General features: G+C 40.3%; 1 protein-coding gene, 1 non-coding gene and 1 pseudogene across 4 annotated transcripts; all 3 read left to right on the top strand.

The window, feature by feature from the left end:
- Positions 1–20,775: 20,775 nt before the first annotated feature.
- On the top strand, positions 20,776–21,262 carry LOC119058105 (nuclear cap-binding protein subunit 2-like; annotated as a pseudogene).
- Positions 21,263–49,987: 28,725 nt separating this feature from the next.
- Positions 49,988–55,650, top strand: RBMX (RNA binding motif protein X-linked). Of its 3 annotated transcripts, none has more exons than XM_037157055.2 (9): positions 49,988–50,173; positions 51,456–51,583; positions 51,781–51,887; positions 52,373–52,544; positions 53,000–53,152; positions 54,121–54,235; positions 54,317–54,460; positions 54,535–54,617; positions 55,242–55,650. In XM_037157055.2, the coding sequence occupies exons 2-9, from the start codon at positions 51,475–51,477 to the stop codon at positions 55,550–55,552; spliced, it is 1,194 nt and encodes a 397-aa protein (XP_037012950.1). In that variant the 5' UTR covers positions 49,988–50,173; positions 51,456–51,474; the 3' UTR covers positions 55,553–55,650. The 3 variants fall into 3 exon arrangements, with proteins under 3 accessions (XP_037012950.1, XP_037012951.1, XP_037012952.1); XM_037157056.2 differs by having other exon boundaries at positions 51,453–51,583; XM_037157057.2 differs by having other exon boundaries at positions 49,989–50,173; positions 54,335–54,460.
- On the top strand, positions 51,635–51,702 carry LOC119058112 (small nucleolar RNA SNORD61). The gene has a single exon (XR_005084201.1). It is a non-coding gene; the product is annotated as a small nucleolar RNA SNORD61 (small nucleolar RNA).
- Positions 55,651–72,089: the final 16,439 nt, after the last annotated feature.

Genomic DNA, 72,089 nt, shown 5'->3' with positions numbered 1-72,089 from the left:
AAACCACAATCCTCTGGTTCACAGACCTGCGCTCAATCCACTGAGCTATACCAGCTGGGGCTAGTTTCTTATATATAATCCTTTCACCTTTCTCCTTGTTCTTTTCCCAGTCTTTTCTGACATCCTGATTTTTCTCCACCCCAGCTGGCTACTGCTCTTCCTACTCTCTAGTTTGCTCAGACATTCTGACCCCACAAACTAGTTTCCATTCTGTTTTCTTTAGAAATTTATATTATGTCCACTTCCACAGTCACATTTTGCCTGCTTCCCTCCCCAATATTCCTTGCATACAGACATAGTATTTCTTTGACATTTAAAGCTTCTCTTTCCCTTCAACATAAACATTAGTATATTTTAAACACATTTTCCTATTTCTTTTTCTTTTTGTATGTAGAGAAGTGGGGGATAGAAAGGAGAGGATAAAACAGCCACAAAGAGGGGAAAAATGTCACTAAGTTAATTTCTGGTGACAAAATAATTTTTAAAATATATATGTATACATAATATATACATCTTATGTTTATAAATATGTATATATATATTTATTTATATATTTACACATCGTACCCTGACACTATTAACTCTTTTTTAAAGATTTATTTTATTTTTATTTGAGAGAGAGGGGAAGGGAGAGAGAGTAACATCAATATGGGAGAGAAATGCCAATCATCTGACCTGGGCATGTGCCCTGACCAGGGATCGAACCACTCACCTTTCAGTTACAGGATGATGCTCCAACCAACTGAACCGTGTTGACCAGGGCTGAAACTAATTCTTTATTTTACAAAGCACTTACCTCAAATATTGAATGTTAGTGTGAAGCACTGACTCCGATACATAGTCTCATGTGGAAGCCCACTTGATATTTTTGTTTTCCTAAAACAAAAATATAAACTCTCGCGACCAAACTTTAACTGACCTTTTGCTAGTTATAATCCTAAAACCAGAAAGAAAAGTTATTCTCTGTTACTTTACTTCTCGCTTCATGAAATCATGATATTTTTATCTTATTTTATTTACTGATACTCGACATCATTTCAGGAAGGGACTAGGGACAAAATCATTTTAGCTTACTGCTGTTCACTAGAAAGAGCACCTTTTTTGTGATTCTTTTTTCTGTAACCCTAAATCCACCCCATACTTCATTTATTTTGTCCAGAACACATTGTCATCTTAATCATCATACTTACAATTATATCCAATGATATATGTAATGACAGTCACTGTAGTTTTCTTTGTAAATTTAAAAACCTAGACACAACCAAAAATGTTCATTAGAATGGGAATAAACTTTGGTAACCCATGCTAAAATATACTATGTAACCATTAAAAGAAAGAAGTGCATCTACAGATGATAATATATGTATGTGATAGCATTAACTGAAAAAAGAAGGGTGCAAAGATTCCATTTCCCCCCAAATTATTTAATATACATATTTTGTGGATACATACATTTTTCTGGAAGAATAAATAAGAAAAAATAAGATTACACTCTTCAAAGGAGAGAATAGAAATTGGGGATGGCAAGGGACCAGCAAATTTTACTTATATTGTTTCAATACAATTTGATGTCTTCATCATATACAAGTATTATCAATATTATTATTTAAGTTGAATTAAAAGACAACTTGCACCCTGGTTGGTGTGGCTCAGTGGGTTGAGTGCCAGGCTGCAAACCAAAGGGTTGCTGGTTCAATTCCTAATCAGGGCACATGCCTGGGTTGTGGGCCAGGTCCCCAGTAGGGGGTGTGTGAGAGGCAACCACACATTGATGTTTCTCTCCCTCTCTTTCTTCCCCCCATACCTCCTCTAAAAATAAATAAAATATTTTAAAAAAACACGACTTGCACCCTGGCTGGTGTGGCTCAGTGGATTGACTGCCAGCCTGTGAACTGAAATGTCACCAGTTCACTTCCCAGTCAGGGCACATGACTGGGTTTCAGGTCACATCTTAGGCTGCGGGTATGTGAGAGGTAACTGATATATCTTTCATACATTGATGTTTCTCTTCCTCTCTTTCTCCCTCTCCTCCCCTCTCTCTAAAACTGCATAAAGGAAATATTTAAAAAAGAACAACTTGCTCCACTGCAAACTACCACTCCTATAAATAAGTTTATTAGAGTATTTTTAAAGATTGTCTTGGTTTCAAGTGTATAGTTCTTTTTTAAATTTTATTTATTTATTTATTAGAGATAGGGGAAGGGAGAGAGAAAGAGAGGGAGAGAAACATCAATATGCAAGAGATACATCAATTGGCTACCTGTTGCACACCTCCAACTGGGGCCCTGATCAGCAACCCAGGCTTGTTCCCTGACCAGGAATTGAACCAGCGACCCTTTGGTTAGCAGGCCAGTACTCAATCTGCTGAGCCATGCTAGCCAGGTATTAGAGTATTTTCTTTTTTTTTTTTTTTTTTTTTTTTTTTTATTTAGTTACTTTTCAAGTACATTTTTTTTCCCCTTCCCCCCCCCGCCCGGTCTCCCCCCTCCCTCCCATTTAATTATAAAACACTGTTCCACTTAAGTCATCATTTCTTGTTAAGTAAACTAATACTTTACATGTTTTTATGTTAAGTGTTTTGAGATGTTGTAGTGACACATTTTGAAAAGATGTTTTGTTTTTAAATATTATAGTTTTGGTATTGAATAAAACATAAGAAAATACAATGATCATATTGAGCTGTTCCTGCTGATGTGTGATCAAATTCAAATTGTCAATAGCTTTCTTATAAAATATCCCTAATAGATGATGATATTAACTGGTAATTCCCAATAAACACTTAAGCCATAAATGCAGTATTATTAACACTAAAATCAATGACATGTTCTTAGCAAAAAGAAAACACTGGTACAGATTAACCAAATTGTTTGAAGTGACTTATTTAAAATTGGGCATTTTAAAGGGTTTTTTTTTTTTTGCTGAAATTTGGGCTGTGAAATGTGGGATGTGAAGAAAGTAAATGTATACTGCTTTAAAAAAAAAAGTTCAATGATAAACCTAATTCTTTTTTTTTAACTGTACTGACACACTTTTAGAACTTTTATACCAGAGCTCTAATAAATTTATGGACAATAAAAAAGTAAGTTTTTATTAAAATGGGTTTATACCAATGGGTATAAATGTACCATAGTTTTGTTTTGTTTTTTTAATCCACTAATTTACTGGTGAGCACTTAGTTTGCTTTCAGCACTTGGCAATTATAAATTGTGCTGCTATGAACATTGGGGTATGTAGGTTATTTTGAATTGGTGTTTCAGGATTCTTTGTGTATAATCCCAGCAGTGGAACTGCTGTGTCAAAAGGCAGTTCCATTTTTAGTTTTCTGAGGAAACTCCATACTGTTTTCCACAGTGACTGCACCAATCTGCATTCCCATCAACAGTGTACTAGGGTTCCCTTTCCTCCACAACCTCTCCAGTACTTTTGGATACTATGAAGGAGAAAGAAATAAGGAGCTCCTGCTCTTCCCAACAGCATGGGTAGAACTGGAGAGAATTATGCTAAGTGAAATAACTCAGGCAGTGAAAAACCAATACCATATGATGTCACCTATAAGTGGAACCTAATCAACCAAACATAGAAGCAAGTAAAAAATAACCAGAGACATTGAAATAAAGAACAGACAGTAACCAGAAGGGAGGGAGGAGAGGGATCATGGGGGAAAATAGGGGAAAAGCTATCAAGGAACATGTATAAAGGACACATGGACAATACCAAAGGGGGTAGACTTGAGGGTAGGAGGCAAGGATGGGTGGGGGGTGGGGGATGAGGGAAAATGGAGACAATTGTACTTGAACAATAATAAAAAATAAATAAGTAAATAAAAATTAAAAATTTAATGGGTTTTAATTTTACCAATGGATTTTACTCAAAATCTGATGATCAGGTAATCATGGTAACATTACCAGTAACAGGGCAGGTTGACACTGTGTGCCTCCTGATGTAAGGTATCACTTCTACAACATTCCTGCCAAGCATAAATGACCTGAGCTTGATTGTGAAGAATCATCAGACAGACCCAGGTTGATGGTCATCCTATAGAATCTAAGATCCATACCCTAAAATTTTTAAGTTTGTGAAACACAGGAAAAGGCTAAAGAACAAGTCCAGATTGGAGCAGACCAAAATCTAAGCACAACATGTAATCTTGTAAATGATAATGGCTTAGAAAAGGGCAAAGTGGCAACATGGCCAGCTGGTGAAATTTGAGTGGATGGATATTCATCAAATGGTAATGTGATACCAATACTAATTCCTGATTTGGAGAGTTGTATACAAGTTCTGTAGGAAAGTTACCTTATTTTGGAGACACTCTGGAGTGTTTAGGGGTGATGGGACATCCAGCTTTCAAATGATCCAGGGAAAAACTAATGATAGTAGACAAAGAGAGAGAAGAATGAACAATGGAGCAAGTGAGGTAAACTTAACAATTGGGGCATCTGGTTAAAGGAACTATGGGAGTTCTTTCTGTTATTCTGGTACTTTTTCTGTCCCCTGAAATTGTTTCAAAATAGTTTTTTTTAACCTATGTGGAAGTCAGAATTTATAGAACTAATAAATCCAGGGTAAATGTTCATTGCATGAAAGGATTTACCTTAGCCATTCTATTAAAATATTGTTCCTGCAGTAAAATGTGACTTAATTTCTCAAAAATTTGAATAGTATGCATTTCTTTACCAGCCTATCCATTGCCTTAAGCAAGTTAACTCACCAAGTCTTTGTAAAAGGATACTTTCAGCCCTGGCTAGCATGGGTAAGTGGATTGAATGCTGGCATGTGAACCAAAGGACCACCAGTTTGATTCCTGTAAAGGCACATGCCTGGGTTGCAGGCCAGGTCCCCAACTGGCATGTGAGAGGCAATTAATCCATGTGTCTCTCCCTCTCTTTCTTCTCCCTTCCCCTCTCTCTAAAAATAAATTTTAAAAATTAAAATAAATAAATAAATAAGGATACTTTCAAATATGCACTATGAGGTTTGGATTTTAAATACAGAGTCTTGAAAATCTACAGTTGTTAAGCCAAGTAGTTTTTGCACCAAACATTGCCATCTGCTGGAAATAATAGGCCATAATACATATTACTCTTTCCTAAGAAAATAAGAAATTATTTTAAAACCCTGAGGCACATTTGAGAACAGAATGATAAATGCAAAAGTGATAACTAAGTGGTATAATCTATTTTAACCCACTTAAAATTAAAATCATTGTGCATTTTTATATCCTAGTTTCAAAATTTTTATAAGACGTGATTCTCATAAAATCCTGAGGCACGCATGCCTTTAATGTTGTTTATAATGAAGTCACAAGCAATAAAAGTAGAAGCAAAGACAGGACTTCTTGATTCATGACACAATAAGACCCCATGATGGGTCTCAGTAAAAATGCATGGACTCAAAAGAAACAAGCTGGCAGGCAATTTGAACTTCTTTTAATCCAGTTCTTTTCAATAAGGGGAGCAGCACCCCCTAGGGGGCATAATAAAAATGTGTGGGGATGCTACTGTCATTAAGTAGGATAGTAGGATGCCAGATGTGGTACAGTGTGATGGGAGAACCTCACAATGAATGAAGAACTTCCAAATGTCCCATCCAACATATGCGTGAATTAAAAACTGCTTAAGACTACCTGAGCCTAGATTCTGTCTTCATTTTACAGATAAACAAAGTATTTTTACACACTTTTAATACACATTAATTTTTTTTTCCAGAAAACCAACTACCATGGAAATTGAGAGAAAATGGTACTATGTTTGACTTGGAACTTTACCAAAACTGATAAACACTTCATAAAATCATGGCATCATTTGGAAATATGTGGTATTTGAGCCACCAATGTGAACATTCTTTTATCCATCTTTGCTCATAACTGTCACATTTACAATGATGTCATGTATAGGTACATGTATCTGGTGACTGAAATATATATTATTTCATTAAAAGTCACTTTCTTTTTTCTCTTTGTTGTATACCTGAAACTAATATGATGTTGTATGTAAATTATTGTTTAATAAAAAACAAAAAATAAGAGAAAAGCTCTTGTAAAAAAAGTTTCTTCTTATTTCTACTTTATATCATAATAGGGTGTTATAATGATCTTTATTGTAACTATGTGTATAAACAGCTTTATTGCCTAGTATGTATTAATAGAATTTTCCAATAATAAATGGAAAGTATAAAACATTTGTTATTGAAAGAGAACATCAATCTGATAGGGTTTAGAACTATTGATCCAGTTCAACTTCCTCATTTTATAATGAAAAAACCGAGATCCAGAGAGGAAAATGAACTTGCTCAAGGTCACAGTATACGTCTGAGGCAAACCAGCACCAAAATTTTCTGATCCTCAATCCATGTTGCCTGAATATCAGGAAGGCATCTTGTGGAGAGGGAAGCAAATATAAATGTGGCTAGTAGCCTAAGCCAACCCACAAATAAAGCTCATATAACTCATATACATAGCTAAAATTACAGTGATTACAATAAAACCAAAAGATTTTGGTTGGTGGTATAAAAACAATAAATTTCTAAAGTAAAAGTATTGTGAATAAAAATACTTTAGCCTAGCATTCAAGGCCACTCAAAATCTGGCCCAAATCTATCTTTCTAACCTTTCTACCATACAATATAAACTGAACCTTTTTGGCCTCATACTGAACCTTTTGACCTCTATATAACTCAGCACCTAACAGCTGACACATAGATTACATTGCTTATCTGTTGATGAATAACCAAATGCAAAAATTTTGTTTCAATTACACCAGTTTATTTACTGTTCCCTACATGTACCACGTACATTCTTACCTGGAAATCCCTAAATACAGCTCCTCTCCCAAATTCTAAAATCTAGCCAGGTCTTTTAACTCAATCCCTGGGCCTTCTGAACAAGCCTTGCACGCCTCTGTTCCTTCTATCCAAATTATCCTCAACATCCTTGAGACCCAACTCAAGAACTTTCTTATAAAGCACTTTTGGCCCACCACAATTTTTTCCCATTCTAAACTCACACTATGTATTAAAAAGTCTGTGTTAAGAGCCTGGATTCTGAGTCAAACCCACATGGGTTTATAATCCTTTACATTTGTGACCTTGAGAAAATGACTTTATTTCTATGAGTCTCAATTTTATTTTCTATACAATGGAGGTTTAAAATAGTACCTGCCTTCAAAGAACTGTTAAGCAAGTAAAGTTAGACTAGGTACTTCAAAAAAATTCCCATGTTAGGCATGTAGTAGACACTCAATAAATATTTCTCATATAAATAGATGAATAAAAGGTCTTCACTGAAATGTTAATCTTTTAAAAAGATTTTATTTATTTATTCTTAGACAGAGGGGAAGGGTGGGAGAAAGCGAGGGAGAGAAACATCAGTGTGTGGTTGCTTCCTGCATACCCCCTACTGGGAACCTGGTCTGCAACCCAGGCCTGTGCCCTGACTGAGAATTGAACTGGTGACCCTTTGTTTGCAGGCCGGTGCTCAATCCACTGAGCCACACCAGCCAAGGCTCATATGTTAATCTTTATGACCCTTCCTTCAATGACTTCTGAACAAAATTGTTATAAAAACTCCAAACTCTATACCTATTTGGGAACATGTATCATTTTCTGAAAGCATAAAGTGTACAAGATAATTAAACATAAAGAAGACAAAACTTTTTAAACTAGCCCTGTCTGGTGTGTCACAGTGGATTGAGTGCTGGACTGTGAACAAAGGGTTGTTGGTTCAATTCCCAGTCAGGGCCCATACCTGGGTTGCAGGCCAGGTCCCCAGTAGGGGGCGTGTGAGAGGCAACCACGCATTAATGTTTCTTTCATTCTTTTTCTCCTTCCCTTTCCCCTCTCTAAAAATAAATAAATACAAGATTTAAAGAAAGAAAAAGAAATGTTTTAAAAAACTTTTTAAACTAAAAATTATCATATTGCCTCTAAACCTTTCTGTGACCACAGCTTGGGCCCACAGCTCAGCTGATAACCACAGGCTCTGCAAACAAACAGCAAGTTGCTGGTGGCTGTGCTATGGTGATAAAGAAGGCCCAGGAAGATGAAGCTCACAACCCAACTGGCTAAGGAGCCCCAGCTGCTCCCTGGCACTGATATGTGTAAGTAATTTGATGTGTACATGGAGTTTGGTTTTCTGTCCAGGTCTTCTACCCTATCCCTATGTCAGGATTGTGCGTACCTCTCTCCACCCCAAGACTGTCTTTGTGTGCCAGAGGTATATGGAAGGTTTCCATCATCTGCAAAAGGGAAAAACAGTGTAGTTCACCCAGCCAAGGGCCTGGAATCAATCCATATCACAGGACCTGGTGGGATTTTCTTTATTGGGAATAAGAGGCAGCAAAATGAAAAAACATGTAGAAGCACAGACCAAAGGGGACAGGCACTGCAAATGTAAAGGTCTAGATTTTTGCCAAGATGGCAGCTGCTAGTTACATGTGGTTCTTCAGCACTTGAAATGTACATAATACTGAGATAAGCTGTAAGTGTAAGATGCACACCGGATTTTACAGAGTTGTTACAAGTAAAATAATTTAAGGTATTTCTTTACGAAAAATTATCATACAAATATTGTATTCTAGTTAATAAATTTGTTTCTCAAATTTAGCAGTTATAATAATAGTTTGCATGTATGTCAGGGCTGAACAAATAAGTCAATTTATCAGACATGATAGTAACCAGGTTTCTCAATGCCAGAGAAATAAGTTACAAATAAGGAAAGGCATAGAGAGAGAATGAATGCTGCAGTACTGGATTATAGTCAGAGAGATCAGCACAAACTCATTTTTATATCTACTTACTTTTATAGTTTCCCATTTAAATTGGCAAGTAATCTATGGGGTGGTACTTTGCCACTGTGAGACTAACCAGTTTCCCCATCATTCATTCACTTACAATATTAATATCCACTTATAATATTGACCTGAATCAATTATTTACATGGAGGGTGAAAACAATAGTGAATTTTAATTTCTGTTTTCCATTGAGGCAATTCAATAAATAATGATTTGATAACCACCTAATTGACAAACCTACAATGTAGTTTAACTTACATTATAGTTACACTTACCAACATATGAAGTTTTGCTTCTCATTTCTTTACTGAAAATTCAAACTATGTTATGGGTTCAATAGGTGAGCTACACTAAGACACAATAACCATGTACACCTTGGATAACTAAAGTGGGATCTGCAATGCAATATAAATGGTACTCCATAGTCAAGTATGGTTGTAAAATGCTGAGTTAGACTCAGTCAAAAGTTTTCTTTACTCGAGAACTTTTAAATATTTCACTAACATGCTTTGTGAAGCTGAGAAAGGAGACCAAAGAAAGTAGCATATTCCAAATTTATCTGACTAGTGTTCTAGGGAATGTTCTTTGGGAGACATTGGTGTGTACCATTATCATTGAGTTAAAAAAGCATTTTCAATTTAAGATAGAAAATAAAGGAACAGCACCATCAGAGATATACATCACCACTCTTCCTTGCACCTCCACTTGCAACAGCAACTTTCTAGTGTTTGGAGTAAAGAATATTGTGGCATGGTGCATTCTCACTGAGTAATTCCACTATCTGCATGCATGAGCTACTATTGTGTAAGACATTTATAAATCAAGTGCTCCTGTATCTGAGAGAAGAAACAGGAAATACTGTGGGTCTATATTGGACTAGGCATTGTGCTAAAAAGTTTATGTTAGCTCACTTATCGCTGATAGTAATCACATGAGGTGACTACTTTATCCCGATTTTACAAATTAGGAAATAGACGCTCAAAGTAACCTGCCAAAATTCACACAACTAGTAAGTGTCAGAGCCAGGATTCAAACAGGTATGTCTGGTTCTTTCCATTGCACCACTTTCGGAAGCCAAGGGCTTTCTAAGAACCCTAAATGAGTTTCAGAGGGAAAGAGAAATTGCTGCTTCTGGTATAGCTTCCAAGATTTAGACATGACTGTTAAGGAACAAGGGGTTAAGACCTAACCCTAAGTAAGATGATTCCCCAAATTCTCCCATATGGTGGTATAGGTGCATCTGAATTTGTGCTCCAGCTATTTTGCTAGCCACACTTGCTTCCTGCCAGGCAGACAGACTATTAACATCATACCATGTGGTCTCCAGGTATGAATCTAAATTTCAATTTAAATGTGCTTTCTGACTTTCAGCCAAGATGGAGGTGTAGGTGGAAACACTGTACCTCCTTGCACAACCAAGTTTAAAGACAACAAAGTTTTAGTAACAAAAACACAACCAAAACAGACAGAAAATTGAACTGTACGGAAGTCTGACAACAATGAACCATTCAGCAAGACCGGTAAGAGGGGCGGAGTCAGCAGCTTGCAGAGCGGGGCCACACAGGAAAAAGTGGCCAAACCAACCCAGGTGCACAAGTGGAGGTTGGCAGATCCCAGGTGTAGGGTGGCAATGGGCAGAACCAGTGAAGGTGCAAGGCGGCTGGCTGACTGTGGTCACACATTCACACTCAGATAAACCAGGCAAAGGAGTGATCAGTGAGACAGACCATGCAAACCAGGGCCCCAGTGCTGGGAATTAAAGCCTGAAAGCACCAATTGGGAAAACTTTCAGGGTCAAGGTGCTGGGAGAAGCTCCCAGACTCACAGAGAGTTTGTTGGAGAGACCCACAGGGTTCTGGAGGGTGCACAGGCCCACACACCCAGGAGCCGGCATCAGGGGGCCCAGTTTGCTTGTAGGAAGCAGCAGAGGGGACCGAAATCCAAGAGAGAGTGGAACAAATGCCATTACCCCTCTCTGACCCCGCCCCCACATACAGCGTCACAACCCAGAGACTGGGTCACCCCACCCTGATGAACACCTAAGGCTCTGGCCCTCATACGTAACAAGAGCAAACAGACCAAAACATTATGGCTCAGGAATAACAGCTCAAGCCCTTCCTGGTATAGCTCAGTGGATCAAGCATGGGCCTGTGAAGCAAAGGGTCACCAGTTCGATTCCTAGTCAAGGCACATGCTGGGTTGCAGGCCAGGTCCCCAGTGGGGGACACATGAGAGGCAACCACACATTGATGTTTCTCTCCCACTCTTTCTCCTTCCATTCCCTTTCTCTAAAAATAAATAAATAAAATATTTTTTAAAAAAGAAGAACAGCTCAAAGCCCCAGAGCCAATACTTCTAAGCAACCAAGAGATAGCCAAACTTTCAGATGCACAGTTCAAAACACTGGTGATCAGGATGCTAACAGAACTGGTTGACTTTAGTCACAAATTGGAGGAACAAATGAAGGCTAAAATAATTGAAATGAAGGGAAATGCACAGGAAACCAATAATGATGGAAAGGAAACTGGGACTCAAATCAAGAGAGTGGACCAGAAGGAAGAAAGAAACAACCAAACAGAAAAGAATGAAGAAACAAGAATTCAAAAACATGAGGAGAGGCTTAGGAACTTCCGGGACATCTTTAAATGCTCCAACATCTGAATTATAGGGGTACCAGAAGGGGAAGAGGAACAGCCACAAGTGGAAAACTTATTTGAACAAATAATAAAGGAGAACTTCCCCAATCTGGCAAAGGAAATAGATTTCCAGGAAGTCTAAGAAGTTCAGAGAGTCCCAAAGAAAATGGACCCAAGAACGAACACACAAAGGCACATCATCATTACATTAGCCAACATGAAAATGAAGGAGAGAATCCTAGAAGCAGCAAGAGACAAGGGGACAGTCACCTACAAAGGAGTTCCCATCAGACTCTCAGCCAATTTCTTAAAAGAGACCTTACAGGCAGGAAGGGGCTGGAAAGAAGTATTCCAAGTCATGAAATCCAATGACCTACATCCAAGATTGCTCTATCCAGAAAAGCTTTCATTTAGAATGGAAGGGCAGATAAAGTACCTCTCAGATAAGGTCAAATCCAAGTTCATCATCACCAAGCCATTATTATATGAAATGTTAAAGGGACTTATCTAAGAAATAGAGGATAAAAAATATGAACAGTGCAAGGACAGTAAACTCACAGTTACTATCAACCACACCTAAAACAAAAGTAAACTAAGAAGACAGCTAAATCAGGAGCAGAACCATGGAAATGGAGATCACATGGATGGTTAGCAACAGGGGAGTGGGAGGAGGAGAGGGGGGAAAAAGAATAGAGAATAAGTAGCATAGATGGCAGGTAGAAAATAGACAGGGGGAGGGCAAGAATAGTATGGGAAATATAGAATCTAAAGAACTTGTGACACATGGACATAAACTAAAGTGGGCATGGTGAGAGAGGGGGTTTGCAGGGTGGAGGAGAATGGAGGTGGGGAAAATGGAACAACTGTAATGGCATAATCAATAAAATATTAAAAAGAAAATAAATAAATGTGCTTTCCCCTGGCTTTTATTATTAACATAAGTGTTCCTACATTTAAATTTTTATTTTTTATTGATTATGCCATTACATTTATTCTATTCCCCCCCTCCGTTCCCCTCCACTGTGCACACCCCTCCCCAACCATTCCCCCTTTAGTTCATAAACACGTGTTTCAAGTTCTTTAGATTGTATTTCCCCTACTATTCTTACCCTCCCCCCTATCTATTTTCTATATACTGACTATACTACTTATTTTCTGTACCTTCTCCCCCCTTCTCCTTCTCCCACTCCCCTGTTGCTATTCCTCCACGTGATCTTCATTTCTATGGTTCACTCCTGATCTAGCTGTCCTCTTAATTTTCTTTTGGTTTAGTTGTGGTTGTTGATAACTGTGAGTTTGCTGTCCTTTCACTGTTCATCTTTTTTATCTTCTTTTTCTTAGGTAAGTCCCTTTAACATTTCATATAATAAGGGCTTGGTGATGATGAACTCCTGGAACTTGATCTTATCTGAGAAGCACTTTATCTGTCCTTCCATTCTAAATGAAAACTTTGCTGGATAGAGCAATCTTGGTTGTAGGTCTTTGATTTTCATGACTTGGAATACCTCTTTCCAGCCCCTTCTTGCCTATAAAGTCTCTTTTGAGAAATCCACTGACAGTCTAATGGGAATTCCTTTGTAGGTGACTGTCCCCTTATCTCTTGCTGCTTCTAGAATTCTCTCCTTCATTTTAATCTTGGCTAATATAATGATGATGTGCCTTGGTGTGTTCCTGCTTGGGTCCAACTTCTTTGGGACTCTCTGAGCTTCCTGGATTTCCTGGAAGTCTATTTCCTTTGCCAGAATGGGGAAGTTCTCTTTTATTATTTGTTCAAATAAGGTTTCCACTCGTGACTGTTCCTCTTCCCCTTCTGGTACCCCTTATAATTTGAATGTTGAAGCGTTTAAAGATGTTCTGGAGGTTCCTAAGCCTCTCCTTATTTTTTTGAATTCTTGTTTCTTCATTCTTTTCTGTTTGGTCATATCTTCCTTCCTTATGGTCTACTCCCCTGATTTGAGTCCCAGTTTCTTTTCCATTACTGTTGGTTTCCGTGCATTTCTATTCATTTCAATTAGTTTAGCTTTTATATGTTCTTCTAATTTGCGACTAAAATCAACCAGTTCTGTGAGGATCCTGATCACCAGTGTTTTGAGCTGTGCATCTGAAAGTTTGGCTATTTCTTCAAGGCTTAGATTTGTCGGCTCTGGGGCTCTGAGTTGTTCTTCAGCCATGTTTTTATCTGTTTGTGCCTGTTACGTATGTGGAGCAGAGCCTTAGTTGTTTACCAGGGCAGGGCCACCCAGGTTGCTGGTTTGTGATGTTGTATGTGGGGGCTGGGTCAGAGAGGGAGCAGTGTCGGTCCTCTCCGCGCACCCAGTCTGTCCCACCGCTCGCCCCCACCTGTTTATCTGAGTGTAAATGTGCGAGCCCGATGCCCTGCACCATGCGGTCTCAATGCTCGCCTCTTCACTCGTTTATCAGCATGCAAATGCTCAACCAACCACAGACAGCCAGCTGCGCCTCTTCCCTGTGGCTAGCTCGCAGGGACTCAAATCAGAGGAGTAGACCTTAAGGAAGGAAAATATGACCACCCATAGCTAGCTCGCAGCTGGGATCCATGCCTTAGGCTGCTTGCACACCACCCTGGTCAGGAATCTTTTTGGCCAACCCACTCCGCTGCTGGCTTTGCCCCTCTTACAGGTTTAGCTGAGCATTTCGTTGTTTTTGGACTCCGTATTGTCAATTTTCTGTGTGGTTTGATTATGTTTATTGTTGTTAAAACTTTATTGTTTTTAGATTTGGTTGTGCGCAGACTCAAGGTGTTTCCACCTACACCTCCATCTTAGCGGAAGTCCTCCCTACATTTAAATTTTTTAAATTTTATTTATTTAGAGAGAGGGGAAGGGAGGGAGAAAGAGTGAGGAAAACATGAATGTGTGAGGGAAACATTGATTGGTTGCCTCTTGTACACACCCCATCCAAGGCCCTGTCCCACAACCCAGGCATGTGCTCTGACCAGGAATCAAACCAGCAACCTTTTGCTTTGTGGGACGATGCTTAACCAACTGAGCCAGACTGGTCAGGACTACATCTAAAATGTTAATAGCCAACTAATAAGTGATAAAAATGTAGAAGGGCTTCAACACTTCAGTCAAATTCTGATAACTTATATTTTCAATATTATTCTCAATCATTAGGGAAACTTTATTTTCATTTCTTTCGGGTGTATTTCATTATTTTCCAAGATTATACTTCTGTATTTCATCCAGAGCTTATAAGACTGGACTATGGATATTGGACTAGTAAATTGCCTGTTTTCACCAACTATACCTTGGGTAAACTACAGGACGTAGGATTAAGTAATCCTGACCTCTAACAGGATGATTCAAAGTACACACAAACATTTCTAATATAAACATTTCTCATTTTCTTCACAGTAACTCTGTAAACAGAAAATGTAATAGACCTTTAATATAGAAAGCCAGAATGGTAAAGTGGAAAAACTATGAGTTTGGGGATCAGACAGACCTGAGTTTGAATATCTCTATCACCTCCTGCTAGCTATGATCCTGAGAAAATTACTTGAGCTCACTGGGCTTCAGTGTACTCATTTATAAAATGGAGATAACAACTATAGGTGACACATAAGGACAAAAGTAAGACATCCCCAATCTGGAATTACTTTCAGGAAAAAAGGTGAGGAAAAATCATGTGATTATGGCTGTTCAGGCCATCTATAGAAATGGCACAAACCAAGCACAATTTGTAAATGTTTGAAGAGATTTGACATCTAATCCCAAATAAGGTGATTAGGGTTTGGTCTCATGAAAGCACATTGAAAGCTGTAAAAAATAAGCCTTAGTTTTGGCTGGTGTGGCTCAGTGGGTTGAGTGCTCCCCTGCAAACCAAAAAGTTGCTGGTTCAATTCTTAGGGAACATGCCTGGATTGTGAGCTGGGTCCTCAGCTGAGAGCATACAAGAAGCAACCAATCAATATTCCTCTTGCACATCAATGTTTCTCTCCCTTTCTTTCTCCCTCTCTCTAAAAATAAATAACTAAAATATTTTTAAAAAGAAATAAGCTTTAGACCAAATCAAATACAATCAAAGTTGAATAAAAAAATGATTGTATGAAAAAAGCTAAAAAAGAAAATATATAAATCTGTATAGTAATAAAAGTTTTTCCCTATAAAACGAAAGCCCCACAGTTACTCTGTTAGTGAAGCACTTCTAATACTGTCCATGGGTAAAGATACTAACTCATAAATGTTAACATCTGGTCCATGGGCAAGCATAACACTACAGTGCTTGGTATTTTTAAAGGTGTTAAGCCCTGGCTAGTGTAGCTCAGTGGACTGAGCGCAGGCCTGCGAAACAAAGGATCATGGTTCGGTTCCTGGTCAGGGCACATGCCTGGGTTGCAGGCTAGTTTCTAGCAGGGGCCAGTTCCCAGCAGGGGACACACAAGAGGCAACCATGCATTGATGTATCTCTCCCTCTCTCCTTCCCTTCCCTTCTAAAGATAAATAAATTAAAAATTATAAATAAATAAAAGGTGTTATGTGATCCAAAGGATCCTCATCATAGAATCCTTGTTTTCACATAACACCTTTTAAAACATAAGTAAATTAAATAAAATAAATCAAATATGAAGCAAGTACTTTCCAGAAAACTCTTGCTAAATATGACAGTCACAGAGAGAGCTGGGATTATTCACCAGAATGTTAATAGTCAGTCTATTTGTCTATCTACCAAAAATATACCCCATCTTTAAAAAAAAAAACAGCAATTCACTCTGGCTGGTGTAGCTCAGTGGATTGAGTGCAGGCTGCAAACCAAAGGGTCACTGGTTTGATTCCCAGTCAGGGCGTATGTGTGGGTTGTGGGCCAAGTCCCCAGTGGAGGCCACATGAGGGGCAACTACACATTGATGTTTCTCTCCCTCTCTTTCTCCCTCCCTTCCCCTCTCTCTACAAATAAATAAATATAAAATCTTTGGAAAAATAAATTAAAAAACAGCAATTTATGAAAGAAAAAACTCCAGCTGTACAAACAATGATGACTGCCATATGTTAAGAACCTACTCTGTGATACTAAGTGCTTTATATATTCTGAAATTTAGAATAAAATGATATGAGAAGAAATTTTGCCTCAGAGATCACATGACTTACCTTAGCTCACACAGCTAGCAAGTGGCCAAGTGCCGGGGTCCAGCCTCAGCAGGGTTCAGGATCCCCAAAGGGTGGATGGCTCAGGCGATGAATGAAGAGTCAGACACCTGATTGGATGCCGAAGAACAGCCAGCCTGTGTGGGTCTCACCAAACTCTCTGAGTTTGATTTAGGCTTTATTTTTATAGAGATTGTTATATAACATTAAAGGAACAGGTGCATGGTGTGATCAGTCAAACAGAAAAAAACCAATACAGAGGTAAGCAGGAAAAGTATAAGAATTTCCATAGTTTCAGTTATGTTAAATGAAAGTTTTGGCCAGGAGAACCATTAATCAGACAATTTGAAATAGCTCTATGTACAGAGTTTGAATTTCTTATTGTTTATTACAGTTCTTAGAATTTGACATGGAGCAAAAGGATGTGCTAGACCAAGCAGAAGTTAGGAAATTCATTATAAGGCCTTTGTGATGTCTAACTTAGCTATGTATCTTTCTGTCTAAAATGTTTCTTTATGTAATATGGACTTTGACTCCTTGGTAATTGTTTCTACGTGCTTAGTTTGTAATGGCTAACCAGCGTCTCCTGTTTCCTTGCCTGTCTACTTCTAATTAATACATATTCCTTTCCAAGGTAGAGGAGGGACTGTTACTCCATCAACTTTTAGATATTCAGGGGCTACTTCAATAGAGGAGACTTTGTTCTCTGGCCAAGAAATTATTTTGTATAACTTCATTGGAATTATGCAGATCATTGGACCTGAAATGCATGTGTCTAAAAATCCCACCACCTATTACTTGCAAAGACAAACATGCAAGAGAGAGATAGATAGGAAATCCAGCCACAGTTGCCTCTGCTGTGTAGATGCATCTCATCCATCCCGACTGTGTCAAGAAACGGTTGTTGGTCATCTCCCAACAGCTAAGCCTCAATTTAACTGCAGGTTCATCTGTGTACAATATGTGCACTCTATTGTGTTGGGAACTGCCCTGCCTGGTTTCAGAAGTCTGTAATCCCCCATGGCTAAGGCTGAGTAAAGGACCTGGGGACTATAAGCCACTAAGGAGACAAAGCTTATCTTCCTTTTAGATGTACCACCTCTGCCCCCTTTCTCTTTACCCTGCTTGGCCCGGGGTGGGGGTGGGGGATGACTAATTAGCCAATGATGGGTAAGATTCCTCAAAAGAGGACAACCTAAGACAGACATGGTTGCAAAGGGGCCCTCAGGGGAAGGACTTGGGGGGCTATAGAGAAAGGGGTTGATGAACCCTCGCCCCTCAGCTTTGACATAGCCTGAGCCCTCATTCTGTCTGCAAGAAGTCCCCTGATCTCTTGGCTGCCTTACTTCCCCCACCTGACTTACAATGCCTTAAGCCTGAAACAATGCTGGAGGAGGGTGTGGCCCTGTGCTAAAAAGAGCAGGTTCTCTAGGACTATTAGGCCTAAGAAAGAATGCGTAAAATCCTATGAAACCTACTTTGCTAATACACTCAATTTATTTTTAATTCAATTTTTATATAGTTTATTGATTATGCAATTACAGTTCCCCTCAGTCCCCCTTCACTCCCCTCCACCCTGCACACCCTGTTCCACCCACATTTCTCCCCTTTACTTCATGTCATGTGTCATAAGTTCTTTAGCGTCTACATTTCCCATACTATTCTTACCCTCCCCCTGTCTATTTTCTACCTACTATATATGCTACTTATTCTTTGTATTTTCCCCCTCTCTCCCCCTCCCACTCCCCTGTTGATAACCCTCCATGTAATCTCCATTTATGTGGCTCTGTTCCTGTTCTAGTTGCTTGCTTAGTTTGTTGCTAATACACTCAATTTAAATGATAAGGGTCTGAGCATAAAATGAGTTTGTTCCCTAAAGTTTTATGGCTCTTTAACTATCTGACCCTGACTCAGAATAAGCCCTCAGAGTTCTTTGAAGCTTATCTATTGTTTAATCAGTTATGCATGGCAATGATTGATGAGCTTTACCTATATACCCTGTATTCCTATGCAAACTGAATCCAATGGAAGCTTGTCAAGGCAAGGGTTGAGGTGCTGTCACCTTGAGAGAGAAGCCACACCATCCCTTTTCCTCCACAGGACTCAGTAGCCCATGTGAATTTGTCTCATCTCATCCATAACACCGTGGACACCAAGAGCTGGGATCCATGTCACTATTGTGTCTCTTCCACAGGATATTTTTCCTTTAAGGTTTGACTTGAGTACTCAGCCACTAATAGTAAAATGATTCTTAATACTACCCAAAATGCAATATTTAACAACTGGTGGGTAGATTTTTAAAAATCCTTTTATTTACAAATGGTTTTATTTTTCATCTTTCATCTCTCCTCAATATGCTAAATAAATTAATTACCTTGTAACCATAGCCATATGGTTGGTTAAAAATCAAATAGATGAGGCATAAATCATATTTACAAACACCTAGAGATTTAAGAGTCTACTGTACATAAAATGACATGCTTAGTGATAGTGGGTACTGAGGACATAGTCTATGTGAATCATTTGTGTTTGAAAAAGAGAATGATTATTAAAAACAGAAGATGGAAAAAAACTAGAAAAGTGTGAAACTAAACAGGACTGATGAAGCCAGCAAATGCCTAGCCAGAAATAAAGAAACTCTTACATCACTTGAAAAGTAGAAAAATAAAGGGGAGATAGAAAAATCAAAAAGGGAAACAGTTATCCTGTATTTACTCAAATGTCTTTGCTTATATCTGAAGAATAATATACAATCCTTAGGGGATTGTACATATCTCAACATGTACATGAACAATAAAATCATTCTCTCACAACTGTGAAGGTTATTAATATGCCCTTTTTCTCTTCATTTTTGTAACCCAAGTGTGTGGAATATAATATGCCCTTACTAAGTGTTTATAGGATGAACATATTCTATTTAAAGGCAAAATACATTTTAAAACAGTTGATGATCAAAACTTAATACTAAAAAACAAAATGAAATAAGTGCTACATAATGCATATCAAAGTTTACTGTTTAAGTGTGAACGTTGAACCCAGTAAAGAAAATAGATGCATTTCATATGAGAGAGAATATGCAGCAAAAATTGTGTTAAGATATGTAATCAAGACAGAAGCCCTATTTTAAACCACTAGCCTTACATATGGCTTATATAAGGCCTTATAAGCCATTTTCGGAACTTTGGTTTTCTCTCTAAGCAACATGGGAAGTCACTGGAAGTTCTTAGAAGAGGATTAACATGAGATAACATTTTAAAAGGAATGCTCTGCCCTGGCTGGTGTAGCTCAGTGGATTGAGCGCAGGCCTGCGAACCAGACAATCGCGGTTCAATTCCCAGTCAGGGCACATACCTGGGTTGCGGACCAGTTCCCTGCAGGCCAGTTCCCAGGAGGGGACGCACGAAAGGCAACCATACATTGATGTTTCTCTCCCTCTCTCCTTCCCTTCCCCTCTAAAGATAAATAAATAAAATATAAATATAAATATAAATATAAATATATATGTGTATATATATATATATATATATATATATATATATATATATATATATAAAAGGAATGCTCTGAATGCTGTATCGAGAACAAACTGCTAGAAGACTGGAGTGGCAGCAGGCAAATCAACTACATTTTTGCAGGTGAGATATAATGATGTCTTAGAGCAGGTGATAGTGGTGGGGGTGATGAAAATTGATTGATTCTGAATATATTGTAAAAATGGAGCCACATGATCTGCCAAAGAATTGGACTGTATATAAGTTATAAATGAATGATAAAGAGAAATCAGGATTGAGGGCATGGTTCTGGGGCCTGAGCAACTGGAAGGATGCAACTACCATTTACTGAGACAGAGAAGACAACAGGAGAAGCAGGTTTGGAGGGAAGATTAGAAGTTCACTTTTGGACATGTTAAATTTGAAATGTCTATTAGACATCAAGGTAGACATGTCAAGTAGACAGCTACATATACAAGGCTAGAAATCTAAGTCATCATGGTATCTAATGCCCTGAAACAGGATAAAAATCACCCATGTGTAAGTATAAATGATTCTTCTATAAAAAGTTCAAACACTGAGTCCTGGGACTTCCAACATTAAGAGGATGATAAAATGAGAAGAGTGATAAGTAAGCAGTAAGATAGGAGAAAAGCAGGAAAATATGGTAACCCAAAAATCAAATGAAGCCAAGTGTCTTAAGGAAAAAGAAATGCTCGTGACATCTCATGGTTGTCCACCTATCTGAACTATGTTGGGTGGCCTCCTGAAGGCACTGCACAGAGTCTCCTATGTGGAGCTGAGCCAGTACTAGAACCAGAACTTCCAGGGTGACAATGAGGAAGAGGAAAAATTATTGATGAGAAGTGATGCATTTTATGTTGGAAATCTTTCCTTTCACACAACTGAAGAACAAATCTATGAACTCCTCAGCAAAAGTGGCAATATAAAGAAAATCATTACAGGCCAGGACAAAATAAAGAAAACAGCATGTGCTTTCTATTTTGTGGAATACTATTCAAGAGAAGATGCAAAAAAACAAAAACAAAAACACTGCCATGTGGTACTTAAATGAACTGGATGACCAGATCATTCACACAGACTGAAATGCAGGCTTTAAGAAGGGCTGGCAGTACAGCCATGGATGGTCTTTGGGCCAAGTACAAGATGAGTATTTACAGAACTACGATGCTGGGAGAGAGGCTGTAGAAAACTGGCCCCAAACCAGTGAGCAATAAGAACCCCGTCATGAAAAACTCACTCATTTGGCCTGTTGAATTCTACATCCTTTACCCAATGTCTGCAAACCTGCCATTTTTACCAAGCTTTGATTAATATCTCTACTGAGCCAGAAGCTGTTTCATGGTTTCCTCTAAAAATCAAAGGACACAATCTAAAAAAAAATCCTTTTAATTCTAGTCTTGGAATATTGGCCATGTGTCAGGTTACCAGAATGATTTTCTTACCAAGTTAAACACTGTGTTCCTTGGCAACAGATTTTATCTAAATGTTCACCCATCAGCCATAAACACATACTTCTTTCAGAAAAATTGGAAACATTTAAAATTTTGTTTGCCATATGTGTGTCTAAGTAGGTTGATGGTCTACATTGGGACCTAGATGACTATTTAAAAAAATTTTAAGTGTCCTTGAGATAAAGTTCAACAAATGGAGTTTTGTGATATTGTATAGCTTTGGTCTAAATTAGGAACAGATGTTTGACAACAGAATTTGTTCCTACGTTGAATTCTAATCTCTGAGTCAAGAGAACTTTCTAAATAGTTGGTGTAAAAGTAACCCTTAGACAGACCCAGGGAACACCGGCTTACATGCTTTATATATCAGGAAATTACCGTATTTTTCAGATGATAAGATGCACCTGGGTTTTAGAGGAAAATAGGAAAAAAATTTTTGAAGCAAAAAATGTGGTAAGATACTTAATAACATAAATAACAAAATATTTTACCAATGTAAATGTAAACAGAACTCAACAGCAGCATTAACAACTATTATTCCTCCCAAATGGAGGGGAGGTGTCTTACAGTCTGAAAAATATGGTAGGTACAGGACTTGAAGGATATTTACTAACACATTTTTCAAAAGATGTGTTTTTCCTAAAGCTAAAAAAAAAAGCAAGGGTTGGTTTGTATTACAGAGAACCTTAAATACTCTAAGGAAAGTCAGGGACACTATCAGTAGGAAATGGGATGAGATATCAAAAGACAAGAGTTAAAACATTGCATTGATGTGTTGAAGGCTGCTGTGAGGGCCATTAGATTTATTCTCTTCATTTTCAGAGTGATCTTGGAAATGGAGTAGGTTTTAAAAATTTGCTTGAAGATCAAGAGACTGCCTAACAAAAATGATCAACAATGTTTCCCTCAGGAAATGTGTTTTGGCCAATTTTCAGGTTGAAGCCTGTCCTGGTTTTTGTTTTTTTTTTTTCACTAACTTAATGAATTTCAGAGCCTCTATAGCAATGTTCTCCACTAAGAGGGGAGTCTAGAATATTTATTTTGCATTTGTAAGGCAAGAGGTGATTTCTCTCTAATAGTATATTAAACTATTGCTCATTAAAAACTGCTAATCTGGGATGACAGCTAAATTGGTGGGGAAGAGGTTAGAGAATAGAAGGATTGAGCAAAAAGGATAAAGGACTCATGGACATGGACAACAGTGTGGTGAGTGCTGGGGGGAGGGTGGTATAAAGGGACTAAATGGTAATGGCAAAAATACAATAACAATTTAAAGTAAATAAAACTGCTAATCTAGTATAATTTTCCCTTCCATGAGTGACATTTTTTCATCTAGCAATAAACTATCTCCAAACTTCCTGTAACTTATGAAACTTGCAGCTGAAGTATCTCAAAATGTGTACATGTTTCATACTACAGTAAGTGTAGATTTTCTCATTAAATTGATACTGGTTATTTGAATTTTTAAAAGAGTTATAACTACATATAAGTGCTCAGGAAAAACTCATTTGCAAATATTTAATTTCAGGAGGATATACTATTCATTTTTAAATTTCTTTTTACACTATAGTTTGAACTTAATGTACTTTATATTCTTTTGTAGTAGAACATAACTCAGATTTTATAGGCCTTAAAACCACATACAGTGGTTCTATTTGGAATTGTGTCTTCTGTAACAGATTTCAATATAGTTGGACCCACTTTAAAAATAAATAAATAAAATAAAACAATACAATTTAAAAATGGACAGAGAACCTGAATAGACATTTCTTAAAGAAGACATACATGTCATCCCAATAAATTCAACACAAAAATTTTGAATAAAAAAGAATATATACAGATGGCCAACAGACACATGAAAAGATGCCCAGCATTACTAATCATCGGGGAAATACAAATCAAACCACAAAGAGATATCACCTCAAACCTGTCAGAATGCCTAAGATCAATGAATCAACTAATAACAACTGTTGGTAGGAATGCAGATTGGTGCAGCCACTATGGAAAAAACGTATAGCGGTTTAAATAAATTGAAAATAGAACTACCATACAACTCAGCAATTCTACTTCTGGGTATTTATCTGAAGAAAACAAAAACACTAACTCAAAAAGATATATGAACCTCAAAGTTCATTGCAGCATTATTTATAATCACCAAGATATGAAAGCAAACTAAGCATCCATTGATGAATGGATAAAGAGAATGTGACAGCAATTAAAGAAGAGACCATAAATAAGCAATTAAAGAAGGACATCATCAATAAATCTATTACCTTCCAGGTATTTCAATTCTTCCTCACATTACATAGTATTTAGATACTTACTATACGTAGAAGGGAATAAAACTGTCCATTTGAACTTTCAAACTATATCACATATGTGTATCCTAAAAGAGAAAATTCTAGTTGTAAACTTCTATACTTTGAATTAATTTTGAACCTAACACAACTAAATAAAAAGATATTCTGTATTACCTTTTGGGATTAACTCTAGTAGTAACCTATCTGAAAATACCTCAATTCGTTTCACTTTCTCTGTAATATGCCATAGCAATATTAACATGGTTGAAGAGATAGATGTATTTTTGTTGAACTCAGACTGCAAAAAAATTAAGAAATTTTAAAGAACTTTGAAGTTTTTCCAGAAACCAAAAACAACAAAATCTAATCACAGAACAAAAATGAGATACACTACTTCTTAAAATACTAAGCTATAAATTAAGCATAGTGAAGAGTAAATTTTACAGGGGAATTTTTTTATTATTGTTCAAGTACACTTATCTACAACAAAATCAAAGTGTGTGTCTCTGTTTTTCTCTCTAAAAATCAATAAATAAAACAATTAAAAATTACTCTTCAAGTAACATGTATGGAGAGTAAATTTTTTAATTCTTTTATTTATTGACTTTTAGAGAGAAAAACAAACATAGACACACTTTGATTTTGTTGTTTCACTTATGTCTTCATTGGTTGATTCTTGTATGTGCTGACTAGGGATCGAACCTGCCACTTTGGCATATACGAACAATGCTCTAACTAGCTGAGCTACCTGGCTAGGGCTGAGAACATGTATTTTTATAAGATTACACCTGTAACCACGAGTATCTGGCCTAAACTTAAGATGTTAGCTAATTTTATATTCTTTTTAAAATTTCTTTAATGTTGTTCAAGAGCAGTTGTCTCCATTTTTCCTCCACCACTCTCTCTACCCCACCCAACCCCACCTCTCCGCCTCAATTCTACCCTCCTTTGGCTTTGTTCATGTATCTTTTAAACATGTTTATCAATAAACCTTGCCCTTTTTTCACCCATAATCCCACTCCCCCTACCACTCTGACTAGTGTGGCTCAGCTGCTTGGGCATCATCTCATAAAGAGAAAGGTCACAGGTTAAATTCTAGGTCAGGGCACATGCTTGTGTTGTGGGTTTGGTCCCATTCAGGGCACGTAGTAACTGACAGATGTTTCTGTCTCACATCAATGTTTCTCTCCCCTTCTTTCTCCCTCCCCTCCTCTCTCTAAAAAAATAAATAAATAAAATCTTTAAAAAGATACTGATTATCTTGCCCTGGCTGGTATAGCTCAGTGGATTGAGTGCAGGCCTGAAAACTAAAGGGTCATTGGTTCAATTCCCTGTCAGGGCATCCCAGTGGGGGAAGCATGAGAGGTAATGACACATTGAAGTTTCTCTCCTTCTCTTTCTCCCTCCCTTCCCTTCTCTCTAAGGATAAATGAATAAAATCTTTTTAAAAATAGGACTTCCGCCAAGATGGAGGCATAGGTGGAGATACAGTGCTTTCTCACACAACCAAGTTTAGAGACAACTAAATATTAGCAACAGAAAACACAGTCATAACACAGAAAATTGAACTTTTTGGAAGTCTGATAATAACAAATTCTTTAGCCTAACCAGTAAGAGGGGTGAAACCAGCAGCTGGCGGAGCGGGGTTGCACAGAAAAACTCGGTCAGATGGACTCAGGCATGTGGAATCCAGGCACAGGGTTGGATCTAGTGAGCCATGCAGCGAGCGACCACGGGGAAACAGCAAGGGAGCAGGGCTGCGGGTTCACTGTGGTCGCGCATTCATGCGCAGATAGACAAGTGAGGGAATGGGCGATGAGACGGGACCCAGCAGGCCCCAGCGGCTAGAGGCAGCAGAGGGCTCCGCCATTTCCCTGCTCTGACCCCGCCTCCAAATAAACGTCATAACCCAGCGACCTGGGAGTCCAAGGCTCCACTCCTCATACTTAAAGGGCGCGAACAGACCAAAAATGGCTCAAGAAGATCTCAAAGCCCCACAGCCTATAAATCTAAGCAATCAAGAAATAGCAAAACTCTCAGATGCAGTTTAAAACACTGGTCATCAGGATCCTCGCAGAACTGGTTGATTATAGCCACAAATTAGACAAACATATGAAGGTGAAACCAATTGAAATGAATGGAATTGCACAGGAAATCAATAGCGATGAAAAGGAAACTGGGACTCAAATCAATGGAGTGGACCAGAAGAAAGCAAATAATGGCCAAACAGGAAAATATGAAGAAACAAGAATTCAAAAAACTGAGGAGAGACTTAGGAACCTCCAGGACATCTTTAAACGCTCCAACATCCGAATTATAGGGGTACCAGAAGGGGGAAAGGAACAGCCACCAGTGGAAAACTTATTTGAACAAATAATAAAGGAGAATTTCCTCAATCTGGCAAAGGAAATAGACTTCCAGGAAATCCAGGAAGCTCAGAGAGTCCCAAAGAAGTTGGACCCAAGAAGGAACACACCAAGGCACATCACCATTACATTAGCCAAGATTAAAATGGAGAGAATTCTAGAAGCAGCAAGAGATAAGGGGACAGTCACCTACAAAGGAGTTCCCATCAGACTGTCAGCGGATTTCTCAAAAGAGACCTTATAGGCAAGAAGGGGCTGGAAAGAGGTATTCCAAGTCATGAAATCCAAAGACCTACAACCAAGATTGCTCTATCCAGCAAAACTTTCATTTAGAATGGAAGGACAGATAAAGTGCTTCTCAGATAAGACCAAACTCAAGGAGTTCATCATCACCAAGCCCTTATTATATGAAATGTTAAAAGGACTTATCTAAGAAAAAGAAGATAAAAAAGATGAACAGTGAGAGGACAGCAAACTCACAGTTATTAACAATCACACCTGAAACAACAGCAAACTAAAAGGACAGCTAGATCAGGAGTGGAAACATAGAAATGAAGATCTCAAGGAGAATTAGCAACAGGGGAGTGGGAGGAAGAGAAGGGGGAGAAGGTACAGAGAATAAGTAGCGTAGACAGTAGGTAGAAAATAGACAAGGGCAAGAATAGTATGGGAAATATAGAATCTAAAGAACTTAAGACACATGGTCATAAACTAAGGGGGGAGTAATGTTGGGGAAGGGGGTGTGCAGGGTGGAGGGGAATGAAGGGGGGAATAGAACAACTGTAATGGCATAATCAATTTAAAAAATTAATTAAAAAAAGAAAATAAAAAACAAAAACAAACACAAAACCTTTTCATTTAAAAAAGCAACCAAGAATGAAGAGGGAAATGAGGGACCAAGATAAGGGAAGAAGGTGGGGCCTAGGGGAAGGGTGGATCCTAGAAGAAAAAGAGGAAGGAAGGGTTAACTGAGTGTGAGGGGAAAGGAAGTAGCAGAGACGAAAGGAGCCTAAAGAAAACTCACCTTTGACAGGAAGCTAAACAATAAAACAAACAAGCAAACAGAATAAAAACAAAGACCCTGAAATAGAGAACAAGTGGACAGCGACCAGAGGGGAGAGGGAAGGGAATTTAAGGGGAAAAACGAGGAGGGATTTTGAAGAACAAGTATGAAAGACACAGGGATGAGGTCTGTGGGGAGGGGGGGATGGGAGGGAGGTGGGGAGCACAGGGCAGGGGGGCTGGGATGGGAGAAATAGACAAAAAAATGTACTTGAAAAAATAACTAAATAAAAATTTTAAAAAAAGAAAACAGGGAAAGAAGGAGTTGCTGCAAGGAGTTGACAGAACAGAAAGGAAGCGGGACGAGCCGAGCCTAGAGCAAGGGAAAGGATTAGGGGAAAAGATCGGGTTCTGATTCGATGAGAACGAGGCCCAGAGTTAGAGACGCTGAAACACACCCACGGAGAGGGCTCAGGCAAACAAGGTCCCAGTCAAAGAGCCCCCCAACCCTGCTCTGCTGCCCCTGTGTGCCCCGCTCCCCTCCCAGAAGCCTTCCCCTCATATCTCCCTCTTTCTCTCATGTCCTCACCTTGCAGGTTTCTGTCTCTCAGTCCGCATCACAATAGTTTACCGGAGCCAACCCGAGGGGGTATAAAGCCGGGCAGCGGGAGGCATGAAGCTGGAGGAGCAGACCCAGCAAGTAGCCACCTCAGTCCAGGAACAGGTGGGCAGAGGTTGGTTCCCAAGCTGAAACCACCAGCACTCATTTTAGGACCTGGCTTAGTGCTCGGGGACACACACCATGGAGCAAGATCAGAACCAGTGGAGGGAAGAAGCGGAAATGACAAGGAAGAACTGTGGACAGGGAAGAACCGAGATCGACTGGTGGGACTAGAACACCTGGGAAAGCCACTTATTCTGGCTACACAGTAGCTTGAAACCGAGTTGCTAGGTGTCCGCCTGGGTGTGCATTGACACACAGTACGCATGCGTGCGGGTCCGGGCCCGACTTTCTGCTCCCGCCCCTCCACCACGCCCCCCACCCCCACCCTGCAGCCCTCAACCTGGAACTTTACCGGGAGGCCGACAGTACCTCGACCACTGCCTTCAGTGCTACCTCGTGGATCTGTGTTAAGCATAGGGGAGGCTTTGTGATAAGTCTCAACAACTCGACATCACAAAATTAACTGTCCTCCTAAATTTGCCTTTCTCGGTCTCAAAGTAGCAGAGTTACTGCCCCCCCAATCCCCCCCCCCCCCCACCCCAACCCCACCCCCCAGTCGTCTTCATTTCTTGCTGCAGAGGAGCGGGCAGAGAGGGAGAAGAGGGGGAATTCCACAGCCTTAGTGCTCAGTACGCATAGACGTTTGAAATGCAACTAGTCTGAAATTAATGTTTTGAAAGTGTCAAACGCACACCAGGTTTCAAAGACTTTGCATGGTACAAGGAATGCAAAACTTCTCCATTTTTTATATTGAGTACATGTTGAAATGATATTTTAGATTTACTACGAAGAAATTAAAATTAATTTCAGCTGTTACTTTTTAGTTTTTCAAATGTGGCTACTAGAACATTTAAAATTACGTATGTGGCTCCCATTAAATTTCTATTGGATAGCACGTCTGGGGAAGGAGGAAGGAAGGGGATAAGACGAAAGAAGAGGTGGGAAGAAAGGGGGTTTCTCTTAGATTTTGAAAGGAAGTTTCTCTTAATGGCAGGGATCTCATTTTGCAACCTCTGTAAGAATCCTTGTTGCTCTTACCTTCTGCTCCTTGTGCTCTCCTATAATACAAAATGTTTGTGTTAGGACCTAGAGAGCATTGTCTGTGTCATAGGACAAAGAGCTGAAGAGCTTATTTTTCCACCTTAGGTCTCAGAACTTTGAAAAACAAGAGGTCGTTTGTGTATGCCAAAACATGTGCACCTCCCAAAGTGCCTTTCTGCCCAAGTTCCCTCCCTCTAAGAGGTCTGAGTTTTCTGCTGATTGGCAGGCGGTGATTCAAGATAGGACAAAGGCAGTGAGCTGGCCCTTAGCAGAGGCCAGCAGAGGCCAGCAGAGGCATGTAGAAATTAAATGAGTTAACACTTGGACTAGAGAGGTCTGAAAAGTTCTAAGAAAAATAAAAGGAGGAAATATACAATCAGAATTAAGGGTGTTATGGGAATAAAAAGACTGAACTTTACCAAGAGAATTAGTAAAACCCATGTAAAGATTTGTAGAACAGAATAACATGATCAGAAAGGGCACCGTCTTTGTGAAGAACAGGAAAAGAGAGCTAGGAAGCATGAGAGTGGTCACTGTTGGAGGTAGCAAGACCTTTAAAAAATCTTGTGTTTCACCACTGCATTACAACAGCTCTCTGCATTTGGATGAAAAAGTTTATTTGTTAAAATAAACCACATGCTCTGCCAGCCTTCCAGGCCAGTGCCCAGGCATCCAGTGCCTCCTGCACAAGGACTGGGCAGGCCCAGACTGTTTCAGGACTGGGCAGCCTGAGGAGCAGGTCTCTCAACAAGTGAGGGGATTATAGAGTGTCAGTGTTTCTTGGGGAAGGTATGCCACCCAGGTCACCTACAGGGTGCCAGTCTTGCCCTCTGAAGATGCTAAAGAAATATGAGAAGCAGGAAAGACCAGTGGTCAGCATGTTCATATTTTTGGCTTTCATTACCATCCATCCTCTACAACCCCAACATAGCCATTTAGTTCTTCTATTAAGACACCTCACAGAGCCTTGCCTGTTAACCTCAAGAAGTGAAGCATCACCAAATGCTATATCCCCATTTTCAGCAGCAAGACACAATCCTGATGTCACCAGTGTGTAATTGTCACTAGCTTCAGCCACCTGCTGGGCCTAGAGATTAAGGTGATCCTAAGAGTTTGTCTTCTGAATTGCCACCACCCCATATGAGATGCAGAAGTCCCAAGGCAGCCTTTTGCATATCATCCACCAGGTAGGCCTGGTTTTGCCCAGCACCAAGGCCTCCCCTCCTGCATGCACCCATCTGAAGACCTCTTCCTGAATGAGGCCAGCCTGCCAGCTCTGGCCAGCCCAGGACACCTTCTCATATTGTATGCAAATAGGAATAATTTTATTTCTTTTCCTATTTGTATTCCTTTTGTTTCCTTTTCTTTCCTTGTTGCACTGGCTGGGATTTCCAATATGATGTTGAATAAAAGTGTTGAGAGTTGACACCCTTGCTTTGCTCTCCATCTTAGGGGAATAGTATTAGCTTTCACACATAAGTATGATATTAGCTATAGGCTTTATACAGTTGCACTTTATCAGTTTAAGAGAGTTCCTTTCCCTACCTACTTTGCCAAGAGTTTCTATCATGACTGGATATTGAATTTTATCCAATCTTTAGCATCAATTGATATGATTGTGTATTTCTTCTTAAGACTATATGGTGCATTACATTGAATGTCAAATACTAAATAAGCCTTATGTTTCCAAAATGAACTTCACTTGATTAGATGCTGTGCAATAAAAGCAACAGCAAAACAAGTGGGGCTATATTGTGGTATGAAATGCAAAATCTGCAAGGCTTTTAAAATGTAAAATTCAATTTCTTTGAAAAGAAATTAATATTTTTTATTTTTCTCTCTTTTTATTACTATTCCAGTACAATTGTCTCCATTTTCCCCCATCACTACACCCCACCACACCCCAGCCATCCCCACTCCCACCCTCCATCTTACTTACTTTTGGCTTTGTCCATGTACCCTTTATATATGTTCCTGACAACACTTCCCTCTTTCTCTCATTATCCACTCCCAACTCCCATCTGATTGCTGTCAGTTTGTTCTTAATTTCAATGTCTCTGGTTCTATTTTGCTTGCTTGTTTGTTTTGTTGATTAGGTTCCACTAAAAGGTGAGATCATAAGGTATTTGTCTTTCACTGTCTCCCTTATTTCACTTAGCATAATGCTCTGCAGATCCATCCATGCTGTCCCAAAGGGTAGGACACCAAGGGTAGGACTCCTTTCTCTCTGCTGCATAGTATTCCATCATGTAAATGTACCATTGTTGTTTGATCCATTCATTTACTGATGGGCACTTAGATTGCTTCTAGCACTTGGCTATTGTAAACTGTGCTGCTGTAAACATTGGGTTGCATAGGTTCTTTTGAATAGGTCTTTCAGGATTCTTAGGGTATAATCTCAGCATTGAAATTGCCAGGTCAAAAGGCAGTTCCGTTTTTAGTTTTCTGAGGAAAACCCATACTGTTTTCCATAGTGGCTGTACCCGTCTGCATTCCCACTAACAGTGTACTAGGGTTCCCTTTTCTCCACAACCTTGCCAGCATTTGCTGTTTGTTGATTAGGTTATGATGGCCATTCTGACCAGTGTGAAGTGGTATCTCATCGTGGTTTTAATTTGCATCTCTCTGATGACTAGTGATGTTGAGCATCTTTTCATACATCTCTGGGCCTTCTCTAAGTCCTCCTTGGAGAAATGTCTGTTCAGGATCTTTGCCCACTTTTTACTTGGGTTTTTTGTCTTCCTGGAGTGGAGTCATGTGAGTTCTTTATATATTTTGGAGATCAAACCCTTGTCTGAGGTATCATGGGGGCAACTTTCCTCACAAGTCCCCCCAGCCACCACGGATGACAGTAATCATGACTGAGATATGATGTGATCTGCTTGGGGAGGAGAAGTGGCCATATTCCCAGAGGAAAAAGGTCGTGAGCAGTAGCCAGCTTCTCAGGGGGAAAAGGCCAGCAGCGGTCAGTTTCTCCAAGGAGAAAAAGGCCTCGAGCCCCCTCCCCCAGGGCCCTCTATTGGGTTCTAATACACATGAATACAGGGTGGCAAGGATCAAACAATAGATAATATTTGAAAGAAATCTGAGGGCTTCAGAGTCTGTCAGGAACAGAGTTTTAGGGTTTACTGCTCAAACCCTTAACATATGAATGAAAGCACTCCTAGCAGAGCAGATTTCACAGGTTTATCAGGAAATCTTTGTGATGCCAGATTTTTTTCCCCAGGACACGCTCTAGCAAGGCAAGGAGCTACACCTCTCCCCAACAGGTATTCAGGCTTCAGGGGATTAGAGCCAGGAAGCGCTTCTCCCAAAGAACATGGGGACTCCTCGGGCTTTGTCAAAGTGGGGGGGTGGGGGGGAGTGAGACTCCATTGCTCCCTGTTGCAGCCATCCCCCCACCCCAGTCCTTCCATGAAGGCCTCCCATGTAATCGAGTCTGGCTTAGGTTGCCACCTGCTGTGAGGGGTCTTACCCACCATTGACTTCCAACCAAGCTTTGGGGGCAGGGAGAGGAAACTGAGGCAGCCTTTGCTACCAGAGACAAGCTTTGTCTCCTGTGGCTTGCATTCCAAAGGTCATCCCTTGCCCTTAGCCACAAGGGGTAGAGATACAATTCCTAGAACCAGGCAGAGCGGTCTACAACAAGGTATCATTTACAAATATATTTCCCCATACAGTTGGTTCTCTTCATTTTGCTGATGTTTTCTTTGGCTGTGCAGAAGCTTTCTATTTTGATGAGGTCCCATTTGTTTATTTTTTCCTTTATGTCCCTTGCTCTAGGGGACATATCAGTGAAAATGTTGCTTCTTGGAATATCTGAGATTTCCCTGCCTATGTTCTCCTCTAGGACTTTAATGGTGCTGGGACTTATATTTAAGTCTTTTATCCAACTTGAGTTTATTTTTGTATATGATGTAAGTCACAGGTGGAAAATGCAATGCCCGCAGGCCAAATCCGGCCCTCCACCTCGTTTTATCTGGCCTGGCACCTTGTTTCTATCCAGCAGCAGCACTGAGGTCTTGCTTAACTGTTAAGGAATATTGAATTTATACAGTCCTAAAATTATATTCAGCCCTTTGAAGGCAGCAATGAAGCTGATGTGGCCCCTGGTAAAAATGAATTTGACACCCCTGGGATAAGTTTGTGGTTGAGTTTCATTTTTTGTCATGTAGCTGTCCAGATCTCCCAACACAATTTGTTGAAGAGGCTATTTTTACTCATTTTATGCTTCTACCCCCTTTGTTGAATATTCACTGACCATAGAAACTTGGGTTTATTTGTGGGCTTTCTATTCTGTTCCTTTGATCTATGTGTTTGTTCTTATGCCAGTACCAGACTGTTTTGATTACAGTGGCCTTGTAATAATACAGTGTGATATCAGGTATTGTGATCCCTGCTACATAGTTCTTTCTCAAAATTTTTGTGGTGATTTGGGATCATTTATGGTTCTATATAAATTTTTGAAATATCTGTTCTAGATCTGTGAAATATGTCATTGGTATTTTAATAGGGACTGCATTGAATCTATAAATTGCTTTGGGTAGTATGGACATTTTGATGATGTTAATTCTTCCAATCCATGAGCATGGTAAATGTTTCCATTTGTTTGTGTCTTCCTTAATTTCTTTCTTCAGTGTTGTGCAGTTTTCTGAGTACAAGTCTTCTACTTCCTTGGTCAGATATCTAATTCCTAGCTACTTTTTTTTATTGTTGCTATATTAGATGGGATTTTTTTTTCCTGATTTCTGTTTCTGATATGTCATTGTCAATGTACAAAAAAATGCCCTTCATTTCTAAATATTGACTTTGTATCCCCCTGTTTTGCTAAATTCACTTACTAGGTCAAATAGTTTTTTTGGTGGAATCTGTAGAATTTTTTATGTACATTATCATGTCATCTGTACAAATGCACAACTGCACAAACTTTTTTTGTTATTCTCTATTACTGCAACTTCTTTTCTTCATACTGGTTTTCACTAGTTTTAAATTTTGTTTTATTATTTATTTTCTCACACAAGCTTCCACTAGAATGTCAACTTCATGAGGGCATGGGCCAAGTCCATTTTATTTAATCAGTGTATACCAGTTCCTACCATAGTGCCTTATACATAATAGGTACCCAATAAATATCTGACAAAGCAATGTGTTAATGTAAAACGTCTGGAAAAAATCCAGCTATTGTTAATATAATGACAATGGTTTGTGTGACATCGATGTAACATGGCAGCCAAGGAGAGTGGACTGAATGCACATACGTGAACAATGATGACTTCACTTTACTAGTCAGTGGGGATGGTAGACACCATCGAGTGAGCATGTGCACTGTGTGACCATCCCATTTATAAATGACTGAGTGAGCAGAGCAACAAATCTGCATAAAATTTGCATGAAACTTGAACACTCCTCTGCAGAACCTATTTGGATGATTTTGAAGGCTGCAACTATGGGCAACTAGTGATTGGCAGCTTCATCACAACAATGTGCCCACTCATGCATCATGTCTCATGCAGAGGTTTTGGCAAAACATCACATCACTCAGGTGATTCAGCCAAACTACAGCCCTGATCTGGCACCCTGAGACTTCTGGCTTTTCCCAAAACTAAATCACCTTTGAAAGGGAAGAGATTTCAGACCATCCATGAGATTCAGGAAAATATGATGGGGCAGCTGATGGCTATTGGGAGAACTGTGTGAGGTCCCAAGGTGCCTACTTGGAAGGGAACTGAGGCATCATTGTCCTATGTATAATGTTTCTTGTATCTTGTATTTTCTTCAATAAATGTCTCCATTTTTCATATTACATGGCTGGATACCTTCTGGATAGATCTCATAATTTGAGGTAACCAAGTGGTAATGTCAGACAGGAAGTGTGATGTGCATATTGAGGAGTTTAAGGGAGAGATTTGGCATAAGAGTCATAAGGATATTTATTGTAGTGGACATCTTGGGAATGAATAAGATTTACCTAGCAGTGAGGACAGAATGAAAACACAAGAGGGTCTAGCAACAAGATTGAAAAAAGGCTAATATTTAAGGATCCACTTGAAAAAAATGAACCATCAAACTAGTGTGAGAATAAATATACGCTTTTATTATAGTCAAATGAATCAATTTTTTCCATTCATGCCATCTGGACTTTGTGTCAGGAAGTTCTTTTGACTCTACCTTCAAAATATGTTCAGAATATGACAGCTTCTCATCACCTCCACTGCTTTCTCCTTAATTCAACGTACTATTACAATCCTCTTTTGATGGTCTCCATGCTTTCACCCTTGCTGCCTGGAGTATATCCTGGCACAGCAGCCAAAATGATCCTGTTATGAGGTAAGACAGATATGTCACTCCTCTGCTCAAGGCCCTCCAGTGACTCCTGATTGCAATCACATAAAAGGTAAAAGGGAGCAGAATTTACCACTCCAAAATAAATCTCTGGCATAAGAATTATTTTGCATGTTGCCCTGGCTGGTGTGGCTTAGTGGATTGAGCACTGGCTTGCAAACCAAAGGGTCACCGGTTCCATTCCCAGTCAAGGCACATTCCTGGGTTGAAGGCCAGGTCCCCAGTGGCAGCCACGTGAGAGGGAACCACATATTGATATTTCTCTACCTCTCTTTCTCCCTTCCTTCCCCTCTCTCTAAAAAATAAATTCTTTAAAAATAAGAATTATTTTGCATTGATGGCTTTTTTTTTGACTTGATGGTTTTTAAGAAACAGCAGACACAGGAAAAGCTCTGAAACCTTAGAAGAAGTTACCCTTTTGTTAGAGACATTTACATTTATAAGGGAAATCTGCATTGGTAAGGGTATCTCCTTCTAGGTAGCAAGAAAAGGATTACCAAATCTTTTGAAACTGTCATTACTGGAGAGGGCAGGATTTAGGTCTGCAAAACAACCATGCCCTTATTTGCTGTGATTTTCCTGATAACTTCCCCCATAACTGCCTCCCTTGCCCTAATCTTCTTTTGCATTTAACTGAAGATGGTATTTAAGATAATAGGTTGGGTCATTTTGGGTAATTACTCAGTTTTCCTGTATCTCTCCCATGTATACAGGAGATTTACATGTTATTAAACTTCTGTTTTCCTCATGTTAATCTCTCTTTTATTACAAGAGGGTCTTAGACAAGAACCTAGAAACCAAGAGGAAAATTATTTTTCCTCCCTGACAAAGGCAAAGTATTTAGTCTACAAAGACCTATGTGATCTGACTCCACTGCTCCTTAAGAACCTTATTACTTACTACTTTTCCACTCCTTCACTCAGTTTCAGCCACACTAGCCTACTTGCTGTTCTTAGAACATGGCAGGTAGCAGCTATGCGTCAGTCTTCCTGGCATGCTCTTCCCCCACAGGACTTATTCCCTCTTCTATCATTGCTTCGGTGCCACCTTCTTAGTGAGGTCAACTTTTATCACCCCTTTTAATTTTGCATGGTTCCACTCCTATGCTCCTAACCACTGCCACTCACTATGCTTTTTTCTTTTTAGATTTTATTTATTTATCTTTAGAGGGGAAGGGAAGGAGAGAGGTGTTGTAGACGATTGGCGGGTAAATACACACTCTCGGAGTCCGGAACCGAATTGATAAAAATTTTAATGGCCAAAGATTTTCCTGCGCAGGGGCGAACTTCCCCAACTGTGACCGGAGTCACATAGCTGCTCAGAGCTACAAAATGGAAGTCGTGCCTGGCTTACAGACTACTGGGTATTTATATTTTCTAGCAAGTAAGCAAAGGCATACAGAAGCAGAGGTGGCGGTTAGCTATTGGCTTATTTAAAAACGGCGAGGGTCCCTGATTGGTGGGTGCTGCTGCTGCTGGCGGGCACTTTCTGGTGGCCTGGGTTAGTTACCTTATTTGGCTAGAATTTTAAACCCAATTGTTCCCGGATGTTTGTTCATTACCCTGTTCCAGGAACTGCAGATTTAGGGTTGGGTAATGCCCTAGCTGTAATTTTCCTAGCTGGGTATAACACTCCCCCCTTTTCTGTGGGGAGGTGGTCAAACCATTGACTCATCTTCTTGGGGTAAGATGGTGTAGGGTTGGGATAGGACCATTAGCTTGACAGCATCTATTCTGTCTTTGATGAACGCAAACACTTTGTTTAATATCATGGGTCCTATTGTTAAAATTAATATTACTGTTAGTAAAGGCCCTAGCAAGGGGAGTAAGAGAGGGAGGAAACCATGTAGGATTTGGTACACATACCCATTTGGGCTGGCTGACTCCTGTGGAGGTTCTAGAATAGGCTAGGTAAGCTATAGTGGTCCGTGTATAGGAGGAGGGCATGGCATAGTCAGTACGAGTTCCTCCTCTACACTCACAGGGTGGTCCAAAAAGGGCTGCGTGGAGGTCCTTGGGGCTAGCTTGGAATCCTCCACAGGTTAGGGGCAGAGTTACTACAAGCAGGAAAAGTCTTACTGTTTGAGAAATTTCAGTCTTAGCGGTTGCTCGGGGTCTTTGCTGATCTGCCATGTTCCTTGGTGGTCCTCCGGGGGCTGGGCTGGCTTCATGTGTGATAGGTGAATCCACTAGGGCTTCTCTGCTACTCGTACTGCAGAGAGGGTGCTGAGCAGGACCTGGAAGGGGCCAATCCACCTCGGCTCTAGGCTTCCCTGGTGATGGTTAAGGACCCAGATCCATTGTCCTGGTTCAGGTGGAGCTGGCCATCGGGTTGTCTCAGCTGGAGGCTGGTGGCATAGGACTCGTATCTCCTGTCACACATGTTGCAAAGCCTGGAGGGACTTAAGGAAGTTATGATTTGTGCTGGCTATTTCTTCACTGGAAAGTTTGGGGATAATGGGGACAGGTTGTCCAAACATTATCTCATAAGGGGTCCAGGATCCAGTATAAGGGGTGCATCTCACTCTAAAAAGGGCGAAAGGGGAGTAGCTCTACCCAGTTGTCGCTGGTCTCCTCTTTTAGTTTTATTATGGTTTCCTTTAGAGTTCTATTCATCCTTTCTACTTGGCCTGAGCTCTGAGGCCTATAAATACAATGGAGCTTCCATTCTATCTTTAACCTAGTGGCTAGCTCTTGAGATACCTTCGAAACGAAAGCTGGGCCATTGTCTGATCCCATGGCTAATGGAAGTCTGTATCTGGGGATAATTTCTCTCAGTAAGAGTTTGCACACAGTGGAGGCGGTTTCCCCTTTTGTGGGGAAAGCCTCCACCCATCCTGAATAGGTGTCTACTAGTACTAAGAGATACTTATACCCAGATTTTCCTCTTACCATTTCTGTAAAATCTATTTCCCATAGCTCACCTGGGCTTTTTCCTCTATATCTAACTAAGGGGGAATTTCTTGTTCTGTGCATTGACCTTAGCACAGATCTGACACCTAGTAGTAACTGAATGAACGATTTCTCTTATCTTTGATCCTGAGTAATATTTTCTTATCAATTGTTCTAATCGAGTCTGACCTAAATGGGTGCTAGAATGGAGATCTTGTACTACCACCCGTAGTACCCCTAGAGGTAGATGGATCTTGGAGTCAGGTAGTATTATCCATCCAGCAGAGTCCTTAACCCCTCCAGCTTGAAGGCCTGCTTGCTCCTCGTCAGGGGTGTATCTGGGTTTGGATGGTAGCTCTGGCTTGGGCACTATTGGAAGCACCTTCTCTGTCTTGACGGCAGCTTCCCGAGCTGCCGCATCAGCTAGGTTGTTTCCTCGATTGATGGAGGACTCACCTTTCTGATGCCCTTTGCAGTGGATAATTGCTACCTTGCTAGGTAGCCAAATGGAGTCTAGCAAGTCCAGGATCTCTTGTTTATTCTTAATTTCTTTACCTCCAGAAGTGAGGAGGCCCCTCTCCTTGTAGATGGCTCCGTGGACGTGCGCGGTGGCGAAGGTATACCGGCTGTCGGTATAGATGTTGACCGTTTTCCCTTTTGCCAGTCTGAGGGCCTCAGTGAGGCCAATTAGCTCTGCTCGCTGAGCTGATGTCCCTGCCGGCAAAGCCTTTTGCCAGACTATTTCTTCCTCGGTGGTTACTGAGGCCCCTGCTATCCTCTCACCATTTAGGACATAGCTGCTTCCATCGGTAAAGAGGACTAAGTCAGGCTTTTCATAGGCCTGGTCACGCAGGTCGGGGCGTGAGCCAGTTATAGTCTCTAATACCTGAGAACAGTTATGGACAATCGAGGAGTTGGGTACAGGTAGCAGGGTCGCCGGGTTTAAGGCAGTCGTCTTTAGGAACTGGACAGCTGGAGGATTCAGCAGTTGGGCCTGATATTGAGTTAGCCTCGCATTAGAGAGCCACCTATCTGGGGGAGCCCGCAAAATTTGTTCTAAATAATGCTCTCCAATAACTTGGATATCTTGCCCTAAAGTCAATTTGATAGCTTCCTTGACTAGCAAGGAGGTGGCTGCTAGTGCCCGCAGGCACGCCGGCCAGCCGGAGGCTACAGGGTCTAATTTCCTGGAGAGGTAGGCCACGGGTCTTCTCCAGGGGCCTAATTCTTGACTTAGTACTCCTAGGGCTACCCCCTTCTTCTCGGCTATAAAGAGCTGGAATGGCTTAGTGGCATCTGGGAGAGCAAGAGCGGGGGCAGTAGTTAAGGCCTCCTTTAAGGCCTAGAAGGCCTGTCTTTCCTTGTTAGTCCAAGTAAACGTCTCCTCGCTCCCTCTCCTTATTTCGTGGAGGGGCCTGGCTAGTTCTGCGAATCCTAGGATCCAGAGCCGACAGTATCCTACTGCCCCTAGGAATTCCTGTACTTGCCTTTTCAATGTGGGCTCGGGGATCTGGAGGACTGTTTGGATGCGTTGATCAGAGAGAGCCCTCTGACCTTTACGCAAGTCATACCCTAGGTAACTTACGGTTTGTTGAACAATTTGGGCCTTTTTGGCAGAGACGTGATACCCCATTCCTTCTAGTTCCTGTAGTAGCTCCTTGGTAGCGGCACGGCATTCCTGGTGGTCTGTTGTGGCAATCAGGAGGTCATCTACATGCTGCAGGAGCACGGCGGTAGGATGGCTGGCATGGAAGGGCTGCAAGTCTCGGCCTAGGGCTTCACCAAAAAGGGTAGGTGAGTTTTTGAACCCTTGTGGTAGACGCGTCCAGGTATACTGGCCTAATAGGCCGTTTTCCGGGTCGTTCCACTCAAAGGCAAACATATCCTGACTCTGCAGGGCTGAGGGAATGCAGAAAAAGGCATCCTTTAAGTCTAGTATGGAGTAAAAAGTGTACGTTGGAGGCAACGAACTGAGTAAGGTGTAAGGGTTAGGCACAGTCGGGTGGATAGTTTCTACCCGCGAGTTTACTTCCCTCAGGTCCTGGACAGGGCGGTAATCCTGGGTCCCCAGCTTCTGGACAGGCAGCAAGGGAGTGTTCCACGTAGACTGGCATTCTCGCAGTGAATGCCCGCCGACAGGAGGCGCTTCAGGCGCTGAGCAATACCCTGCTTAGCGCGCGCTGGCACTGGGTATTGTCGGACCCGAATGGGGGTAGCTGTGGCCTTCAGCTGGACTACTACTGGTGACTGATGAACAGCTAGTCCCGGGGGATTGGTCTCCACCCAGACCCCCAGAACCTCAGCTAGTAAGTCCTCAGGGACCCCGCCCTCTGCCTTACCTTCCTGGAGGGGGGCAAGTAGGTATTCTTCCGACAAGGGCACAGTGACTTCTAGCCTCATTCCTTCTTGAGAGGCCTCATTACTCTCCTGCTCCGAATCTCGCCTAAAGGTGATGGTGGCCTGTAGCTTCTGCAACAAGTCTCTCCCGAGCGGATACGGACAGTCTGGAATTACTAGGAATGAGTGCGTGATGGTGCCCAACCCTAAATCGGTTACTCAAGCTGTGGTCCAAGGGTATGCCTCCTCCTTGCCTGTTGCCCCTACAATTTTTGTAGTTGCCTTCTGGAGTTGTCCTTTGGGTTGCTTTAAAACTGAAAAGGTGGCTCCCGTGTCTATTAGGAAATTGACAGGTTTCCCTTCGACCTGTAGGGTGACCACGGGCTCCTGGGAGCCAACTGGGATGGAGCCCCGGCCCTGTCAGTCTAGAGTCTGGAGAAGGACAGGAGCCCCCGTCCTTTGCTGAGCTACCTTGGCTTGCAACTCTGGGCACTCACGCTTCCAATGTCCATTCTTCTTTCAGAAAGCGCACTGGTTCTTGCCTATTGGCGCCCGTTGCTGTCCTAGTCCTGACTCCGTTTTCCCTGCACCCTTCGGGGCTGGGTTCTGGGCGGCAATTAAGATCTTGGCTACTTCCTTTGCCCTACCAATCTCAGGATCATCCCTATTGATGAAAACCTTTTGTGCTATCTCTAATAATTTGCTAATATTCTCCCTTTCGAATCCTTCTATTTTCTGTAACTTCTTCCTAATATCTGAAGCTGCCTGAGTTACAAAGGCTATATTGAGTAGTCTCCTGTTCTCAGGTGCCTGAGGGTCTAGTGGGGTATAAACCCTGTAGGCTTCAATAAGCCTCTCTAGGAAGGCGGCTGGTGATTCCTCCCTACCTTGGATTACTTCACTAACTTTACTAAAATTAGTAGGCTTCTTAGCTGCTGCCTTGAGCCCCCGTAGTAGAGCCCGGCGATACTGGAGTAGCGCCTCCCTTCCCCCACTCGAATTAGGATTCCAATCTGGGGGTTGACTGGGAAGGACATCCTCTACCTCCCTCCTCCCTTCTTCGGTACCCATCTCTTCTCCCGTCACAGCCTTGGCTGCTTCTCTCATAATTCGGTCCCTTTCCTCAGAGGTGAAAAGGGTCTGGAGTATCTGCTGGCAGTCATCCCAGGTTGGCTGGTGGGTCCTGAAAATGGTTTCTAAAAGGGAAATGAGGCCTTGGGGTTTTTCAGAAAAAGGAGGATTCTGGAGTTTCCAATTATACAGGTCACTGGTTGAAAAAGGAACATAGACTAGTCGAGGTGGTGCCTGTGCTGGTGCATCTGGGCCAGGCGGCACCTCACGGAGAGGCAGAATGGCGGCGCCTCCCTGCTGAGCCAACCCTTATGGTGTCCCGCCCCTGGTATGGGGCGGGCTCCTGAGGTCACCTCCCATGGTGGAATCTGGTTGCGGAGGATTGTAGGGTGGCACCGCAGTAGGCTTGATCAAGGGGTACTCCGGGGCTTCAGAGGGAACTGGGTATAAACGAGGCTTTTCCTTAGCTGAACCCGGGACCGGGGCTCACTGTCCCCTCGGGCGGCAGGCTCTACTACCCCCCCTCGCCGCAACACAGACACTGCGCTGCATCCTCCTCTGGTCAGGCTGGCATGGCCGGATGTAACCTGGACGCTCAGTGGCTATGTCCACCCAAACGTCGATGTATACCATCTGGTCCGGATGAGGTACCTGGTATACTACTCTCTGTACTGCATATAAGATGGGAAGATCGAAGGTCCCCTCAGTGGGCCACCCTACGTTGAAGGTGGGCCATTCTAGTTCACTGAAGGTTCGCAGTACCTCAGGGTCGGGCGGCGGGCCCCCATAACCCCGGGAGCGCTTCTGAAAATCAGAAAAATTATTTAGGAGGCATTCAAGCGCGGTCTTGGGCGTAGATCCTCCCTGTCCCATCTTGGAATTGCGGCGGGAGACCTCGGTGATCTCCCAGAGTCCTAGGGCTACTAAAAGAGTTGTTAAGCCTAGAGGGAACACATATAATTTTAGACACAATTTCTGGACAAACAACAAAAGGCGCCCACACAGACACAAATCCTTTCACGCAACCACAATATCGCTGTGCAACGCGGCACGAAAACCGAAACCAATTGCGACCCAGTCGCGGGAGCCTAGCTCCGATTCCCGAGAGCGTCCTCTCCTTGGGAATCCCCCGTGGGTCTGCCGGTAGCGTCCACCTACCCCCTCGGGGCTCAAGAGGTCTAGACCGTTTCCAAGATCGGGGTACCCCAGTTCTGCCGAAACTTACCAGGTCCGGCGGTTGATGGTCTTCCGAGTGTATGTAGATCCCGGATGAGCCCCCAAATGTTGTAGACGATCGGTGGGTAAATACACACTTTTGGAGTCCGGAACCGAATTGATAAAAATTTTAATGGCCAAAGATTTTCCTGCGCAGGGGCGAACTTCCCCAACTGTGACCGGAGTCACGTAGCTACTCAGAGCTACAAAATGGAAGTCGCGCCTGGCTTACAGACTACTGGGTATTTATATTTTCTAGCAAGCAAGCAAAGGCATACAGAAGCAGAGGTGGCGGTTAGCTATTGGCTTATTTAAAAACGGCGAGGGTCCCTGATTGGTGGGTGCTGCTGCTGGCGGGCACTTTCTGGCGGGCTGGGTTAGTTACCTTATTTGGCTAGAATTTTAAACCCAATTGTTCCCGGATGTTTGTTCATTACCCTGTTCCAGGAACTGCAGATTTAGGGTTGGGTAATGCCCTAGCTGTAATTTTCCTAGCTGGGTATAACAGAGGGAGAGAAATATTGATGTGTGATTGCCTCTCCTGTGTCCCCTGCTGGGAACTGGGCTGCAACGCAGGCATGTGCTCTGACTGGGAATCGAACTGCGGTTGTTTGGTTCACAGGCCTGCACTCAATCCACTGAGCTACACCAGCCAGGGCCTATGCTCTATTTCTTATATAGCATTTTTCATCTTCAAATAGTCTTTATAATTTATTTATTTGAATTGCTGCTTATTATATATTCCTCCTCAATAAAATGTTAGCTCTACTTAGGCAGGAACTTAGGTGTTTTTGTTCACTGATATATTTATTCTCAGCATCTAAAACTACTGGCACATAAAAGGTACTAGATAAATATTTGCTAAATGAATGAATAGATGAGTGGTCCTCATAACAAGGTTATAAATGCATCTACCCATTTTTCTTCTAATAACTATCTTTTACATTTCAATCTTTGACCTAGAATTTGTCTTAGGTAAGCAGTGTAGTATGAATTCATATTTTTCCCTTTAAATGGCTCTCATGAAAGAGATGCAAATTAAAACCACAATGAGATACCACTTCACACTGGTCATAAAGGCCATCACAACCAAATCAACAAACAACAAGTGCTGGTGAGGTTGTAGAGAAAAGGGAACCCTACTATACTGTTGGTGGGAATGCAGACTGGTGTGACCACTATGAAAAACAGTATGGAATTTCCTCAGAAAACTAAAAATTGAACTACCTTTTGACCTGGCAATTCCACTACTGGGACTATACACTAAGAATCCTGAAACACTAATTCAGAAGATTCTAAGCACCCCAATGTTCATAGCAGCACAATTTACAATTGTCAAGTGCTGGAAGCAACCTAAGTACCCATCAGTAAATGAATGGATCAAACAACAATCGTACATTTACACGATGGAACACTATGCAGCAGAGAGAAAGAAGGAGCTCCTACCCTTTGGGATAGCATGGATGGATCTGGAGAGCATTATGCTAAGTGAAATAAGCCAGGCGATGAAAGATAAATACTATATGATCTTACCTTTAACTGGGACCTAATCAACAATACAAACAAGCAAGCAAAATAGTCCCAGAGACATTAGAATTAAGAACAAACTGATGGTAACCAGAGGGGAGGTGGGAGGGGAGAATGGGGGAAAAGAAGTAAGGGTTGTCAAGGAACATGTATAAAGGACACATGGACAAAGCCAAAGGGGGATAAGATTGAGGGTGGGAGGTGGGGATGGTTGGGGAGAGGGAGAGTGGTGGTAGGAAAATGGAGACAACTGTACTTCAACAACAATAAAAATTTTTTAATGAAAAAAATAAATGCCTCTCTAATTGTCTTGACACAATTTATTGAAAAATCTATCTTTCCCCACCCTCTTCTTTGAAATATTTCTTAAGGCATACTTCGGTTCCTCTTAATCAAGTATTAAGTGTGCTTAAAATACATCATCTCCATTATGGAGAAAGATACAGTAGAATTGTATCTTCCTTCATTCAGCCAGTTCCTATATAGATATCAGAATCATATCTTATTGAAATATTTTTATTCCTTGCTTGTTGTAGCTAAAGCTATCTTCTGGACAGTGGCTACTTAAAAGTGGTTTGGAAAGTCTCCCAATCTTTAATCACACAAAATTCTTTCTTCCCTTCCTGTTTTTTTTTCCTTCATACCAGATAACAGACATTTTTAGAACACGTTGGCAGGGTATCTTTATGTACTTTGGAAAAGAAGCATAACTGGAGTCACCCCATAACAGAGTCACCTTACATCTGCCCTTCATGTAAAAATGCAAGTCTGATAGGAGAGCTTCAGTATACTTATCCAGAGTGATTTCTAGTTGATGACTGGGGATTATTTATTAATCATTTAACTGGTTGAAGATTTTAAAGTTATGTTTTCAATTTGTTTCATTGTTGTTTGTATTAATTTAAAAAGGTGAGCTCTGTAAAGATAACTTGGGATTAAAGACAAAACCACCAGTATTCAACATGTAATTTTCTAGGTATGCATCTCATAATAAATATCATGGAGGATAAAAAGAACTTGCAAGTCATTTAGCCAACACTTATTTACCACTGATTATATTCCAATGATATCTAGTAGCAAAGTAATATTGCTTGACTCAATCTGTCAATCATTGCGATGGTATCAGGAGAGAAATAATATATCAAGGGAAAATTACAGAAAAGAGAAAATGGGACTTCCAGCCAAGATGGAGGTGTAGGTAGACACATTATACCTCCTCACACAATCAAAACAAGGACACCAACAAACTTAAAAATAAAAAACAACCAGAACTGACAGAAAATCTAACTGTATGGAAGTCTGACAACCAAGGAGCTAAAGAAGATACACTCATCCAGACTGGTAGGATGGGTGGAGACAGGCAGCCGGGCAGAAAGGACTCATAGCAAGACAGTGGCTGGAGGACTGGGGCCTGCTGGTGGAGCAGGTGAGGCAGTGGCTTGTGGACTGGGCAGTCCCACATTTTGGGGCAGATAAATCAGGAGGAACAACTAGGGATCAAGACAGACTGCAAAACCCAGGGTTCCAGTATGTGGAAGTAAAGCCTCAAAGCCTCTGACTGAAAACACTTGTGGGAGTTGAGGCAGCAATGGGAGAAACTACTACTCTCACAGGAGAGTTTATTGGCGAGACCTACAGGGTCCTAGAATGTACACAAAACCACCCACTGAGGAATTAGCACCAGAAGGGCCCAGTTTGCTTGTGGGTGGCAGTGGAAGTAACTGAAAGCTGGCAGAGAGCTGAACAAGTGGCATTATTCCCTCTCAGACCCCTCCCTCATGTACAGTGCCACAGTGCAATGATGTGGATTGCCCTGCCCTGCTGAACATCTAAGGCTGCACCCCTCACTACCTAACAGGTGCACTGAGGCAAAAGAAATGGCCCGAATGAAAGAAAAGATCAAAGTTCCAGAAAAAATACAACTAAGTGATGAAGAGATAGCCAACCTATCATATGCACATTTCAAAACCTTGGTGATTAGGATACTCACAGAATTGGATGAACATGGTCCCAAATTAGAGGAAGTAATGAAAAGTGAAATAAAGAAAAATATACAGGGAACCAACAGTGATGGGAAGGAAGCTGGGACTCAGATCAACGGTTTGGAGCAGAAGGAAGAAATAAACATTCAACCAGAACAGAATGAAGAAACAAGAATTCAAAAAAATGAGGAGAGGCTTAGGAACCTCTAGGATATCTTTAAATGTTCCAACATCTGAATCATAGGAGTGCCAGAGGAGAAAAGGAAGACCAAGAAATAGAAAATTTATTTGAAAACATAATGGAGAATGTCCCCAATCTGGCCAAGGAAATAGACTTCCAGAAAGTCCAGGAATCTCAGAGTCCCAAAGAAGTTGGACCCAAGGAGGAACACACCAAGGCACATCATAATTACATTACCCAAGATTAAAGATAAGGAGAGTGTTAAATGCAGCAAGAGAAAAGGAGGCAGTTACCTACAAAGGAGGGCCTGTAAGACTGTCAGCTGATTTCTCAAGAGAAATTTTGCAGGCAAGAAGCTGCTAGAAAGAAGTATTCAAAGTCATGAAAGGCAAGGACCTACATCCAAGATTACTCTATCCAGCAAAGCTATCATTTAGAATGGAAGGGCAGATAAAGTGCTTCTCAGATAGGGTCAAGTTCAAGGAGTTCATCATCACCAAGCCCTTATTATATGAAATGCTAAAGGGACTTATCTAAGAAAAAAAAGATAAAAAATATGAACAGTGAAAGGACAATAAACTCACAGTTATTAACAACCGAACCTAAAAAATCCCAACAACTAGAATAGGAACAGAATCACAGAAATGGAGATCACATGGAGGGTTATTAGTGGGGGAGTGGAGGGACAGAGGGAGAAAAAGTACAGAGAATAAGTAGCATAAATAGTAGGTAGAAAATAGACGAGGGAGGTTAAAAATAGTATAGAAAATGTAGAATCCAAAGAACTTATCTGTATGACCCATGGACATGAACTAAAGGGGGGAATGTAGGTGGGAGAGGATGTGCAGGGCAGAGGAGAATAAAGGGGAGGAAATGGGACAACTATAATAGCATAATGGATAAAAAATATTTTTTAAAAGAGAAAATGTAATATAAAATAAAATAGAGAAAATGTAACTATATTTAGTGATAATCCAAAGAAAGAAGAGAAAGAAGAGAAAAATGTAGACCACCGGTGGCAAATATAAGGCCCTCAGGCCAAACCCGGCCCTCCACTTGTTTTATCCAGACTGACACCTTGTTTCTACCTGGTGGCTGTACCGAGCTCCTTGCCCCTAGTTAAGGAGTAGTTGCATTGATACAGTCCTAAAATTACATTCGGCCCTTTGAAGACAAGCACAAGGCTGATGTGGCCCCTGGTGAAAATGAATTTGACACCCCTGATCTAGACCATCTGTAGGGAGGAGGAATGGGATTCAGCAATTAGTTTTGGGCAGTGTAACATCTGTTTAGTGAACTGCAGGTTGGCTGGAGTCCCTCATACGCAGCTCAGCCACATCTTCTGTCTCCTGAATTACATCAGCTATACCCTGCTTTTTCCCTCTCTTTCCTCCAATACACTCTCTGGGCTACAGACTCCATGATCTCTTTAAGATGAAATCTGGACCTGACCATTGTGTCTCAGTGGGCTGGACATCATCCAACAAAGCAGAAGATTACTGGTTCCATTCCAGATCAAGGCACATGCTTGGGTTGTGGGCCAGGTCCGAAGTTGGGGGCATGTGAGAGGGAACCGATAGATGTTTCTCTTGCACATCAATGTTTCTCTCCCTTTTTCTCTCTCCCCCCTTCCCCCTCTCTCTAAAAATAAATAAATAAAATACTAACCTTTTAATTTTTTAAAATATTTTATTTATTTATTTTTAGAGAGAGGGGTAGGGAGGGAGGAAGAGTGGGAGAGAAACATCAATGTGTGGTTGTCTCTTATGCACTCCCTACTGGGGACCTATTGCCTCCCAAATGTGGCCTGTCTGTGGACCTAATCTACAACTGAAGGCATGTCCCCTGACCAGGAATAAACTAGTGACCTTTAGCTTCGAGGGACGATTCCCAACCAACTGAGTCACACTGGTCAGGGCATTTATTACCACTTCTAAAGCGAGAACTTAGCCCTGATCTCTGAGCATCAGATTTCTCAACCCCTACATCTGAAACTGTCTTCTTTGCAACCATTTTGGTAAATGGCCATCACCTACTAATGACTTCCCATTTCCTCAATCCCAACCCTCCCTCCTTTCCTGTGTGATTCATTAGCAAATTCTGTCCATACTACCTGGTGTGTATACCCAGCAATTGTTCTTTTCTCCCTATGTCCACTGTCACAACCTTAATTCAAGTCACCATCCTCTCTCCTGATCTATTTGCAGTATGACACTCTCCAGTGTGGTACTTGCATTGGGATGGCGTTGGCACTGTGGATGGGTACGTGCACTTGTACATGGGGTCATTGTTCTTTTATACCTTGGAAAGGAATCCCTTTGAATTTTAGTAGACACTGCTGTTTGTCTCTGCTTCCACACTTAAGCCCTGCAATCTTTTAATGGATTTGAAGACATTCTGCTTACCTTGACTCCCTCATTTTATGACACTTAAATTCCTGTCACTCTGGATCTCTTTCAGTCCCTTGATATGTGGAGACAATTAACCTCACTTTGTGCTTAGCCCTGTCTTCCTGAAAACTCTCCCCTCAGCTTTTCCATAGCTGGTTCCTTTTTGCCCTTCGGATCTGATCTCCAAAGTCACCTCTCCAGGTAGACCTTCCTGATGTCTATATCAAATTTGGTCTCCCAAATACTGTCCATCAAGGCATCTAGTTTACTGCCCTATCTGGCATTAATCACCACATGCAGTTGTTTTAATTGGATTTATTGTTTGTTTTTAAAGAAACTACAAAATCTTTAATTTTTGTAATCCCTTCTCCAGTAGGATAGGCAGATAAAATACAGAATGCCCAGTTAATTTTGAAGTTCAGATAAACAGTAAAATAAGGTTATTTTGTACATGATATTGGGACATACTTACACTGAAAAAAATTATCCGAACTTCAAATTAACGTGGTGTCCTGTATTTTTATTTGCTAAATCTGGCAGCCTTACCATGGAGGTGTCTTGCCCTTGTCTCGCTTGTTCTGGGTTATATTCTCATGGCCTAGCCCAGAGCCTGCCACTTAGGTGTTCAGTTTACTTGCTGCCATTTTTATGTTGTTTTCTCCCCATCTGACATTTATCAGAATTTCACCCATTCACCGAAAATTCTTGTTAAACACATTTTTGGTAAAATATACTTTATTATCTAAAGTTCTTTGTTTTCCATTTCCGCAAAATTGGCATGGGAATATCTACCCTAATCACGCTAGTTTTGAGAATTAAGTGAGGTATGGGGTGTTAACGTTTAGCACTGTGCCTGGCTCAGTAGAACACGCAATAATTTCGGTTCTTGATTAACTGCGGCCTACCAACCATTTTAGCAGAAAGCAAAAACGCGGGTTTGGGGGGAGCAAAGGTGGGGGCTGGGAAGACGGTTAAAACCTGCGCGGGCCAAAAAACTGCGAGTCCGGAAAAGGGGGTGGAGATAAGAGTGAATGATAGAGAAGATAGCCAATGGGAAGACTGGGAACTCTCCTCCCCCACACTTTTCTTGCGTTTCAAATTCTGAGCTCCGTTTTCATCCGGGTCCTTCAGCCTCGTTCCCGGGCAGTATAAAGTTTGCTGTCTCCTTTGTTCGCCCTCGTTGCGCAGTAGTTCCAGCTGGTTCTTTCTTCCGTCTTGGGAGCCATTGGCTCTCCCTCGTGCTGAGCGGCTAGGAAACCTCTGTCGGGGAGCTCATAGGAGCTTGGAACCGTCGTCACCCCTACGGTAAGTGTATCTTTTCAGTAGCATTTTTCCAGCCACTCTTGCCATTTTAGAATTTCGGATTATCTCCCAGGAGATGGGGCTGACGGGCGCCATTTTAAGAACCCAAAGGTGCCGACCTATTTAGTTATAGCTGAGCTTGTCGAAGGGATACAAATGTAGTGGTCGTTTTGGTCGCATCACTCGAGAAAGTTCGGCTGTTGCCTACGGGGATAGTAGCGGAGGTCAGGGATGCAGCTGGACGAGGACATACCGCGCCACCGCGGTGCCTGCATTAGGATGGCGCCGGCACTATGGATGGGCACGTGCACTTGTACACGGGGTCGTTGTTCATTTATACCTCGGAGAGGAATCCCTTTGAATTTTAGCAGCCGTTGTTACGGATAAAAGTTACTCCTCTGGCCGGTGTCGGTTGTTCTGGGTTGAGTCCAAGTGTCGCCATTTTGTGTTTTCCACGTTTTTTTTTTTTTTTTTTTTTTTAGTTTATTTTTAGAGGGAGAGAAGCATCAGTTTATCGTTGCCTCTTAGATGCCCCAAACTGGAAATCTGGCCTGCAACCCAGGCATGTGCCCTGACTGGGAATCAAACCGGCCACCCTTTACTTCGTAGGCCCACTCAATCCACTGTGCCACGCCAGCCAGGATTTCATGGTTTTTTAAAGATGGTTTTCAATTGGGTTCTGCTGCAGTCATGGAATGTTGAGCGACACAGGGTTTTCATGTTCCATTATTTATTATGAAATAATTTTTGGCACTTTAAAGTTTTTGTGACCTTTTCGGCCGGCCAAGGGCTGAGTTAAAAGGAAAGACAGAACTTGCCTCAAACTTTAAATTTTTTAATAAATTTACTGTGGACACCTAATGGTAAAATACAAAGTTTTGGAACAGTGCTCGGTGTTAAGGATCTGCATCTGGTCTGTGACCTTGAATGAGTCAGTCTTTAGGGTGATTAGGATGTAATTGTATTTTTAAAAGGCTGGAAATCTGGGATTAAAACTAAAACTTTTTCAAATGCCGAGTAGCCGATACGCGACTAAAACTGCAAGGTAGATTAAGGGTAAAGGCAAAAATTAAGTTGGTCCTTTAACCAGTGTAGTGCAAACTGTTATGGCTTAACTAATTAATTTGGGTTTCCTCCCGATGTTTAGAAAATACTGCTTTTGGTTTCTTTAGTTATTAAAGAGTAGTGGTTTCAGTAAAACAAAAATAGACCCCAATAGAAATTCATGTCCGATAAACTTGAGGAACTTATCTGGGAAAGATAATACTATACTCTTTTTCAGTAGACTCGCACCAGGGGGTAAAATGGTTGAAGCTGATCGCCCGGGAAAGCTCTTCATTGGTGGCCTCAATACAGAAACAAATGAGAAAGCCCTTGAAGCAGTATTTGGCAAATATGGACGAATAGTGGAAGGTGAGTTTATCTGAAAGTATTTGCTGGGCTATTTTGTAATTAAAAAGGGAAGCTGTGATGAATTTAATTGCAGTGATCATCTGAAATGATCATTTTGTCCTCTAAGAAGTTCTGAGCTTTTTTTTTAAAGATTCATTTTTTTTAATGCATTCTTATTAGAATAACACTTTCTTAACCCTAAAAATAACTTTTTTTAGTACTTCTGATGAAAGATCGTGAGACCAACAAATCAAGAGGATTTGCTTTTGTCACCTTTGAAAGCCCAGCAGATGCTAAGGATGCAGCCAGAGACATGAATGGAAAGGTGAGATTGTCTGCACACCGATAGTGTTTACTAGTGTGTAAAATAGCACAGCATTAGCCAGCTCTGGCCTAGGGCATCTCTTCAATTTTGTTTTTGAGTGTGTACCTTTCCAGGACCCTATGATCTTAGCCCTTTGTAACTTTATAACCAGATTTACAGATTTCACTGTAACAAGAATTCAGAATGTTGTGTTTACTTTACCTGGGATTTGTGAACTGCTTTAGTAGCCTGCCTTTTATTTTGGGTTATTAGTTTTGAAAAGTTGATAGCTGGCCTTGTTTAAAATACTACCTACTAGTAATGCAGTGGACCTACCATATTTGCTTCAAACCATCAGTAGAAGACTTAAAGACTAGTAGGCATTTTAAGTAAATGAAAAAGTAGTTTTATTACATTTTGAGGGGTACTAGTGTTACAATGCACAGTGGGTCTTCTACCAGTTCTTTCTAAACATTAATGTAATTAACCACTTTGATATCATTTAGTCCTTAGATGGAAAAGCCATCAAGGTAGAACAAGCCACTAAACCATCATTTGAAAGTGGTAGGCGTGGACCACCTCCACCTCCAAGAAGCAGAGGCCCTCCAAGAGGCCTTAGAGGCGGAAGAGGAGGAAGTGGAGGAACCAGGGGACCTCCCTCACGTGGAGGACACATGGGTAATGACTTGGGCCTATCTCAGACTTGGTATATTACTTAGGAACTGCAAACCTCCACCATGTGTGCTTTGGTTAAGTCTTTGTTGAAAGGGGCCAGCTTTGGCAATTGAGAACACATGCTTATCTACTAAAGTGATAATGACTTGAAAACAATAGTGTTTTTTAAATAATGGAGACTAAACTATCCAGGTAGTTTTACTCTGTTGGAAAAAAGCACTTGCAGAAATATTTTGATAGGCATGGGAGCTTGGGCAGATTAAAATTTCATAGATGCTTGGCATATTAAAATTAAGGCTACCCTTCGTTTTATTTTACTAGTCTATGTAGACTTTATTCTTAGTCTTGTAAAAGTGAAAATTAAAGCAAGATTTCCCAACTAAACAAATATGATCCAGCAAAGATCTTTTTATCGCTTTTTCTAAAGAGTATTGACATATTTTTCTGTTCTGTTGTAGATGATGGTGGCTATTCCATGAATTTCAACATGAGTTCTTCCAGGGGACCACTTCCAGTAAAAAGAGGACCACCCCCAAGAAGTGGGGGTCCTCCTCCTAAAAGATCTGCTCCTTCAGGACCAGTTCGCAGCAGCAGTGGCATGGGAGGAAGAGGTAAATGTTCCATTAACAATATATCCTAGATGCTCAATATTGCTAGCTATCAGAGAGATGCAAATTAAAACCACAATGAGATACCACCTTACACCAGTCAGAATGGCTATCATAAACAAAGCAACAAACAACAAATGTTGGAGAGGTTGTGGGGGAAAAGGGGTCCCTAGTTCATTGTTGGTGGGAAATGCAGACTGGTACAACCATTATGGAAAACAGTATGGAATTTTCTGTGAAAACTAAAAATGGACCTGCCTTATGACCCAGCAGTTCCATTGCTGGGACTATATCCTAAGAACCCTAAAATACCAATCCAAAAGAACCTATGCACCCCAATGTTCATAGCAGCACAATTTACAATAGCCAAGAGCTGGAAGCAACCTAGGTGCCCGTCGGTAAATGAATGGATCAAAAACTACGGTACATATATACAATGGAATTCTATGCAGCAGAGAGAAAGAAGGAACTACTACCCTTTGCAACAACATGGATGGAACTGGAAAGCATTATGCTGAGTGAAATAAGCCAGGTGTTGAAAGACAAATACCATATGATCTCACCTTTAACAGGAGACTAAACAACAAAACAAGCAAGCAAAATAAAAACTACACCGAAATCAAGAACGGGGACAGGGACCGGAGAGGGGAGGGGAGGGAATTTCAGGGGGAAAAGGGGAGGGATTTACAGGAACTAGTATCAAGGACACATAGACAACAACTAAGGGGGTGGAAAGGGGAGGGAGGTGGGGGGCACGGGGGAGGGCTGGGATGGGAGTAAAATAGAATACTGTAGTTGAAAAATAATTAAAATATCCTGTCACCATAACATAAAAGGTTATAGAGAATAAAATATCTTGATTTACTTACATGTTATATGTCACTTAATCACTAGTTTTCATTGTCTGGGTATAAATTCACATTTTAATTTTTTCTTTGGGTATATTTTAATAATGATTATTTTTTCTTAAGCTCCTGTATCACGTGGAAGAGATAGTTATGGAGGCCCGCCTCGAAGGGAACCCCTGCCTTCTCGTAGAGATGTTTATTTGTCCCCAAGAGATGATGGATATTCTACTAAAGACAGGTAACAGAAAAAAGTAGTAGCTTTGTCTCATTAATAATTAGTGTCAAAGGGAGGAGGAGCTCACTAAAAGTGTAAACCAAGTTATTTTTATTTTTGTAGCTATTCAAGCAGAGATTACCCAAGTTCTCGTGATACAAGAGATTATGCACCACCACCAAGAGATTATACTTACCGTGATTATGGTCATTCCAGTTCACGTGATGACTATCCATCAAGAGGGTATAGGTAAATAACTTCCCCTCGTGGTTTTGCTGTGAAATTTGATATTCTGGGACTGACAGGTTTTTCTCTTAATTTAGTGATAGAGATGGCTATGGTCGTGATCGTGACTATTCAGATCATCCAAGTGGTGGTTCCTACAGGGATTCATATGACAGTTATGGTAAGATACTGGTTTAGTGTCTTTGAATATCACCAGCTTGAGTTTTTAGGTTCATGAGCCAGTTTACTAGGCTGTGTGGTGCTTGCTTTTAAAGGGATGTTTGCTTGCTTTTAAGGGGATAACTATAAGCTGGGCTTTTCCTAGTTTTGTGAGGGGCTTTTGTTTTTTCTAATTTTTTTTGAGGCTGTTTGCTTGCTTTGGAGGGGATTTTGCTTGCTTAAATTGGCAGCCTTATGTGTTTTCCCCCAACAGTGAAAGTACAATTTAAAAATTTTATTAACAACATCAAATGTTTACCATTCCAATATGAAGGAAAGTCTACAGTTCAAAATTGCAACTTATCACTGGAAAGTGGCTGAGTGTCTACTATAAAATAACAAGCTGTCTGGAATATCCTCTTGAAATACACACCGTCTTCAGTCTTTTCAAACAAACATTAAAACCCATCCATTTCCATATCTCAGCAAATGAGCAAATCCCTGTTAATGGCCAGCAATGGCAGAGTTTAAAACCTCCCAGTTGAGAAAGTAAACGTTTAATACAGAAATTCTGTAAATTCAGATTTAAATGTTGTATATATACAATTTATAGTGTTGCCATATTACCTGACCATTGACCCTGCAGGTAACTCACGTAGTGCTCCACCTACACGAGGGCCCCCGCCATCTTATGGTGGAAGCAGTCGCTATGATGATTACAGCAGCTCACGTGACGGATATGGTGGAAGTCGAGACAGTTACTCAAGCAGCCGAAGTGATCTCTACTCAAGTGGTCGTGATCGGGTTGGCAGACAAGAAAGAGGGCTTCCCCCTTCTATGGAAAGGGGGTACCCTCCTCCACGTGATTCCTACAGCAGTTCAAGCCGCGGAGCACCAAGGGGTGGTGGCCGTGGAGGAAGCCGATCTGATAGAGGGGGAGGCAGAAGCAGATATTAAAAACAAAACTTTGGACCAAAATCCCTGTTCAAAGAAACAAACAAAAAGTGGAACCTATTCTGTCATAACTACCCAAGGACTACTAAAAGAAAAAATTGTGTTACCTTTTTTAAATTTCCTGTTAAGTTCCCCTTCCATAATTTTTATGTTCTTGTGAGGAGAAAAGTAAAACATGTTTAATCTTAAGGCATTGCTTTCTTACAAGCAAATGTTAAATGTGTTAAGGCTTGACTTGTGTACTAGTGTTGTAATTTTCCAAGTAAAAGTGTCCCTAAAGGGCCACTTTCTAATTTTTTCCCAGTAAATGAGGCAAGCAATTCTATAAGATTTTCTACAAATATCTAGCCATCTAAAATGGAAAGATGAATCCCTCAGCCTATACAAACAAGCTAGCTATTAGAGGGTGGTTGGGGTATGCTACTCTTAGGATATCATACTGTCCATCAAACTAAAATCTCAAATGTTCTCAGTATGAAAAACCTGAGATCAGATGCTTATGTAAAAAAAAAGTGCTATTCACCCAGTAAACCCAAAACAAATGGATAGTGCTGGCCATATTTTGCCTTTCTGACATTTCCTTGGGAATCTACAAGAACCTCACCTCCCCTTTCCCCCTCCCCCAATAAGACCATTTAAGTGTGTGTTAAGCAACTACAGAATACTAAATAAAAAGTTTGGCCAAAACCAACCATGAAGCTGCAAACGGTGCTTGCTCTTACTGTTTCAAATTTTTGCAACTCTGTAGTGTCTCACTTTTAAGGAACAGCTTGATTGCAAAGGAGAAAATAGATAAGCAATGAAGTTATCTCCAACTTCTCAAAGGCTTATGACTTCTAAAAAGTGAATCTATCAGCATTCCACATCAGATTTAAAGCATCAAATGCCTGTGAAACAGCAAAGATGGTAAGCAAAGCAAACTAGTTTTTCCGTCTAAGTCGAAATTGAACACTTCCTCATAGTACAGTGAAACATACTGTACCTCATGGCAGTGGAAATGCTTTCTAGATTAAAAAAAAAAACTTTTGGAAAAGCAAAGTGTTCTGTAGCACATTAGAAGTCTTACAAATTCAACTCTTGGATTTCTTTTTTTTAAAGCATGTATGACACTTAAAGGCCTTAATACAACTGTTTACCAATAGCCACCTGGGGCTTGGGAGGGGGGGTAACTTTTTAAGTATTTTTGATGAAGACCTTTAAACATGCTTCATATATTTTAACATTTTTCAAATTAGACTTTTAGTCAATATAGGAAATGGCTTGACTTTGGGGTCCTCCTCTTCCTACCCCTGTAAGCCATTGTAAACTTGACATTTAGTTGGATGCCTGACTTGTTTTTAGTTCTGTGAAACTACACTGTATGGAGAAAATCTATTGCAAGTGGTCTTTAAAAAGCAAAACCTGAGGCAACATGACCCAGGTCCAGCCACGGAGTTGAAAAAGATGCTCTTGAATATAGTAAACTTGAAGACCTCCAACTAAAAATCCTTGTACTGCACTTATTCCTTCAAATAAGTTTTGTCCGTTCAACTTATGGATTTAACATGGCAGTGCACCATTGGAACAGAATGAGAATCCATAAGCCATGCAACTTAACCATTTAAGACATTCCAGTCCATCCCAAGCCAGTGACTCTTCCACCAATTAAGAGAAGTAGTAGAACATGAAATACGTTAAGCTGCAAGTCTGAACTTGCCTTTTCTTTCTGGCAAAGGGGACAGTAAGTTATAGGCAAGTTTTGAAGAATTTCCTTAAGAAAGATAACTAGTTATGTATTTAATTTTTACAGGTTGAGGATTATGGTCACAGAATGCTGATTTATTCACACTAGATAAACCTGGCAGCAAGAGAAATCAAATACTAAGGTAAGTTTTGAACGCAGAGGCTTTTATAGCTTTAAGTACTATAGTTTTGCCACTATGCATGGCTGGAATATTAAGTTATCTGTAAAAGGGATAATCTTATAGATTAGGAGAATCAAGTAATGTGTGACACCCTGCATATTAAATGTTAATTTGAATGTAGGATGAAGTTTTTTTAAGCAAGTATATTTCCATTATGGCTCAGTCATGTGTGACTCTCCACTATTTTTGAATGTATAAAATCTGTTAGTACTATGTCTGCATAAGCAGTTGTTGAGTAGAGATAACATACTTCATGTTTTGGCACATGAACAAAATTTTCTTGTACCAGGTTCAGACTTGCTCCTGGGCATTTTGTAAAAAAAACACCCTTTTTATTATCAGTGCCTGATGGTTTGCAGAGCCACAGTACAATCCATTAAAGGCAGACTTGATGCAGCTGTTACTAAGCTCCCCGTTTGAGTAACCGTTCTATTGGTGTAATGATATAATTAACATACAGTCTTAATATTACCAAAGTGACCCTTACTGGAATTTTACTGGGTATTTACAGTAACCATTGAGAGCTTAACAATTTAAAGAAAATGCATTATTGTTCACTATTTAAAGAATAGGTAAGGGGGTAGTAATTTTCATCTTAAAACATGTCCTGATGTGATCACATGCTTTTCATTTTACAGAGTTGTTGAAGCAGAAGAATGCTGATTGTGGATAAGGCACAACAGTTGCATAAGCAGTGCTCATCATAATTGGTTTGGTGCAGGCAATAGATTTTTTTTTTGCCTTCAAGGGTTCTTGTGGGTCTGAGGAAGGCATCAGTGTTGGTTAGCACTCTTAACTAGGGAGTGGTAGTTACTTAAAATAAGTAATGATTGACCAGACGGAGAAAGGGGAGTAATTAAGGAAATTAGTAAGTGGAGGTAGTGAGGAAGTTCTTACGGTTCTTTATGTAGATTTTAATAGCTTTGGCTTTCATTTTGTTTAGCTAAATAAAGTCATAGGAACAACTCTAATTTAGAACTTCCTAATTATCAATGTCAGAAAGTTAATTAGAAAAATGAAAGGCATACGTGGTATCTCTATCCAGTAAAGTGTCTGATTTTCAGCAAGTGAAACACTTCCTGCTGTTTATCCGGAAGTGGGACATAGTCATAAAACAAAACTAAAGGGAAGAGTCAATCTAGAAACTTAAGTAACTGGAATCATGGCTAAAATGATTGAAAGTATATTTAAAAACTGGAAACAAAATTGGGTCATTTGGCTTTTGTTTAAACTATTGATTTTGTAAGCCGACTTTACCCCTACCTCCTGTCTTGGAAACAAAATGAGATAAAACATCATGTTGGAGATTAGAGCCAATAGTATAAAAGCTATTGTTCAGAGGAAACATTTGAATTGTTGGGTTAGAAGAACCAAGTCAACTTGAGAATTTTTGCATAGCAAGATAGCAGTACTATCATGTCCAACATTTGCAATTGTGGAGAATAATCCAAAAAAAGTAACCCTCACTTGACACTCTTAGTCACAGACTCTGAGGGTATTGACCAAATTTAAATTGCTCTTGCACTTACATAACTGTCTTTGATCCTAGAATCTAAATTACTTGGGTTTATGCTTTTGGCTCCTGAGGTTTTATTTAGGTACCTTGATGATAGTGTAGAACATTGAGCATAGTAAATATGAATGTTAAATTCGAATTAAGAAGTATGCTTAAGTGACCAGACAGCTGTTTGGCAAATAGTTTATTGACCCAGCAGACTTAATTCTGTTCTCATTGGAAAAGAATTGGTCTTGATTCTTCTGGCTTTATACTGGTTGTAAAAGAAACAGAATGATATAGTGTGTTCCTTGTTTAGTTGAATATAAAACGTAGGTATTATAGATCACTTTCCTCTTTTTGGAATGTTTTGTATTTGAAACTTAATAAAACTTAATATGCATTTTTGTGGCCCTGGTTCTTTTCTTTCTTTTTTGCAATAAGGACTTTATTTAGGCTTAAGTATGGCATTAACAGGTCCCCTTCCCCCCAGGGTAGTTCTCATTCCCTGTTGGCACTTATTAGGGAACATAGTCACTTAAGCTACACTCTTGCTTTATTTGGGCAGTGAGCTTCAAGTAGGCATCAAGGTAATTTGGATGATTTCATTTAATGCTTACCCTGAAATGAAATGGTAGCAGTAACTACAAAATCTGAAAGCTAAAATAACAAAGATGTACTGTCGCACTTTTAAACTTGCATTTTTGGTCAGGCAACTGTTTGGTAGTGAATCCCACTTTGGACAAAGTCCTTCAGTGTTGCTGTTAAACCAGTACATGACTGTTTCTGTAATGGCAACTTGGTTTTTTGGCTCTTAACTACTGTTCGACATCCATCTGACTCCTGATGTTTAATTCCACAAAACAAGTACTATTTGTTTTTATTCAAGGGAAAATCATGGGTTAAGAGTATCCCTGTTCCCAAGATCTATAGAGCATTAGGAGAGTCAACACAGAAATGACATGATTGGCTACCAGGTCCAATTAGGGTAAGGTGAGCTAGCTAAGGCTGAGTTGGAGGATTGTGATTGGTATAATGTTAGATTTCTTTGACAGGTGTTTTCTGTGTATGTAGACTGACTTGAGCTTAGACTTGTGACATGGGCCAGGCCACTGGGGCAGCTTCCATTTTGTGGTTCTAATATACATTAATTCTACTGACACATAAATTTGGGTTTTGTAGTTGAGCAGAATTTAACCACATGGAAAGGGAATATTAGAGTATAAAAATGGCAGGTAAAGCCCCCAGGTATTGTTCTGTGAATAACTTCAACCCAAAACCAGTTCCAGAAAAATTTTCATCCCAGTCAATAGCTCATCTCCCACTTCCAGAGAAGCAACCACCTGATTTCTATCATTACAATTTTTTACATATTTAACTCCATACAAATTAAAATATTACATGAATGTATTTTTTTACAACTAGCTGCTTTTTGTGTGTTTTGAGATTATGTAGTGTGTTCATACTTTAATTATAGCATACAATTCCAGTGTATACTTAATGGTGTATAGTTTATCCATTCTATTGATGGACTTCTGGGGTGTTTGCAGTTTCGGGCTATTGAGGCTAAAATATTTCTATGAATATTCTTCTACAAGTATTGGACAAAATACTTGTGATTTTGTTCTTTTGGATCAATATCTTGGAGTGGAATTGTAGTGTTAATAGGGTAGATGATGTAATGTATAAGAAACTGCCAAATAGTTTCCCCAAAGTGATTGTACCATTTAACGTTCTAATACTAATTTATAAGAGTTCTGGTTGCTTTCCAACATTGTTGCTGTTCTATTTTAACCACTTTAGCGGATGGGTGGGATGGAATTCCTTGGTGATTTTATTTTGATTTTTAAAGTTTTAATTGAGTTTAGAGGAAGGGGGAGAGAGACAGCTTTCCTGTTTCACTGATTTATGCATTCCTTGTTTGATTTTTGTATGTGCCCCAACCAGGAATTGAACTCAACCTCGGTGTATCAGGATGATTCTCTAACTAAGCTACCTGGCCAAGGCTGTTTTTACTTTTTTAAGTATAGTTAGTAAATAATATTAGTTTCATTTCAGTTATACAGTATAGTGTTTCAATATTTATGTAGCTTTGGATGTGGTCACCAAGTCTAGTAACCACCTGTCACGCAAACTTAAACACAGTACTGATTATATTCACCACACCTTTTTCATCCATTCTCCTTCCTCTCTGCCTAACCACCTGATTCTGAATTTTCTTAATTTCTAGAGAGAGAAACATCGATGTGCAAGAGATACATCAATCAGTTGCCACTCACATGCTCCCAACTGGGGACCCTGCCACCAACCTATGCATGTGCCCCAACTGGGAATTGAACCAGGGATCCCTTGGTCTGCAGGCTACAACACCCAGTCCACTGAGCCACACCAGCATGGGCTGTTTAGATGTTTTTAAAGATTTTTTATTTATTAAGATAGAAGGGGAGGGAGAGAAATAGATGTGTGAGAGAAATTGACACCGTTGTGTCGTGTACACCCCTATCCAGGGACCTGGCCTGCAACCCAAGTATGTGTTTCTTCCCCTGACTAGGAAAGGAACCAGCAACCCTTTGGTTCACAGGCCACTGCTGAATTCACTGAGCTGCACCAGCCAGGGCCCTCTTGTTTTTTACTTTGTACATAAAGAAACCATAAGGTATTTGTCCTTGCATTGTAATTTTAATTTGCATTTTACTGATGACTAATGATGAGTACTTTAAAAAACTGAGATGATTTTAAATTAAAAGAAATTGCAAAATTAGTGTAGAGTTCCTGCTTTTTCACCCAGTTTGCCCAGATTTTTAAAAAAATTTATTATTAAAGATTATATTTTTAGAGGGGAAGGGAAGGAGAAAGGGAGAGAAACATCAGTGTGTGGTTGCCTCTCACCCCCTACTGGGGACCTGGTCTGCAACCCAGGCATGTGCCCTGACTGGGAATTGAACTGGTGACCCTTTGGTTCTCATGCCAGCACTCAGTCCCCTGAGTCACCAGCCAGGGCTTGCCCATATTTTAATCTTACATAAATATGGTATATTTGTCAAAATGAAGAGATTAACATTGGTATATTATTATTATTAACTAAAGTCCAGATGGTTCAGATTTCACAATTGGTCCACTACTGTTCTTTCTGTTCCAGAATCCAGTCTAGAATGTCACATTGCATTTCATAATGGACAGTTTCTTATGTTATTAAAGCCATCTGCTTATCATCACAAACTGTTCAAGTCTTATCCATTTCAAAAATTGTCTTTTCTTTAAAGATTTTATTTTTAGAGAGCAAGGGAGGGAGAAAGGGAAGAGAAACATCAATCATTCACCTCTCTGCAACCCAGGCAACCTATTTGATTCCTGACCAGGAATCAAACTGGTGATCTTTCACTTTGCAGAGCAGTGCCCAATTATCTGAGCCACACCAGTCACGGCTTGATCATCTTTTTAAATATTACAAATATGTATTCTGGATAAAAGTTCTGTTAGATATGTGTGTTGTGAATATTTTTAGTCTTTTAAAGCTTACAACAGCAGTAAATATTGTCACAATTTCTGTGGGTCAGGAATTCAAAGTCAACCTGGCTAGGCAATTCTGCTTCAAGTGTTCTGATTATTTTTCTAGATGAGCAATTGAAGTCTAACTCATCAAAATTGTATGGTTATTCTAGTGACCTATGGAAACTGCCTACTTGGAGGTCATGCTTTTTTCCCCTATCTTCTACAAATCTGGTGGCATTTTAATTGAAATTAGTAACATCAGTTAATACAACCATACAGGTTTCAGGCAAACAACTCAATAAAATGTCTGCATACTGCATTGTGTGCTTACGACCCAAAGTCAAGTCTCCTTCTATCCCCATTTACCTCCCCTTTGCCCACTTTCACCTCCCTCAACCCCCTGTGCCTCTGGCTATTACTGAACTGTTGTCCCTGTTTCTATGTCTAAAACTATAGTACAAGGCCATTGTAATCAAAACAGCCTAGTACTGGCATAAAAACGCATTGTTGATCAACAGAACAGAGCCTAGAAATAAACCCACACATTTATGGTATAAACATTTGACAAAAGAGATGAGCATACAGTGTAGTAAAGACAGTCTCTTCAGTAAATGGTGGTGGGAAAATTGGACACATTAAAAAAAATGAAACTAGGCCACTAACTTACACTACACAAGAATAAAAATGGAATAAAGGCTTAAGTGTAAATCATGAAACCATAAAAATCCTAGAAGAAAACAGTAAAATCTCATACATCTCTGGTAGCAGTATTTTTGCCAATGAAGGGAAAAAATGACAAGCAGAAAAGCTTTTGCACAGCAAAAGAAACAAAGTGAAAAGGCAACCCACTGTATGGGAGAACATATTGCCCAATGGTACATGTGATAAGGAATTCATTTCCAAAACATATAGTTCCTACACAACACCAAGAAGACAACCAAGTTAAATGGGCAAAGGACCTGAATAGACATTTCTCCAAAGAGGACATACAGATGTCCAATAGATAAGTGAAAAGATGCTCAATGTCACCAATCAGAGATGCACATTAAAACCACAATGAGATACCACCTTATAATCCATTTTACATTAATTTTTTAATGGCAAGATAGGATTTGAAATATTTTTATAAGAAAAATCACATCTCTTTATTTTTATTTATTTATTTATTTATTTTTTAATATTAAATTTTATTTAGTTACTTTTCAAGTACATTTTTTTTAATCTATTTCTCCCATCCCACACCACCCCCCCGCCCGGTCTCCCCCCTCCCTCCCATTCCCTCCCCCCAGTCCTCATCTCTGTGTCTTTCATACTTGTTCCTCAAAATCCCTCCCCCTTTTTCCTCTTAAGTTCCCTTCCCTCTCCCCTCTGGTCGCTGCCCACTTGTTCTCTATTTCAGTGTCTTTGTTTTTATTCTGTTTGCTTGTTTGTTTTATTCTTTAGCTTCCTGTCAAAGGTGAGATCATATGGTATTTGTCTTTCAATGCCAGGCCTATTTCACTCAGCATAATGCTTTCCAGTTCCATCCATGTTGTTGCAAAGGGTAGGAGCTCCTTCTTTCTCTCTGCTTCATAGAATTCCATTGTGTATATGTACCACACTTTTTTGATCCATTCGTTTACTGATGGGCACCTAGGTTGCTTCCAACTCTTGGCTATTGTAAATTGTGCTGCTATGAACATTGTGGTGCATAGGTTCTTTGAAATTGATGTTTTAGGATTCTTGGGGTATAATCCTAGCAGTGGAATTGCTGGGTCAAAAGGCAGGTCAATTTTTATTTTTCTGAGAAAATTCCATACTGTTTTCCATAATGGTTGTACCAGTCTGCAAACCCACCAACAGTGAACTAAGGTCCCCTTTTCCCCCACACCCTCTCCAACATTTGTTGTTTGTTGCTTTGTCTATTATAGCCATCCTGACTGGTGTAAAGTGGTATCTCATTGTGGTTTTAATTTGCATCTCTCTGATAGCTAACGATATTGAGCATCTCTTCATGTGTCTCTGGATATTCTGTATATCCTCTTTAGAGAAGTGTCTGTTCAAGTCCTTTTCCCATTTTTTAATTGGGTTCGATGTCTTCCTAGAGTGGAGTCATGTAAGTTCTTTGTATATTTTGGAGATTCAACCTTTGTCTGAGGTACCATTGGCAAATATGTTTTCCCATACAGTTGGTTGTCTTTTTAATTTAATACTGTTTTCTTTAGCCATGCAGAAGCTTTTTATTTTGATGAGATCCCATTTGTTTATTCTTTCCTTTATATTCCTTGCTCTAGGGGACATATCTGTAAAAATGTTGCTGCGTGGAATATCTGAGATTTTCTTGCCAATGTTCTCCTCTAAGACTTTAATGGTGTCACGGCTTATATTTAAGTCTTTTATCCACCTTGAATTTATTTTGGTGTATGGTGTAAGTTGGTGCTCAAGTTTCATTGTTTTGCACGTAGCTGTCCAGTTCTCCCAACACCATTTGCTGAAGAGGCTATCTTTACTCCATTTTATGTTACTGCCCCCTTTGTCAAATATTAATTGACTGTAGAGGGTTGGGTTGATTTCTGGGCTCTCTGTTCTGTTCCATTGGTCTATGTGCCTGTTTTTATGCCAATACCAGGCTGTTTTGATTACAGTGGCTTTGTAATACAGTTTGATATCAGGTATTGTGATCCCTCCTACTTTGTTCTTCTTTCTCAAAAAAGCAGCTGCTATTCGGGATCGTTTTATGATTCCATATAAATTTTTGAAGTGTTTGTTCTATGTCTGTGAAATACGCCATTGGTACTTTAATAGGTATTGCATTGAATCTGTATATTGCTTTGGGTAGTATGGACATTTTGATGATGTTAATTCTTCCAATCCATGAACACGGTATATATTTCCATTTGTTTGTGTCTTCCTTGATTTCTTTCTTCAGTGCTGTGTAGTTTTCTGCATACAGGTCTTTTACCTCTTTGGTTAGGTTTATTCCCAGATATTTTATTTTTCTTTTTGCTATATTGAATGGGATTTTTTCCTTGATTTCTGCTTCTGCTGATTCATTGTTTGTATACAAAAATGCCTTTGATTTCTGGATATTGACTTTGTATCCTGCTGTTTTGCCAAATTCATTAATTAGTTTGAGCAGTTTTTTGGTAGAGTCTATAGGATTTTCCATGTACACTATCATGTCATCTGCAAAGAGTGACAGTTTTGTTTCCTCCTTTCCTATTTGGATGCCTTTTATTTCCTTTTCCTGCCTGATCGCTGTGGCCAAAACTTCTTTTTTTTTAAATTTTTTATTGATTATGCTGTTACAGTTGTTCTATTCCCCCTTTATTCCCCTCCACCCTACCCCCCATCCCCACCATTACCCCCCTTTAGTTTATGACCATGTGTCTCCAGTCCTTTAGATTCTATATTTCCCATGGTATTCTTCCCCCCCCATCTATTTTCTATCTACTGTCTATGCTACTTATTTTCTGTACCTTCTCCCCCCTTCTCCTCCTCCCACTCCCCTGTTGCTAACCCTCCTTGAGATCTTCATTTCTATGTTTCCACTCCTGATCTAGCTGTCCTTTTAGTTTGCTTTCGTTTTAGGTGTGGTTGTTAATAACTGTGAGTTTGTTGTCCTTTCACTGTTCATGTTTCTTTAACTTCTTTTTCTTAGATAAGTCCCTTTAACATTTCATATAATAAGGGCTTGGTGATGATGAACTCCTTGAATTTGATCTTATCTGAGAAGCACTTTATCTGTCCTTCCATTCTAAATGAAAGTTTTGCTGGATAGAGCAATCTTGGTTGTAGGTCTTTAGATTTCATGACTTAGAATACCTCTTTCCAGCCCCTTCTTGCCTGTAATGTCTCTTTTGAGAAATCCGCTGACAGTCTGATGGGGACTCCTTTGTAGGTGACTGTCCCCTTAGCTCTTGCTGCTTCTAGGATTCTCTCCTTCATTTTAATCTTGGCTAATGTAATTACGATGTGCCTTGGTGTGTTCCTTCTTGGGTCCAACTTCTTTGGGACTCTCTGAGCTTCCTGGATTTCCTGGAAGTCTATTTCCCTTTGCCAGATTGGGGAAATTCTCCTTTATTATTTGTTCAAATAAGTTTTCCACTGGTGGCTGTTCCTTTCCCCCTTCTGGTACCCCTATAATTCGGATGTTGGAGCGTTTAAAGATGTCCTGGAGGTTCCTAAGACTCTCCTCATTTCTTTGAATTCTTGCTTCTTGACTCTTTTCTGTTTGGCCATTATTTGGTTTCTTCTGGTCCACTCCATTGATTTGAGTCCCAGTTTCCTTTTCATTGCTATTGGTGTCCTGTGCAATTCCATTCATTTCAATTAGTTTCGCCTTCATATATTTGTCTAATTTGTCGGTATAATCAACCAGTTCTGTGAGGATCCTGATCACCAATGTTTTAAACTGTGCGTCTGTGAGTTTTGCTATTTCTTCATCGCTTAGATTTATTGGCTCTGGGGCTCTGAGATCCTCCTGCGCCATTTTGGTCTGTTCGGGCCCTTTAAGAAGCGGCGCCTTGGATTCCCAGGTCGCTGGGTTGTGACGCTGTATGTGGGGGCGTGGCCAGAGCGGGGAAATGGAGACCCCCTCCGTCGCTTCTCACAGCTGGGTGCGGAGCAGCAGTGCCTTAGGTGGTTCACCTGGGCCAGGCCGCTCAGAGTCGCTGGGTTATGACGCTGTATGTGGAGGTGGGGTCAGAGCAGGGAAATGGCGGTGCCCTCCACTGCCGCTTGCCGTGGGGACCTGCCGGCCTGGTCCAACCGCCCACTCCCTCGCCTGTCCACCCTCGCACAAATGCGTGACCTCAGTCAACACGCAGCCCCGGCCCGGCTGTCTCCCCGGAGGTCGCTCGCCTGGTTGCTCGCTGGGTCGCTCACTAGGTCTGACCCTGCGCCTGGATTCCGCCGGCCTGGGTGTGTCTGGCAGAGCCCTCCTGTGCAACCCTGCTCCGCCAGCCGCTGGTTTCGCCCCTTACCGGTCAGGCTGAAGAATTTGTTGTTAACGGACTTCCAAAAAGTTCAATTTTCTGTGTTCTGGCTGTGTTTTCTGTTGCTAATATTTAGTTTTCTCTAATCTTGGTTGTGTGAGAAGGCACGGCATGTCCACCTATGCCTCCATCTTGGCGGAAGTCCCAAAACTTCTAATACTATATTGAATAGAAGTGGTGAAAGTGGACATCCTTGTCTTGTTCCTGATCTTAGTGGAAAAGCTTTTAGTTTTTGCCCATTGATTATGATATTGGCTGTAGGTCTCTCATATATGGCCTTTATTATATTGAGGAATGTTCCCTCTATTCCCATTTTGCTGAGTGTTTTTATCATAAATGGGTGTTGTACCTTATTGAAAGCTTTTTCTGCGTCTATTGATATGATCATGTGGTTTTTGTCTTTGCTTTTGTTTATGTGATGAATTACTTTTACTGTTTTGCGAATGCTGAACCATCCTTGCATCCCTGGGATGAATTCCACTTGCTCATGGTGTATAATCTTTTGGATATATTGTTGGATGCGATTTGCTAATATTTTGTTGAGGATTTTAGTGTCTATGTTCATCAGCGATATTGGCCTGAAGTTTTCTTTCTTTGTTGTATCTCTATCTGGTTTTGGAATTAGGATGATGCTGGCATCATAAAAGGAGTTTGGGAGTTTTCCATCCTTTTGGATTTTTTGGAATAGTCTGTGAAGAATGGGGGTTAGCTCTTCCTTAAATGCTTTGTAGAATTCTCCTGTGAATCCATCTGGTCCAGGGCTTTTTTGTGATGGGAGTTTTTTGATTACTGCTTCAATTTCTTTTGCTGTTATTGGTCTATTCAGGTTTTCTACTTCTTTTTCATTGAGTTTTGGGAGATTATATTTTTCTAGAAATGTGTCCATTTCCCCTAGGTTCTCAAATTTCTTGGCATACAGTTCTTCATAGTAATTTCTTACAATCCTTTCTATTTCTGTGGTATCAGTTGTAATCTCTCTTCTTTCATTTCTGATTGTGTTTATTTGTGTCCATTCCCTTCTTTTCTTGATGAGCCTACTTAAAGGCTTGTCTATTTTGTTTATTTTTTCAAAGAACCAACTCCTGGATTCATTGATCTTTAGAATTGTACTTTTAGTCTCTATGTCATTTAGTTCTGCTCTGATCTTAGTTATTTCCTTCCTTCTACTTGCTTTGGGCTGTTTTTGTTGTTGTTCCTCGAGTTCTTGCAGGCGTAGAGTAAGGTCATTTGTTTGAAATGTTTCTGTTTTTTTTAGGTAGGCCTGTATTGCTATAAACTTCCTTCTGAGGACTGCCTTGGCTGTATCCCATAAGTTTTGGGTTGTTGTGAGATCATTTTCATTTGTTTCCAGAAACTTTTTGATTTCTTCCCTAATTTCATTCTTGACCCATTCATTGTTTAATAGCATACTGTTCAGTCTCCATGATTTTGGGTGTTTGGGGTTTTTTCCTTTGGGGTTGGTTTCCAGTTTCAGTCCCTTATGGTCAGAGAAAATGCTTGGTATGATTTCAATATTCTTGAATTTGTTGAGGCTTGTTTTGTGCCCTATCATGTGGTCTATCTTTGAGAATGTTCCATGTGCATTTGAAAAGAATGTGTATTTAGCTTCTTTGGGGTGAAGAGCTCTGTATATATCAATTAGGCCCATTTCATCAAGGGTGTTGTTTAATGCCGCAATGTCTTTGTTGATATTTTGTTTGGAAGATCTGTCCATTTTTGATAGTGGGGTGTTAAAATCCCCCACTATAATTGTGTTGCTGTCTATATCTTTCTTGAATTCCTCTAATATTTTCCTTATATATTTTGGTGCTCCTATGTTGGGTGCATATATATTTACAATGTTAATGTCTTCTTGGTGGATTCTTCCCTTGAGTATTATGAAGTGACCTTCTGGGTCACTCTTTATGGCTCTTTTTTTTGAAGTCTATTTTGTCTGATATGAGAATTGCTACCCCAGCTTTTTTCTTGTCCATTTGCTTGGAAAATTTGTTTCCATCCTTTCACTTTTAGTCTGTGATGGTCTTTTGTCCTGAGGTGTGTCTCTTGTAGGCAGCATATGTGTGGGTCATACTTTCTTATCCATGACGCTATTCTGTGTCTTTTGATTGGAGCATTTAATCCATTTACATTTAAGGTTATTATTGATAGGTACTTATTCATTGCCATTTTTGTACCTGTGTTCCTCTTTGTCTGTCTCTTTTCCTTCCTTTCCTTAAAGCAAACCTTTTAGTATTTCTTGTAGAGCTGGCTTGGTGGCAGCAAATTCTTTTAGACTTCTTTTGTCTTGGAAGCTCTTTATTTGGCCTTCTATCTTGATTGAGAGCCTTGCTGGGTAAAGTAGCCTTGGTCGTAGGCCTCTGTTTCTCATTACTTGGAATATTTCTTGCCAATCTCTTCTTGCTTGGAGTGTTTCCATTGAGAAGTCAGTGGCTAACCTTATTGGGACGCCCTTGTATGTTATTTCTTTTTTCTTCCTTGCTGCCTTTAAGATTCTCTCTTTGTCTTGGAAGTTTGCCATTTTAATGATGATGTGTCTTGAAGTGGGCCTCTTTGGGTTCCTCTTGAATGGGACTCTGTGTGATTCCTGGATTTGTGTGACTTTTTCTTTTGTCAAATTAGGGAAATTTTCTCTCATTACTCTTTCAAATATGTTTTCTATCCCTTGTTCTTCTTCTTCTCCTTCTGGTATTCCTATTATTCGGATATTATTACGTTTCATATTGTCTTGCATTTCTCTTAATCTCTCTTCATTCTTTCTGAGCCTCTTTTCCCTTTCTTGTTCTTTCTGTGAGATGCTTTCTACTTTGTCCTCCAATTCACTAATCCGATCTTCTGTTTCATCCACCCTATTTTTAATGCTTTCCACTGTGTTTTTTTAATTCAGAAATTGTATTATTCATTTCCTCTTGGCCCTTGCTAATAATTTCCATTTCCTTGAAACATTTTTAAATACATGGATATCTGTTTATTTTGGCATTTGTTGAAAAGACTACTCACCATCTGATCTCATGTTTCTTTGTAAGAGTCATAGAGTTCGGTACATTACTTTCTTAATATTCTACCTTTATCTTGATTACTGTAGCTTTATAGTATGTTCTGTATAGATAGTAATTTTGTAAGTTTTCTTCCTGCAGAGTGTTTTTTTTCCCTCTTGATGTTAGTGCTTTTTTCCCCCTCTACTTCAAACTCCATCTTCCATGTTAGAAGCTTTCCTAAATTGAATGGAAATTTTTGGTTTTGTGCTCATGATTATAAGAGTAGGAGATTAAAATGTAAAGTCTGAGGGCTTTTTGACTTTGAGCTTAACTGTGGGGGTTTGTTGGGAAACCCCTGCCTTTACATTTTTCCTCTTGGGTTAGTAAGATTCCTCAAGGAAATCTTGGCCAAATTCCTGCCTTGAGGGCCTAGGTTGTTTTTACTAGCTCAGGATGGAGGGTTGGGGTTTTAGTGTATGTTTGGTAGGAGATCACATGGCTTGTATGCCTGCACCTGTAATATGCTCCTCACTCCAGCTCGTACTGACTGGGAACTGCTGTAATGATGTTAAGGTAGAGGATGATCTCAGCAATGTGGGGGCAGGAGGAAAAGAATACAATTAGAAATTTCTCCTGGCATCTCTGTAATGGTGCCTGCCCCTCTACCATTTTAGGCCACTTTTCTCTGAACTTCACACCTGCCCCAGACACATCTCTAGGTGATGCAGACTGAGTTCAAATTCAGCTCCAATTTTACCAGGTATGTAACCTTAGGCAAGTTTACTTAACCTATCTATACTTGTTTTCTCATCTGTGAAATGGGGAGGATAATATATAATAGCATTGGCTGGGAATATTGAGTTAAAATGTCTTGTCACATGGTTAAATGCTGCATAAATAGTAGATTTCATCTGCCAATTTCTTCTGTGTCATCTTCAGAGCTGGAATTGGGGAGGGAAGCCTGCACCTTATGTGAGATCAGATTCTTGTTAAGGACTAAAAGGCCCTACTGCAAGCCAAGGTTTTTCCTTTTTTCCTGACTCACATTCCTCAATTTTTTGATACATTATTGTGATTAATCTACTCAAGGTTTTTCTCATTTTATTTTCACTTTCTATTTACATTCCCCTACTCCTCAGTAATAACCATTCTAATGCTTTAAATGTATTTCAATTTGTGCTTTTATTGATTGCATAATGATACATTATATATATATGCATATATTTTAAATTTACATTTAAGTAAATGGTATGATATTTATTGTTTCTTCTAACATCATCATGTTTTGAAGATTTACACATATTGCAAAATATACACCTAGTTGATTCTAACTATGTCATAGTATTCAGTGGGTGTGCATCCTCCATTATTTGCCCATCTACTCTGCCAGTTGATATGTAAGCTGTTTTTCCTGGGTTATAATATTACTTGGCCACCTGGAGTATGGTGAGATTTGACCCTAGTTGTGGGTCTAGCGGCATTTTAAGGTGGTTGTGGTAGATCTTAAGACTAACATCCACGTTCAAGGATTCTGCCCCAGGGGAGGTTATCACAAGATTTAAAAAAAATTTTTTTACAATGAAGAAGAAGCAGAAAACCTGAACAGACCAACACCTAATGAAATTGAAGCCATAATAAAAAAACTCCCGACACACAAAAGCCCTGGATCAGACCCTTTCACAGGAGAATTTTACAAAG

Source organism: Artibeus jamaicensis, unplaced genomic scaffold, assembly GCF_021234435.1.
Source record: "Artibeus jamaicensis isolate MK-2021 breed Jamaican fruit bat unplaced genomic scaffold, CSHL_Jam_final contig_240, whole genome shotgun sequence".
In the NCBI taxonomy this organism is placed as follows: domain Eukaryota; kingdom Metazoa; phylum Chordata; class Mammalia; order Chiroptera; family Phyllostomidae; genus Artibeus; species Artibeus jamaicensis.
The sequence above is the reverse complement of the archived record's forward strand: the minus strand, read 5'-3'. Positions and strand labels throughout refer to the sequence as shown.

Bases quoted from the DNA above. Each gene is read 5' to 3' on its own strand.
- RBMX (XM_037157055.2), top strand. From the start codon at position 51,475: ATGGTTGAAGCTGATCGCCCGGGAAAGCTCTTCATTGGTGGCCTCAAT. The intron at 51,584-51,780 runs GTGAGTTTATCT...AACTTTTTTTAG, and splicing joins ATATGGACGAATAGTGGAAG to TACTTCTGATGAAAGATCGT. The intron at 52,545-52,999 runs GTAATGACTTGG...GTTCTGTTGTAG, and splicing joins CTCACGTGGAGGACACATGG to ATGATGGTGGCTATTCCATG.